Source organism: Scardinius erythrophthalmus (genome assembly GCF_964197995.2).
Source record: "Scardinius erythrophthalmus genome assembly, chromosome: 22".
NCBI lineage: Eukaryota > Metazoa > Chordata > Actinopteri > Cypriniformes > Leuciscidae > Scardinius > Scardinius erythrophthalmus.
Window position 1 is genome coordinate 33,567,944 of NC_138242.1, and position 67,500 is coordinate 33,635,443.

A 67,500-nucleotide genomic window follows, 5' to 3' on the forward strand; every position below is an offset into this window, starting at 1 on the left:
CACACACACACACGGATCACATCAGAGACTCTCATTGAGAATATCTTTCTCAGCTAACAAGGAACGTTCTGATAAGGTTCTGTTATGAACAAACATTCTTCCAATAACGTTCTTTCAAAGTTATAATAATAATAATGTTCTCAAAATATTAGCAACAAAAACATTATTCATGGAACGTTTTTTCCCCTCAAACGCTTCAGAAGGAAATTCAAATATTGTTTTTTTTTACTGTTATACTTGTTACTTTTAAATGTTCTCCAAACATTCTCTAACGTTCTAATTATGTTTTTAAAATAATTAAATGGAATGTTCCCTTTTCACGGTTCACGTTTAGAGAACGTTAAAAAAATAACGTTATACAGGGACGTCACTAGGATTGGAAGAAAGGGGGGGCTTAGCCCCCAGAGTACACTTTACAGGGTTTTTCCTGGTTCAAAACGAGGCGGACGTGGTAAAATCCTAATAATGTATTTTAATAATAAGGTAATTAAATTTGTATTTTTTGTATATCATCATGGTGTTTCTCACACTATTTTTGTTGGTGTAGTTTGGTACCTCTAGGGGGGTCCGGGGGCATGCCCCCCCGTAAGAAAATTTTGTACATTTTAAAGATAAATTCATTAATCTGGTGCACTTTGAGTCACCCGAAACTATTAAAAATAAATAATCCACCCGCAAACCGCCCATATTCCCTGATTTAGATATCTGCATCTGATCATCACATTACAATTATTCAAATTCTCAGTGTTAAGCATGATAATATGGTAACATATCACACTGAAGTAGGCTGATTTAAAATGAACATTTATTTAAAATAAAAGTTCTTCTTTTGGCAAAATTACATTTCCTTAATAGCCTAAACAGAGGCTTTACTCCCTTCAAACTTAAATTGTCAATGTTTCATTACATCACTGTTTGAAAACACTCCTTTATAAAGGGCATTTTTCCCTAATTTTATTAAATGTTTGCTCCATCTTTCATTTCAAATTCTTAAATTTGATCAATATATTCAATTAAAATAATAAGACACTAGGCTGTTAGTTATACCAATCAAATTAAATAATTTACATTGAAAAATTATAACTGTATTAAATGAGATTATTTTAAATATTTCTGAATATACACATAAGGAATGTTGAAAAGAATGATACTTTATGAAACTAAACCGCCAGTAGGAGGCGGCAGGCGACAGTCTTAATGAGCGAGTCATTGAGTCATTCATTCAAACGATTCGTTCAAAAGGCTGATTTATTCAGAATGAGGCAGTTTATGAATGGATAATTGAATCTTTGACTCAATAGATTCGTTCAAAACGCTGAATCATTCATTAATGAAACACGGCTGAGTGTTGCTGTGAGATGCGCTATTGTTCTGTTGTTTGGAACTATTTTCGCTGATGCTGAAACAGAACAAAAACAGTCATTGCATGTAAGTGACTTAATTTTAATTATTTGTTTATTGAACTGTTATGAAATCAGTCTCGGTTTCAATCTTGATGGCATTCAGGAAAACAGCTCTCTGGTCGTGTGTAGCCTAGGCTATATATTGTTTCTTAACTATAATAGCCTATGTTATAAATAACAGCGCGAGCCTCAACAGCGCAACTTTGTTACCGTGGGCATAGATTAGATAGGCTATCTATGACCGTCAGTAGCCTACATTATAGGGCTATCAATCGCCACTTACAATAAATGAAATAAAACAGAATCTTCCTCACGTTTTCAGTGATTCCCTAGTTTTTTTTATTTTTATATTAAAAATTGTTTTAATCAGGGCATTTGTCCGGATGGGCTACAATTCTCTCTCACTTTTCCCTTCAAAAAAGAAAAAAAAAGCGGTATTGTCGAGTCCTTGTTTTCGATATGTTCGATGTTTGCCTTGATTGGTTTTCCCTGAAGAGAATTACGTTATTGAAAACGAAAGTAGAGTGATGCACGTTTCATTGTGTTTTACCGTGATGAGGGGGGGGGGGGGGGGGGGTGCATAGCAAGTTCAACTTCAGACTAGAGTAACGACGAGACGAGATGAATCCTCCAGTTTCTTGCAGCGCTCCGGTCTGCAACGCTCTGAAAGCTGCCACAGTTCACACCAATGCAATGAGACGGTGCGGTGCATCATCTTGATAGCACAACGACTCTTTGTACTTCAGTCCAACTTCCGACTTTTCGGCTATTTTTTGTAGCTGTATATATCATTTGTTGCGTCTAAATATGAATGAGGATACGGTTATTGATAAATCGAATTGTTATTGTTGTTCTTATTTTCATTTAGGGGGGCTTAGGAACATTTTGGGGTAGCTTCAGCCCCCCTAAAATAGGCCTAACGACGTCCCTGACGTTATATAAACTTAATGAGGACGTTAGCAAAATATTTTTAAAACATATTTTGTAATCTTCAAATCAGACATTTATTTGATTCGGTCATCTCATCTGCATCTGATTCATAAACTCGCAAATACACACCTATCTTCAGGAATATTTAAGCTTCAATAACATTTTGAGATATGAAAACCACAAAGTTACTCACCAGAGGAAAGCAGAATGACAAGAGAATATAAAGACAACATCTTAATAAATCATCTGACAAAAAAAACTTAAAGTTTCGTATAACTGACGAGTCTCGTGATGAAGATGAGAATGTCAAACGCGTTAAAGTTTCACATCCGCTCTTTAATGTGCTTTTCTTGTCGTTACATCCTCAGGATCCGCCTTTAGAGTCCAGAACGAGGATAAACACAGAGAGTATGATTATAAGAGCGACACCTTTCATATCTGACTCCAATCTGAGGAGAATCTCTGTCGCTCTCGCGCTAGTCAAGCCTGATTCGCGAACGAGTCGTTCGTTTGAACCAATTCTTTTTAATGATTCGATTAAAATGATTCTCAAAGTGCATGTAAATCACTTGACTATTACAGGTACTTTGCTAGTAGTAAAACGGTAATATAATATATATCACTAGTATTAGTTAACTTACATATAGTGGGAACATTGTTAATTTTGTTTTTAAAGTCCCCCTGTGGTGGAAATCCAGCTTTTAATGTTGTTTATGTGTCTATGTGGAGTTTTTAATGTGCTTTAAGACAAACCATGTGTGAGTTCATAAGTCGACAGCATTGCTGAGTATTTCCTCCTTAAAACTGCAGTGAACCAAAGACAGTCTCAAAAACACGCTTTGAAATCGCTGGTGTTTCTGACGTCACAAACTACCTTGTAACCAATCAGATCAACGTGTGATCGTCAACCAGTGGATCTCTGAGCTGAGTGAGTGAGTGAGTGGAGGCGGGGCTCATTTGCATATTCATAGAACCACACATACTAAATGAGGCGAGGGTGTCGAGTTACATTCAAGATATTTTAAGACATGAAGGGAAAAAAATTTAAATGTGTAATTTTGGTGATCAAAGATGAGTTTTAAAGGATACAAGTATTGACTACAGGGGGACTTTAACAATTAGCCTATCTTGGAACACAACATCTAATGTAGGCTAATCCATATAACCTAAGTAAAAACGTAGTTACAATCAGCAATATTACTACAAAGATCAAAAAGACACATTTGAGTGAGTGATGAATCAAGAGATTCAGTGACTGCTCTGTGAATATGTTCATTTAAATGAATCGTTCAAATGAATCGATTTGCTCAAATGAATCGAACTCCCCGCTGAGCGCAGTCGTGGGCGCGCATTGTGGGCGCGATCTCTGATGGATCGGACCGCAGGACTCGGATTCAATCTCCATGATCTTATGAGTCACAGTGTGTGTGTGTCGTGATCACATATAAAGGCGTACAGGTGAATAAGAACAGTCTGTGTGATTAGAAGTTTCACATTATGACATTTAAAGCACAGGATATATATATATATATATATATATATATATATATATATATATATATATATATATATATATGCACAGGAGTTTTTCTCTGGCAGAAAACACGCACGTACATTAAGATCCTGTTCTGACTGTAAGCTGTTTCAGATCTTATGCATTTTTTACTCGAGTTCTCTTGTGTTTCATTTTAATGACATGCAACTTTTGAAACAATTAGGCGACTCACATTTAGTCAGAAAACCACTAAACACTTGAAAGCAGTGAACACACACTGTCAGTCAGTCATTAAAATCTGGATTCACTTTTAAATATCATGCAAATATGCTGTTGTTATGATATTATGAAACGATGCAATAATATCACGCATCATGCAATAATGATATTTTCTAGTCATGTAAAGGCATGGATATACCAAAAATGATTTACAGTAAATTATGCATAGGCCAACATTTCAGTATTCTTTTCATAAGGTCAAAACAAAACCAGGAGGCATTGGAGGAGGTGGAATATGAATCCACATCATGAACTCAACGGCGTTTAATGATGTTTACCGTAAATGCATATGTGCCTTTAAAGGCTGATTGGTGACATCATCATCAGATATTAACGACCGCTGTATAATGGCCTGCCACTGAGTGTTCAAGAACCTCATCTTTAATTCATGCACGAGTGTTTTTATAGATCAGTGTGTATGATGGTGGTGTGTTTAGCTGAGGCTCAGGTGCGGCTTATTTGGTTATTTGTCATCTATAGCAGATCATTTCTCACTCGGCGTACAGTTGAGCTCGGGTGAGTCTGGAGGGTCCAGCTCCACACTGCCAAACATTACTGGGATTTTAACGGTAAAAGACTGTAAAAATGCTACAGTGAAAAACTGTTAATTGGTTAAAAGTTTACATACTACATTTGGTGAATAACTGTGATAGATCTAACAGTTTTTTGGTAGTGAAAAAGAACAAGTCATTGCATAATTTACTGTGAAAAAAACGTAAATTGACATTCCCACAATTGCGTGACACTTCACATTTGTTGTATTTTTGTTGAATTAACTGTATTTAATGTTGTAAAATTAATGTTTATTGCATTTTTAAAATGTCATGTGTGTTATGGTGTTTAGTGTGTGTGAATCTTTCTCAGCTTGTGGAGAGGCTGTGATGAGCTTTGATTCATCATGTGACTCATCTCCGCTGTGATTGGTGGTTCTCAGTGTATTACAATTGTACAAAACAGATATTAGTACTTCAATAGATCTGTAAATGAACATTATATCAGATAATGAAATACGGTTTATTACTGTAAATTTAAGTCTGTAAAAAAATTTGCTACCGTATTTTTTACGGTAAATTTCTGGCAACCACAGCTGCCGATTTTTTACCGTAAATTTATTAAAAAAATTTTTTTTACAGTGCATGTCTGTGATTACCAGTGTCAGACGAGCAGAAACATCTTCTCTCTCTCTCTCTCTCAGAAACCCTGATTGTCCTGCAGGAGCGAGTGGGCGTCCGTCCGCCAGCCAAACCCACCGAACCGTCAGGGAACCGGCACACACTTGACAAGACCAAAATATAGGTGTTGAGATGAGTGAGGAAAACAGCAGACGCTTCACACACCTACAGGAGCTCAGAGAGGAACACACTGCAGGATAAACAGGAGAAACACGGGTCACGTGAGGAAAACCAGACCGGCGGGAACCAGTGAGGCTTTAAAGACCCCCTGAAATCAAAATGTACGTCTTTTAGCTTTTAGTATGAATGTGTTAGCCTTAAGGTTATGAATAAATTCGCATTTAGGAGATATAAGCATTCAAAACTTACAGTCTCTTACTTCCACTAATGGATCAGTGAACTTCTCGTTACATCTTCTGTCCAATCAAATGCTCTCTAGAATCTGAAGCTCCGCCCCCCTCTGCTATAAACACCACCTGAAGCGAGTGTTTTCCAACTGTGCGTTCGTTAAGAATGAAATGGCTAGAATTTATTAAAGACTTTTACTTGATAAAAGAGTCTGAACTATCAATCAGAGACAGAAGGGCTGGAGGAGATTGTGTGGAACTTTTAGAGGCCTTAACAATTCACATATCAAATATTACACTGGTTTTACAGGGTTACACATGTTTCGGCTTATAGTTTTACAGGGTGAATTTCACAAATTAATCATATTTCACTCCTCAAATCATTAAAACTAAAATTCATCTTTCTGGGTGAAGTGAGCCAGGTGTTTTTGAATGGGTTTGACGGTCCAGAACAGGATTCAGAAGAGCATTGGTGACGGTCAGTTGGGGTCAGAGGTCACTGATCTGAGCCAGAACAGCCGGGTTTACAGAACCGGTTCAGTCCAGCTCAGAACTCGTCTGTGATGCGGGAAAATAACAGGACTTCCTCTAAAAGCAACCTTTCTTTAATCAGAGGAAGACAGTGACTTTATGAGATACCATGAATAAATGTATGAGCAAAAACTAGACACCATGTCTGCTATTAGGCCAGAATGGATAATTAGCTGCTCTTCTGAAATGGATGGTGCAAAAACACACAGCGTCATGAAAAATACATCCAGAACTGAGCCAAGCTTCAAAGAAGCCCATGTTTTGTGCTCCGAGGATCAGAGGTTCGTCACATGACATCCCAGCTAACAAAGATGCGTTACGAACCTTTTCCCAACGTTCCCATTAAGCTATGAAACAAATGTTCTCAAAACATCAAGTTTTTTTTAAACGCAAGGTTCTTGGTTATGTGAAAGTCAAGGAAACATTCCATTGTATAATTCTGCAAACATTACGGTGTGTTACTTTTGAATGTTCTTTGAAGATTCCGAAACAAGTAACAATTCTTTGAAAGATTCCAAAACAAGTAACATTTCTTTGAAGATCCCGAAACAAATAACATTTCTCTGAAGATTCCCAAACAAGTAACATTTCTCTGAAGATTCCCAAACAAGTAACATTTCTCTGAAGATTCCCAAACAAGTAACATTTCTCTGAAGATTCCCAAACAAGTAACATTTCTCTGAAGATTCCCAAACAAGTAACATTTCTCTGAAGATTCCCAAACAAGTAACATTTCTCTGAAGATTCCCAAACAAGTAACATTTCTTTGAAGATTCCGGAAAAAGTAACATTTCTTTGAAGATTCCGGAAAAAGTAACATTTCTTTGAAGATTCCGAAACAAGTAACAATTCTTTGAAGATTCTGGAAAAAGTAACATTTCTTTGAAAGATTCCGAAACAAGTAACATTTCTTTGAAGGTTCCGAAACAAGTAACAATTCTTTGAAAGTTTTGCAAACAAGTAACATTTCTCTGAAGATTCCGAAACTAGTAACATTTCTCTGAAGATTCAGAAACAAGTAACAATTATTTGAAAGTTTCGCAAACAAGTAACATTTCTTTGAAGATTCCGAAACTAGTAACAATTCTTTGAAGATTCCGAAACAAATAACATTTCTTTGAAGATTCCAAAACAAATAACATTTCTTTGAAGATTCTGAAACAAATAACATTTCTTTGAAGATTCTGAAACAAATAACATTTCTTTGAAGATTCCGAAACAAATAACATTTCTTTGAAGATTCCGAAACAAATAACATTTCTTTGAAGATTCCGAAACAAATAACATTTCTTTGAAATATTCCGAAACAAGTAACATTTCTTTGAAAGTTTCGCAAACAAGTAACATTTCTCTGAAGATTCCGAAACAAATAACATTTCTTTGAAATATTCCGAAACAAGTAACATTTCTTTGAAAGTTTCGCAAACAAGTAACATTTCTCTGAAGATTCCGAAACAAATAACATTTCTCTGAAAATTCCGAAACAAATAACATTTCTTTGAATGATTCCGAAACAAATAACATTTCTTTGAAGATTCCGAAACAAATAACATTTCTTTGAAGATTCCGAAACTAGTAACATTTCTTTGAATGATTCCGAAACAAATAACATTTCTCTGAAGATTCCGAAACAAATAACATTACTTTGAATGATTCCGAAACAAATAACATTTCTTTGAAGATTCCGACACAAATAACATTTCTTTGAATGATTCCGAAACAAATAACATTTCTTTGAAGGTTCCGAAACAAGTAACATTTCTTTGAAAGATTCCGAAACAAGTAACATTTAAAAAATGTTCCATAAACGATGAGAACATCATCTAAAACCAGATAAGTTTGAATGAACATTCTCTTAATGTTACTGGAAGAACGTTTGGTCGGAACTTTTAGACAATCATTTCCCAAAGCTTTGTACGCCTGAGTTGATTGTAAACCAATTACACTTGGGCTCACAATCCCAGACAGCAACACAGTGTCGGCCCAGATCCGGTACGTGTGGATTCCACAGATTCCAGATGTGGGCCGGATCTGTGTTGCTGTCTGCGTGCTTTTGGGAGATTGGGCCCAGAGCGTTCCCTGTTAGCCGGGATGAACCCAAAGCCATCGGAGAAGCTGTCGCTCATCTCTCCGTGTTCTCGCTTCATGAGGCGGCTGTAACAGCTGTAAGTGTGTGTGCATCTGCTGCGCCGACAGACTAACACATGTAAACAAACGCTGATTTGAGAGGCGAGCTGCTGGAGTTACACGGCCCGGAACGTTCAGAACGCCTGCATCTCATCCCTCAGTGAGGAGAAAACCAGGAGGAAAAACAGCTTGGTGCCGTTAAATATGCAATGGCAGACTGCCAGATGACAGACACGCAAATCAAACTCACACAAACGGTGCGAAATCTAATGCTTCTTCTGTAAAGACTAATTTTCCACAGGCAGAATCAGACAAACTTTTTCGCCCGTTTTAAAATGAGATGCTTAATTCAGTTGTGCTCTGCTCGTCTCATTTACGGATAAACGGATTCCCACTAGTAATAACGTCTGGAGGCGGCAGAAAAGGTTTGATAAATGATTTTACTATGAAACATCGGCCACACGCCCCCAGTTTGAGGCTCATTTACATGGTAAAATCAGTGAAAACGACAGTCAGAAGCAAACCCAAACGAGTTCTGTTAGGATGGGTCTCGACTGCCAGACTGCCACTAATCCGCAGGATAAAACAGCGGGAAAAATCCTTGTTCGGAAAACCTGTGCCGCAGCTGAGAAGACTGATTACCGGCGGAGGGAATCAAGCGTTCTGGAAGTACAAAAGAAAGATGAAGAGCTTTAGCCAGATGGAGCAGAATTACAACCTGAGGGCCAAACGTATTATTCTCAAGGTCAAACCTGCGTTTCACTTCTCCGTGCATCTAGAGAAACACATCTGACGAGACATGGATGTGAAAAAGAAACGTTGAAAACCAAAGGAAACTCCAGCTAACAAAAACACGTTCACATTGATCTATTAAAATGTGATTTCTAAATGTTCTCCAAGCATTTAAAACATTGAGTTATTAAAACGTCATGGGAACATTTCATTCGATCATTTTGCAAACATGAACATTCTGAAACTAGTAAAAAAATGTTTCATAAAATATAAAAGATCAACTTGAATGAAATCCCCCTATGTTGAAAATCCAGCTTGTCTATGTGGTGTTTTTAATCTGCTTTAAGACTAACCATGTGTAAGTTCATAAGTCGACAGCATTGCTGAGTATTTCCTCCTTAAAACTGCAGTGAACCAAAGACAGTCTCAAAAACACGCTTTGAAATCGCTGGTGTTTCTGACGTCACAAACTACCTTGTAACCAATCAGGTCAACGTGTGATCGTCAACCAGTGGATCTCTGAGCTGAGTGAGTGAGTGGAGGCGGGGCTCATTTGCATATTCATAGAACCGCGCATACTAAATGAGGTGAGGGTGTCGAGTTACATTCAAGATAACTAATTTTTCTCAAGGAAAAAACTTAAAAATATGTAATTTTGGTGATCAAAGATGAGTTTTACTGGATAACATTATTGATTACAGGGGGACTTGTTACGTTTGGGATCATAGAATGGAAAGCCTCAAAAGCGACAGTCTTTTTGGCTTCATTTAAAGTGCAGAGGAACACAAACTCTCAGTATTCATCATGAACCACAGTCGTGTTTGTTCTTTGTTCCTCTGAATAAATCAGCACTTTGCCTCAGAAACCACATGAAGGAGTTTAGAGCCGCTGTTCATCAGATCCTCATCGACTCCGTGCCGAGCAGAAAAACAAACTGTCAATCACCGGCTGTGCGGATGATCGCGGACATCGTTCTGTTTTCCCGCCATTCTTCCGAAAGCTTTGATGTGGCGCAGCGACTGATGGTCCAGATGGGACTCAGAAACCGCATAAACACACGACCAGCAGGAGACAGTCACGACGAGAACAAGCCTTAATTAGAAAAAGACATGTATTAATCTGGGCTGCGTAATGAAAAAACGATTAACGCTGATATTATTGAACCCCTGAGGGTCAAAGGGCACATAATCAACATCTCTAATGTCATTTTCACTACAATCCCTGAATGACAGCTCCTGGAGGAACATGATGTCGAGCTGCCAGACACTCACAGACTCAGAGAAATAAATGTAGGTGAAACAACTGGGTTGAATAAATCTTTAGCTGGATTAAATTCACCTTGAAATATTGCACTGTTTATTCTAAATTATTTATGGGTGCACATCATCATCATTATTTTAGTAATCGTGAATCAGAATAACTTCCTCTTGCAGCATCTCTTCTCTGGTGATGAGGGCGGGGCAACCTGTCAATCACATGGTCAGCCAATAGCAAACCGACAAAATCAAGCCCCGCCCTACATTTGTTCTTGTTCCCAAAGCCTCAGATATACGGCACAACAGGGAAGAAATCTCAGGCTAGTTTAGCATAATACAGCCACAAAACTTAATTGCCATCTTTACTTACTCACCCATAAATAAATAAATAATTTAAATAACACTTAAAATACAGGGAAAAGTCTTTAGAAAAACTGTGGAAAAAAAAAGTAAAAAAATATTAAAATACGTAAATAAATTATATATATATATAAATTAATAAATAGTGCTTACATGTTAAATTTAAAAATAGATCAACCATAAAAAGTAAATAAATAAATATTAAAAAAAGTAATAAATTAGATCAAAAATAAATAAGTGCTTTAAATGTTAAATTAACATAGAATTAACGTAAAAATACATCTAATATATTAGATTAAAATAAAGTGTTAAAGTCTAGTGAAAAACGTTAAAAAATATATTAAAATAAATAAATTTGATTAAAATAATCTGTAAAAGTCAAGAGAAAAAAGCAAAAATTGTACAGATATATTAAAGTAAATACATTTGATTAAAATTAATAAATGAATAAAAAGACTAAAATTAAATAAATGCATACACATTATATACAAAATATATAATAAAATGAGAAATTTATATTGTATATCTAAAATTAGTTTGTGTATAAATTGTGTGTTTGTAAAAGACAGACGTCGTTCAGATGTTAGGAATAGGATGATCATATTTTGGGCTCTATGGATCTGACCCTGAACTACAGGATCATCGGAGGCAAACTGTGAGAGGACGGAGCTGAACTTATTTTACTTAAATAAATAAATAAATAAAAAGCATAGTAGTCTAAGATGGCGGATAACAGACATGGCTGACTTCAGAAAGGTCTCTGGAGAAACAAAAGCATCAGCTTTAATACAGTCGAACACAGGAGAAACACTTCAGGAGGAGAAACTAAACCTAATGGAGTCAGAGAAATCAGAATCAAAGAGAAACAAGAGTGATTGACTCTTAACGAAGCGGAACACTAGCGTCTGTCTGAACACGTCTGAGTAAACCAAAGACGACTCAACATTCCTCTCATCATCTCAGTTTATTCGCTATAGTTTAGAAAATGGTAATGAAATATGAGCAGAACTCGTTTTGTCCGTCCTTCTGTTAGACTGTCTCACACATGAATTATGTTGAATATCTGTCAGCTGTTAAATTTAACTACACAATTAGATAATACCAGTTTAGCTCAACCAATCACCAAGCAATGCTTCACTGTGTTCAGTCTGTGTGTAAAAAGAGCATTAGCAATTAAAGAAAACACACTTCAGCAGAACATGATCAGCTCAAAGTGTCCCAATCATTTTAGTCCCTGTATGAAGAATATTTGGGTATAATATGTCACAGTTTACTTTGAACTATAGTGTCCTGATCACACTAGTGAAATAATGTAAAAGATTACATCTGGTGTAATAATGTTCGGTTGGACTGTAGACGCATGTCTCCTGATTAACCCTTCAGTTCCCGCTCTACAGAGATACAGACGATATTAGAAACTCCTGCAAACACACTGCGGATCCCTTATTATTCCCAGCCGTTCCCTCTCAGAGCAAAGCCTAATCCGGGCCTAATCCCACTGCAGTCTCCAGCTGATCCCGACTCTCTGACGACACCGGGAGAAACGCAGAGGAGTCGATCGCAACACCTCGTCGATCCCTCGGGACGCCGGCACGTTGACATTCAGAGAGCAGCCTCTCCCTCATCTAGAGTCACCGGCGGAAGCGCATGATCAAATATTGAAGAGCTGCGACGGGAGAAACCATCAGGATTTTTTGACGTGTTCATATGAAATGCAAATCAGAACACGAATGACAGCTGTCAATCAAACCCGAAGCAGTGAAGTGATCAAACTAGACTTTTTATTATCATAATCATCATCATCATCATGTTACACAACAGATAAACTCAAAACAAAACACAAGATGATAAGCGAACCGCAGAGATGTTCAGGGTCAGAACTGGAAGTGCTCGTCCGTCATGTGGATGGCCCAGGTGAACTTGTCCCGCTGGGTTTTATTGTAGATCTTTTCAATGGGGACGTTGTGTTTCTTACACCTAGCGAAGCAACATCATGTGATTAGAACGTCATCGTGATCTAAACTCAATCTATCAATAAATCTGTCAATCATCACCGCTAAAGGCAGTAGCACTGCAGAACCCGAGATCCAGGGGGCGGAGTTGGATCCAGATCTAAGGGGTGGAGACTGGTAGGTTCAGGTATATGTAAGGTGGGAGGAGTTGGATCTGGATCTAACTCCTCCCCCTGGATCTTGTGTTCTGCAGTGAGGACCATCTCGCTAAAGGCCCTGATCTACTTCAAGCGAGTGATGAAAGCTTTGAAACAAGCAGAAAACGAAGACTTAAGTTAATCAGGGCATTAACGGCACTTTCGGCCGTTTACGACAGTAAATGTGACGCTTTTTCCACCTAATTAATGCTGGAGTTTGATTGGGGACCGGTGCGCAGTGTTTTGCTTCGGTTTCTGACATTGTCAATCACGCTTATACACTGCCTCTGAAACACTCGTTCGTGATAAAAGATTTCGAATTGGGTTCGATTTTCTACGTTGAGTGAGTGAGTGTGAGAGTGAGTGAGTGAGTGAGTGAGTGAGTGTGACAGTGAGTGAGTGTGAGAGTGAGAGTGAGTGAGTGAGTGAGTGAGTGAGTGTGAGTGTGAGTGAGTGTGAGAGTGAGTGAGTGAGTGAGTGTGAGAGTGAGTGAGTGTGAGAGTGAGTGAGTGTGAGAGTGAGTGAGTGAGTGAGTGTGAGAGTGAGTGAGTGAGTGAGTGAGTGTGAGAGTGAGTGAGTGAGTGAGTGTGAGAGTGAGTGAGTGAGTGAGTGAGTGAGTGAGTGAGTGAGTGTGAGTGAGTGAGTGAGTGAGTGTGAGAGTGAGTGTGAGAGTGAGTGAGTGAGTGAGTGAGTGAGTGTGAGAGTGAGTGAGTGAGTGAGTAAGTGTGAGAGTGAGTGAGTGAGTGAGTGTGAGAGTGAGTGAGTGTGAGAGTGAGTGAGTGAGTGAGTGAGTGTGAGAGTGAGTGTGAGAGTGAGTGTGAGTGTGAGAGTGAGTGAGTGTGAGTGTGAGAGTGAGTGTGAGAGTGAGTGTGAGAGTGAGTGTGAGAGTGAGTGTGAGAGTGAGAGTGAGTGTGAGAGTGAGAGTGAGTGAGTGAGTGAGTGAGTGAGTGAGTGAGTGTGTGTGAGAGTGAGTGTGAGAGTGAGTGTGAGAGTGAGTGTGAGAGTGAGTGTGAGAGTGAGTGTGAGAGTGAGTGTGAGAGTGAGTGTGAGAGTGAGTGAGTGTGAGTGTGAGTGAGTGTGAGAGTGAGTGTGAGAGTGAGTGAGTGTGAGTGAGTGAGTGAGTGAGTGAGTGAGTGAGTGTGAGAGAGTGAGTGTGAGAGTGAGTGTGAGAGTGAGTGTGAGAGTGAGTGTGAGAGTGAGTGAGTGAGTGTGAGTGAGTGAGTGAGTGTGAGTGAGTGAGTGAGTGTGAGAGTGAGTGTGAGAGTGAGTGTGAGAGTGAGTGTGAGAGTGAGTGAGTGTGAGAGTGAGTGAGTGAGTGAGTGTGAGTGAGTGAGTGAGTGTGAGAGTGAGTGTGAGAGTGAGTGAGTGAGTGAGTGAGTGAGTGAGTGTGAGTGAGTGAGTGAGTGAGTGTGAGTGTGAGTGAGTGTGAGAGAGTGAGTGTGAGTGAGTGTGAGAGTGAGTGAGTGTGAGAGTGAGTGAGTGAGTGAGTGAGTGTGAGAGTGAGTGAGTGTGAGTGTGAGTGTGAGTGAGTGTGAGTGAGTGTGAGAGTGAGTGAGTGAGTGTGAGTGAGTGAGTGAGTGTGAGAGTGAGTGAGTGAGTGAGTGTGAGTGAGTGAGTGAGTGAGTGAGTGAGTGTGAGTGAGTGAGTGAGTGTGAGTGAGTGAGTGTGAGTGAGTGAGTGTGAGAGTGAGTGTGAGTGTGAGAGTGAGTGTGAGAGTGAGTGTGAGTGTGAGAGTGAGTGAGTGAGTGAGTGTGAGAGTGAGTGAGTGAGTGAGTGTGAGAGTGAGAGTGAGTGTGAGAGTGAGTGAGTGAGTGAGTGTGAGAGTGAGTGAGTGAGTGTGAGAGTGAGTGAGTGAGTGAGTGAGTGAGTGAGTGAGTGAGAGAGTGAGTGTGTGTGAGTGTGAGAGTGAGTGAGTGAGTGAGTGAGTGAGTGAGTGAGTGAGTGAGTGAGTGAGTGAGTGAGTGAGTGAGTGAGCGAGTGAGTGAGAGAGTGAGTGAGTGAGAGAGTGAGAGAGTGAGTGAGTGTCAGTAGTCACCAGGCCACAGTGATGCGCGGGTCCAGGTAGTTTAGTTTAGACGTTCCCAGAGCGATGACCTTGTTTTCCTCTCGATCCGTTTCCTGAAGCTGGAGCTTCTTCAACTGTTCACACAGTCTCTGGACGAGCTTCTCCTTCTTCTCCACCAGCCTAAAGATGGACAGAACGAGAGAGAGAGAGAGAGAGAGAGAGAGAGAGAGAGAGAGAGAGAGAGAGAGAGAGAGAGAGAGAGAGAGAGAGGGAGAGAGGGAGAAAGGGAGAGAGAGAGAGAGGGGTAACATTGAATTATCTTCTTTTTTTAAATATATAATTTTTTAATTAAAATTAATAATTTTTTAGATTTTGCCATTTTGGTAGTCACATTTTGTATCATCTGAAACACTGACTTATTCCACAGAAGTGTATATAAATGTAATTATTATCAGACATCTGTATGTGTGTTGAATTAGGAAGATCACTTCACACACGCCTCTGCTCTCTAATACAGTAGTTTAGGCTTGGGGTTTATTATAAATGCTCCGATAATTTGTGTTTGTATCATTGTTCCCGTTCTAAATCCTGATAATCCGAGGGGAACTAAGACATGTTTGTTTCAATGTATTTACCATTTACCAAAAGTTTCATTTTATTAACCATGATTTCTGAATGTAATGATACAACCCTATCTGCATTAGAATAGATCATAAAAAAAAAAGAAATGTCAGATTGAAGGTAATTTCACCGTTTCAAACGGCTGAGGACGAGTGTGTGTGTGTGTGTGTGTGTGTGTGTGTGTGTGTGTGTGTGTGTGTGTGTGGATCCGTCTCAGTGTTTCTTCTCCAGCTGCTGGCACACCATTAACTCCACTAACCTTGAGTTAAAAACAGTTCTTACTTCTTGGATTTGTCAGACGGAGAGTCTTTATGCGCTCGCTTCGCTTCCTTCAGCTCTCTCTTGGCCTCCTCAATCTGTTCCTTTTTCTTCTGGATCTGCAACATCAACAGACAAACAGAAGAAAGCGAATGTGTCACATTTGACCAGACCACACACACGGCTCTTCTAGGTGTGTGTGTGTGTGTGTGTGTGTGTGTGTGTGTGTGTGTGTGTGTGTGTGTGTGTGTGTGTTGACTCTGCTTTCATCGCTCGGGTCTCAGCTGAGGTCGAACGCTATAAGCGACCGGACAATAGCTCTGCACTTTACACTGTGTGTGTGTGTGTGTGTGTGTGTGTGTGTGAGATTATTTCTGACAGCCTCGTCCTCTAAAGCTCCTGTCGTGACCTTGATTTTAGAGCTGAACGAAAAACCCATTTCACTTTCCTGTAGTTACAAAACCACCTCGAGTCCAATAACATCTGACCCTTAGAGTCACGCGCCGCGAGCGATTCACGACAGAAAACGGTTTCATTATGTGTCTTAAATACTGCAACACACTCTTCAAGAACTGAATTGAATTAATTTCAAGTCTAATTGTTTCAGGCTCTACTAGAACAGGTTTTCCTGCTTGAATGTTGATTATTCTCCTCATATTCTCCATTGTTGCGGCTCCTCTCTTCCCAGTCTGTCAGTAACGCTCTGTTTACTTCCTGTCTCTATGAAGCCCCTCCTTCTGAAAAGCACACTGTGCTCTGATTGGTCGGCTGGAGCAGTGTGTTGTGATTGGCCGGGCGCTTCGAGTGTGTTTGGGAAATGTCCCGCCCCTTACCATAACCGCCAGTTTAACACACTACTAACTAACTCAACCAGGCCCCGCCCCTTTATTCTGCGCATTAATTATTATAATCAGGGCTGGAAATGGGGGGGGGGGACGCAATGTGGGGAGTGAATTTCGAGGGGGGTCGGCGTTCCAGTCGAAAAAAACAAATGGTTATATTTTTTTTTTTTTTTTTGTGGACATTGTAACGATTACTATATTTTATCTACAATATAATAGCTACATAAACGTAGCACAATATATGATGATAAAAACTTAGAGGGATATTGATATTTATCAATGGCATTCTGTAAAATTGGCTGCGCTATGTCGTCTTTTGTTATTGGCCAATGCCTGCAGACTGCAGCCAATGGGAATGCTTCTCTATCAGTGCGCGTCTTTCTTACTCGCAGAACTTCACATCAGACGCGTGAGGTAAATACATAATCTTGGATGATGAACTGTAATATTGTTCGAAAATCTGAATAGAAACTGTTACTTTAACAGATGTCATAACAGAAACTTTCGTATGGGTAAGCTGTATCAACGTAGCTGAAATGATCCGGTCTAAAATAATTAAAAAATGGCCATCTTGAAATTAACCGGTTGTTTTGTTTGGAAAGAGCTTTTCGGATAATTTACGCTACACGTATAGAGTGAAAAAAACAAAAAAAAAACAGTAACAGATCCAGAAACACACACTGTCGGCTAATCCAGAAACACGTGCGTGAGATGCACAAAACACACACATATGGCGACACATGCTGTATACAGGCCAATCATGTAATGATGAACCAACTGCAAATGTGTTTACAGTTACAAAGTGAAATCTATTAAATACAATCTAAATAAGGATAAATAAGAACGGTCTATAATGTTTGTTTGTTAATTGCAGGGGTTTTCAAGCTAATGTGTTATTTTAGTTATTGATTAATAGGCATTTAAGGGAATAAAGAAAAAAAGAAATAAGTTTTTGTGGCTAATTGTAGCCCTGTTGTGAGGTAATCAATTTAGGCTAAACTCTTTGTAAATAATATTTTATTTAAATAATACCCCAGACCCCCCCCCTCCCCTCCCCTCCTCCCTCCCCCCCTTTTCTTGATGATGAACAGAAAGATCAACAGAACAGCATTTATTTGAAATAGAATCTTTTTGTAACATTATAAATGTCACATTTGATCAAATTAATGCATCCTAACTGAATAAAAGTATATTTAAAAAAATATCCCAAATTTCTGGATGGTGCACATTTTCCACAAAAATATGATGATAATCATAAATGTTTCTTGAGCATCAAATCCTCATATTAGAGTGATTTCTGGAGGATCATGTGACACTGAAGACTGGAGTAATGATGCTGAACATTCAGCTTTGATCACAGGAATAAATTACACTGTACTATATATTCACATGTTTTACATTGGAATAATATTTCACAATTTGTCTTGCAAAGTTCATTAATACTGAAACTGAATGTGAAGCAGCAGTGCGTACTGAGATGTGTGGATTATGGATTATGCCGCACCTTCTCCTGCAGGATCTGCATGGATTTCTCGAATGTCTTGGGCGCCGCCCTCTGGTGGTTACAGAGGATCGCTACGGCTCGGTTCGCTCGGTTATACGACAGGATCTTCTCCTCCACCGTCATGTCCTCTGAAAGAACATCAGTGTGAACATGAACTCTGGTTATGAAGATCTAAAAGATGCAAATCCTTCTCAGTGTTCAGTCAGAGCAAATGTCCCCTTAGTTTAATATTCTGCTATCCTTCTGATGACCTCTGACCTGTGGTGAGTTTGTTGAGCTGATCCTGCAGTGTGGTCGAGGCGTTGAAGGTTCGAAACACTTTGGCCGTCAGTCCCGGCATGCACTCGTTCAGGGCCTTGTTGAGGTTGATCGTCTGAACAGAACAGAAAAACACGTTATAATGTCATAAACCTCAACAGACTGAATGCTGGGATGATTTAGTGCTGGTTAGTAACATGTGATTTCACAAGAAAACATTTACAATTGTCATTTAGTTTAGCTTGTAGTAAAATAAACTAAAACTGAAATTAAAAAATAAATACTATATATACACTATAAAAATTAAATAAAAAAAGACAAAAAAAGATTACAAAAGAAAAAAGTCAACTGACTATATTTAAAGTCCCCCTGTGGTGAAAATCCAGCTTTTAATGTTGTTTATGTGTCTATGTGGTGTTATTAATGTACTTTAACACAAAGCATGTGTAAGTTCATAAGTCGACAGCATTGCTGAGTATTTCCTCCTTAAAACTGCAGTGAACCAAAGACAGTCTCAAACACACGCTTTGAAATCGCTGGTGTTTCTGACGTCACAAACTACCTTGTAACCAATCAGATCAACGTGTGATCGTCAACCAGTGGATCTCTGAGCTGAGTGAGTGAGTGGAGGCGGGGCTCATTTGCATATTCATAGAACCGCGAATACTAAATGAGGCGAGGGTGTCGAGTTACATTCAAGATATTTTAAGGCATGAAGAATTTTTTTAAAAGGAAAAAACAATTAAATATGTCATTTTGGTGATCAAAGATGAGTTTTAAGGAATATTATGATTATTTTAACTGCATGATTCAACAATCAGCACTTACTGTAATTCGGTCAAATAAATCATCTTCTGGATCCTTGTGCTTTATGAACAGCTTCAGGTTCTTGAAAACCTGTGAGTGAAAGATCAGAATAACACATCAATCATGACAAACACAAATAAAGCTGCCATAATCATATCTCACATTCAATAATACTTAATAATGCATTCATTCATCTCAAATCCTAGAGATTCCTTCAACTAGATATGAAGTTAAATAAATAAATAAATAAAACGTTTTTAAAAAAAGAAAACAGAATTTTTTGACAGGTACATCAACAAGTTAGCCTTGATGGAGGAACAAGCACAATGTGAAGGGGTTCATTGGGGAAAAAAAGCAAAAAAAATAAATAAAAATAGTAAAAAAAAATGTGCTTAACTGTATTGTAAAAATTGTGAATGCAATGAATAATATATTATATATATATATATATATAATTATTATTATTATTATTTTTTTTTTTTCTGTCTAAAGTGAGCATGAGGGTTAAAGTGAGCGAGGTACAGCAGTGTTAGCGTGACCTGTTTCTCCACCGGCACTTTGTTGTAGTAGCGGATGGAGTCTTTCCCCAGGAAGTCGAACTCCACGACGTGTTCGAGTCCGTCGAGGCGCCGGTGAAGCGAGATGTGCTCCACACGCAGGGAACAACAGCCCACCGTATCCGCCGACTCCTCGTCCTTCTCGTTCCCCGCGCGCAGGGCCAGCTGGACAACACACACAACACACACTGATCAGAACACACACACACACACACACAATCTGTGTGAATCAGGCGTGTGGATCTCACGGCACAGCCTCTCTGGGTCTAACGGGGTCAGGGTTCGTACTTTTCGGGACTTTAAGCACTACTTTTTGGTTTTCTAGAACTACAATCAGAGATCGCACTTATCAAACGATATCTTCATTATCTTTTAAATGATAAAAAAGGTAAATCGATAAACAAAAATAAACTAATAAACTAAAATGGCAGAAATAAAGAGCAGCAGAGGCAATGACTGCCGAACTATAACCAGTGAAAGGATTTTATGACACAGATAACGCTTTCCTTATTAAATCTAATTTCTTCTGCCATGAATATATGATTGACTTGAAGAATAAAAGCTGTATCATATACTTGGATATTTATATGAGCAATATCACACTCATAGCCATGAGAAGTGACTCTATAACTATATCAGACGAGCTGCAGTGGTAATCTTGAGTGAAAAGACAATAATTCAATAATTCAAGCACCTTTTCATATGACGGTTTTCAAGGTTTTTCCAGGACTTACATTTCAAAAAGTAAAAATCAAGCACCTTGTACGAACCCTGTGGGTGGAGCTTAATCTAAGTCAGGGTGTGGCTGGGTCTTTAAGCCCCACCTGTTATGTCCAGAGAGGTGGAGCTGGATGTCAAGCTCCGCCCCCTCTGGCTCTGCATCAGTGACGAGCTCACCTTATCGATGAAGTAGATGGCGACTCCTCTCTGTCTGCTCTTCATCTCTCTGGACGTCCAGTCGCGCTTGTACTGCTTTCTGATGGCGTTCACACACACCTTCAGCTGACGCGCCGTCTCGTACTTCTGCCAGTCCTTCTCGCCCTGAGCACAGACCATCATCATCACCATCATCACCATCATCACCATCATCACCACCATCACCATCATCACCACCATCATCATCATCATCACCATCATCACCATCATCACCATCATCACCATCATCACCACCATCATCATCATCATCATCATCATCATCATCATCATCATCATCATCATCATCATAGATGTGTGCCGTTATATGTCTCACTCATCATTATATGTTTGTCTAAAACACAACGGCTCATGTTTTGCAAAAAAGAGGAAACTGAGTTATGTATTTCAGAAATGTACATAATACAAAATCACAGTTAGCGAAAAATGTATTAATTTAAAAGATGTATTAATTTAATGCAGAAACAATGGGCTAATGAGATAATGAATACTGTTTGTTAACAAATGATTATGACATTTAGAAAAAATAGCGTTTTCACGTTTTCCACTTTGGAGAGCGTTTTCAAAAAGCTTCGTTTTCATTAATAAAAACACCGTCTCAGTGTGAACAGAGCGACAGAACGAGAGAGAAAGACGCTTTTCAAACTCTCACACACACACACACACACACACACACACCTTGAGTTTGGAGCTGGGGTTCAGCATGATGTATTTGGGCCGTCCGTGAATGTTCTCGAGCCACGACGCCAGCCATGTGACCGTGTTGTCGTGCTGAACGCGCTTCCACCGGTGTCCTGCAGGGGCTTCTGGGATCTTGGAGTCTCTGACGAAAACGAGTTAAAATACTTGTGCACCGTGATTAAACTTAATCATTAATTCATTCATAAGATTCTGAGAAATCACCCCCCCCCCTCTAAAATTCTGATTAATTTTAATCATTAAAAGAACAATGTCTAAACAACAGAATCCATAATTTAATCATTCATTAATTTTAATAATAATAATAATAATAAGTCCCTGAGAAATCGGTTTTATTTTTTTCCCTAAAATTCTATTTAATTTTAACTAAATTTTAATCATTAAAAGATTAAAATAGCTCAAATTGAATAATTCATTATTTTTGACAATTAGTCCCATTGAAATTAATTTTGAGCTCGGAATCTATGCTTTATGATTTAATACAACTTTATAATCAAAAACAGTGGTCATTAAGTGAATTCATAAAACTCGTCTACAAGCAAAGGACAAAAGTAAAGCAATTTAATTTGAATTAATATCGATTCTGGAAAAAATAGTGTAAATAATAATCGCTATAGTGATAGTGATGTAAGTGAATCGATTGTCTCAGTCCTGATCAGATAAAGCATTAGATGAGATGCTCACTGGCTGCAGTTGATGGTGACGTGCTCCGGCTGGATGCGCTTCTTCAGCTTTCCCATCTTCGGATGTTCTCCTCTCCCGCGGAACAGACCCGGAGGCTCCAGCTTGAAGTTCCCGATCTTCTCCCGGTGTCCGTCCAGCACACAGAACCCGTACTCCTCCATCAGACGACTGGACTCCTCCTTCAGGACCTGATTGAAACACACAGAGTCACACTAGTCGAGTCTCCTTCATTTATACAGCGCTTTAACAATACAGAGTTTCTCAGCGGTGATGACAGGAGACTACAGTTGCTGTAATAGAGCAACAGCAAACCGATGCGTATAACGCGTTCAGTCTATGGGTGTGTGTGTGTGTGAATACGGGCATGAAGTCTTTCTTTACAAATACACTACAAAAAAATGCTTTTCTCACTTCAGTATTTTTGTCTTGTTTTCAGTCCAAATATCAAGCAATTATTAAATCAAGATGCATTTACTAGAGCTGTAAAATGCCATAAGATATATCGTCTTGTTTTCTGGGGAAATAAATCAATAAAGTGAGTTTTTGCTTAAAACAAGCAAAATTATCTGCCAGTGGGGTCAGAAAAATAATCTTGTTTCCGTTTGAATTAAAGGTGCAGTGTGTAATATTTAGGAGGATCTGCTGACATAAGTGCAATATCATATTCATATCTATGTTTTCAGTGGTGTATAAAGAGCTTACATAAAGAAGCGTTGTGTGTTTATTGGCTTATAATAAGCATTTCTCTCTACACACACCGCGGGTCCGCTTACATCCACGTTTCTACGGTGGCTCTGAACGGACAAACGCGTTTCAACACTATGTTGTTGTTCGTGTAAAGAAGCTTCAGCTAAAGTCAGCGAATAAAACACTGACACAATGATGAACAAGTCACAATAATATTCACAATAACATCGTTTTACTGAATAATTAAGTAAACATAATTTCTATATCTTTGTAAAGAAACCTCCTTAACTGCTACTCTCTGCTGTCTCAGACGATGACATCACTTCCTGTCGGCCACTGTAACTTCTGTTGGGTGCAGTTCGCCACCTCACCACTAGATGTGCTAAAACTTACACACTGCACCTTTAAGATTACTTTTCTGACCCCATTCGCAGATAATTAAGCAAAAAAAATAAATCACTCAATTTGAACTAAACAAGACCTAATATCTTATAGTATTTTACTCCTCTAGTAAATGCATTTTGATTTAAGAATTTTTAGATATTTGGACTGGAAACAAGACAGAAATACTAAGTAAGAAAAGATTTGCAGTACAGAATTGCTGTCCTACACACTCTTAAAGGCTGTGTTGCAGGTTTTTTTTTTCATCGAATTTGTGCTATTTACTTGTTGGTAATAAACATTTAAACTGTTATCCATTGTATTTTATGTCGTTGGGTATCACAAAGCGGAATATAATACGAAAAAGTAGAGCGGTTTGCAACGACTCTCCTTTCCCCCACAATGCCATTACGTCACGTTGGGGAGAGAATTTACCAAAGCCCGCGGCCCGCATTGAGAGTGACTAGAGAGACGAGTAGCAGACGAGAGTATTCAGATAACGTTAGCGCAGATTATAGATAAATAAATAGATATAGATAGACAGACAGATAAATAGATAGATAGATAGGCTAGTATAGAGAGGTAGGCAGACAGCCAGATAGCATAACGTTAGCAATAGCATAGATAGCTAGCAGCTAGATAGATAAATATATAGAAATATATAACGTTAGGTAGATTGACAATGGTGATCTACTGTTTGTGCTGGGTGTAAAAACTCTGGATGCTGAGTGAGGCACGTCACATCTGGTGCGAGGTGAGCTCCTCGACCAGCGACCAAAACACACTCACTTCCCTACAGCACAAGCTTTCCAGCGCAGTTTCCATGGGACGGCACCGCCGGCGCCCACACAAGCACCTGCCAAACACAGCGACAGACATGCGGCGGCTACGTTTGCAACAACATTTTCACCGGAGGAAGAGATAAACGCTTAGAAACACCCATATAGCTAGCATGATGCCTTCTATTTGTAGATGAAAAGAAAAAAAAAGTGTGGTTATTGTGCACTGCTGCTCGTAGACTAGCTCCAGTGCTCATTGCTGCGTTGTTAAATGATAGCAACTCACCAGAACACTTCACCAACTCTCCACTCATTCTCCTCGGACCATGCATTTAATTATTAAGTATTTACGACATTGTGGTGGCATTCAACTCGTAAATACGATCTATACGAGATGACTTTGAACGCACCATAATACTCGGCTGAGGCTACCTTTCCTCCACTTCTCCCCAACGTGACGTCATCACCGAGTTGCGTAAAAAAAACGTTAATACCAAAAACGTAAAAAACTAGGCTTTAAGGCCATTTTTGGGACATTTTAAAAATGATATACATATCTTGAGTGATTTATGTACCCATTAATCGACAGTGGTTGTTAACCTGCAACATGGCCTTTAAATGTGTTTGTGTCACACACACACCTGCTTCTCCTCCTTGGTCATGTTCTTCCGCTCCTCCGACTTCTCCACGAAGTGCTTGTGCATGTGGCTGAAGTCACACTTGGAGAGCGTCTTGATCAGCTTCCGCTCCTCGTCAGTCATTTCCTGAACACAGGACCATTCAAGAATGAGTTTAGGTTTACCGGGGGTGTAAAGAGAACTCAAACTCCACTGAAAACCGGGATACGGAGAGAAAACTTTACTCAATGAAAAGTAGAAAGAATGAGAGTTAAAGGGATAGATCACACATTTAACAAGCGAACAACAAAAAGTTGTCGCCTAAAAGAAAGAAGTGATTCTGAACTGAAACGAGTCGTCAGTAATTCAGTCTCACTTCCTGTTACAATGTAACAGTGTAACTAATGAGCATAATGCCTGCCTGTAGTCCTGATTGGCTGAGCAGCATCTCTTAGCTCCGCCCTCAAACACTGTAGTGTATCTGAGACTGGGAGAGTTTGGCTCGTGTTGTTCGTGTGGAGGAGACGCTGTTTTCTGAGATTGATACGGTGAAACCCACGCCATCATCACTGTTCGCATCACTGAGATCAAGAGCTGAGATTCAGATATGATAATGAGCGTTTGCTTTCTGACCAATCAGAGCAGAGCAGCTCTCAGAGAGGCGGAGCTTAGAGAGACTGAATCTTCAAACGAAGCGTTTCAAGATTGAAGATTAAAGTGTTTTTTGTAAAACTGTTGTAAGAGACTCAGAAACATTAGGAGCCTTTATAAGAGTATAATAGTGTGTTTATGCGAGAGATTAGAGTTGGGTGCTGACCTCCCTCCAGTCCGTGAAGAAGTTTTTCTGAAACACCTCTTTACTGGTGTACTCGTGGTCCAGCATCTTGGCGTAGAACGTGGCGATCTCCTCCGTCGCTGGACTGAGTTTCAGCAGCCGCCCTGGAGACACACACACACACACACACACACACACACACACACACACACACACACACACACACACACACGAGTCTTTCAGCATCGTATCAACACTTATTCTGCTGTTTATTACGGTGAAGCTGCTGTGAAACCATCAGCACTGTATAAAGCGCAGTGGGAATAGAGCCGACTTGATCACATGACATGTTTACCGTCGTAATAGAAGGGCACGCTATCCGGCAGCGGCTCGTATTCCGGAGCGAAGTACGGCCCTCTGTGCTCCAGCCGGCTCCACTTCTGACTGTCCGACGACTTGCTCTCCTCCCACCTGGACATTCACTCGCAGGTTATTCATCACACACACACACACACACACACACACACACACAGAAACAGTGAAGCGTTAGAAACAAACATGAAGAATCACAGGACAATCATAAGCAGACGCATGAAAAACATGAAACATTAACAGTAAATATATTGTGTCTGCAAATCCAACCTCAAATATTAATACATTTTTATGCAAGTTTAATGTGTAAAAATTAACATTTTAAGAATAATTTATTATTTATTGATAAATTATGAGAAGTGAATAAAATTTAACGAATTATTTAAAATATAAAAATATCATATTGAAATAATATTAAATATTAAATATAATGTTAAAATAATATAAAAACAACATTAATATAATATTTAATAAACAGTCTCACACTGATTCATATCAATAAAGAAACTGAATACACAATTCTACAATCATGTGCTTAAACTGTACAAATAATTAATTAATTAATTAATTATTTATTGAAAAACAGATTTGCATGACTGATGTCCACGGATTTTTTTTTAAATGAATATAATATGAAATAAATTCTCATTTAATATTACAAATTATAATAAATCTTATATTAAATCTTGCACCATTTCATATGAGCTCAAAGCAATACAAAATTCTACATAATTGTGTCAAATTATCGATTATTATATAAAAAGATTAATTAATAAAGATGAATTTACTTTATATAAAATATTATAATATACAATTATATTAACATAATAAAAAATATATTGTAATTAATTATAAATATTCATTAAATGATTTTATAATTGTGTTAATATTTAGCAAAATGTCTCATTAAAGCTGCAATCCACATTATAATCCGATTAAAGTTTACCGTGTCGTCAACCTTTCACTTTACGCGCATGCGCAGATGTGATCTCATCATCATAGCTAGTGAAGCTCTGAACTGACCTGAGGTCTGACCGTGTTTTAGCCGCTGCGGCTCCAGTATAATAACGGCTGACATTGGAAACGAGCGAAGCGCCTTTATTACGTTCCGTTGAAATATAAATAAATCGCGAAATAACGCAAAAACATCTTTTCATTCCCCGCAGGAGCAGCCACAGCTGACATGTGCTCACTGCGCATGCGCACGACAGATCTGTGTGCGTCACATATATGCGTGTCCGACCGGCGGCAACTGCACGATAACAGTTCCGCACATGTCACTTCATTCTTCATTTACTTTTTAACTAAGAGTAACAATTATTAAAGATTATTTAAGCCTGTAAAAAAAACGATTAATTGAAAATTAAGAATGAAAAATGAACCGCAGAGAAATTGCATTACGTTTGTAACATTAATAATTCTGATATTCAGTCGATTTCAAAATGAAAATCAAGTTTAATGAAGTTAATTTTAGGAGCTGAACAGATCAAATACATGTTTTAAGACTACCTGAAGGAAAACACATACCACTTCCACTTATCAGACTCCTCGTCCTTCTTGTCCTCTTTCTTCAGCTTCTCCTTCTTCTTCCGCTCCTCCTCGTCCTCGTCTCCTTCCTTCTTGATCCTCTTATTCTTCTCCGGTTTGTCGTGTTCAGAACTCTGCTTTTTCCTTTTCTTCACCGACTCTTCGCTCTCTTCATCCTTGACCCTCTTCTTCTTCTTCACCTTCTTCTCTTCTCCGTCCTTCTCCTGCTTTACCAACACAAACGCTGATGAACATCGAAGCACTTTACTTGTGCGAACCCTGTTATAACACACACCTGATTTATCACACACACCTGATGTGAGTCTTTCTTCCTCTCCTTTCTGAGGTTTTCCTCCGCATGGTTCAGATCTTTCTTCTCTTTATGATTGAGACGCTCCTTGCAGCTTTTTGATCGAATCTGAGAATCAAACGGAAGCGTTTAAACACTAACCCTGCAGAAAAGAGCGAATCCCGAGTCGGAATACCTTCTGTTCGCTGTCGTCCGGCGGGATTGACTTCTCGAGTCCGTCATGTTGAGTTCTGACGCGTCACACACACATAACCGGCTTTATTAACTCACACTCACTTTAGAAAGTTGCACAATTAATCAATCACAAGAAGTGAAACTGAGATCTCTTGCCTTTCATCCGGATCTGCTGTTGCATCCTGCAATTAAACATGAGAAAACCTCAGTTTCCATCTTGAGAATGTGTTTGCTCTTAAAGTCCCCCTGTAGACAATCACTTTATCTCTTTAAAACTCATCTTTGATCACCATAATTACATTTTTTTTTCTTCACGCCTTAAAATATCTTGAATGTAACTCGACACCCTCGCCTCATTTAGTATGCGTGGTTCTATGAATATGCAAATGAGCCCCGCCTCCACTCACTCAGCTCAGAGATCCACTGGTTGACGATCACACGTTGATCTGATTGGTTACAAGGTAGTTTGTGACGTCAGAAACACCAGCGATTTCAAAGCGTGTTTTTGAGACTGTCTTTGGTTCACTGCAGTTTTAAGGAGGAAATACTCAGCAATGCTGTCGACTTATGAATTTACACATGGTTTGTGTTAAAGCACATTAAAAACACCACATAGACACATAAACAACATTAAAAGCTGGATTTACACCACAGGGGGACTTTAAAAATAAAGCTTTTTCGGCCCTAAAGAGCCTTTGAGTTCATGCATTTTTTTCTTTTTCTTTTATGCAATGGATGTTATTAAAGATTCTTCATGGAACTTTCAATGCCAATAAAGAATGTTTATTTTTTATATCTTTAAACGATGCTCACCACATCCATGCCAGCATCTCCAGCTTCATTTTTAACTCCGCTGCTAAAACAGATGAACATGCGTGAGGGACACAGAACTCCATGCATTACATTATTATTATAATCATCATCATTATTATCATTATTATTAGAGCTGAAGACACACCTGGAGACTCCAGACTCCTGCTGACGTTCCCCTGAGTCCGACGGTTTCTTCTAGAAATGACAGCACACTTCAGACACACATGCATCATCATTTAATGCTCTTCTGTCATGATGCTTTACCTTCGAGGAATGCTTGTGTTTGCCGTTCAACTCCGAGTCTTTTCCTCTGTCCTTAGAGGAACGCTTGGACTTCTTCTCACTGACACATGCAAGAGTTCCTCGTTAATTAAACATGCAATATCCCTGTTCATCTCGCATGACGCCGTTCCAGATAACAGGGAACGCTCTTACAGTTATGAGTTAATGGAGCGCTCGTTTAAGGAGAGACACTACAGGCAAAACCAGTGTTGTTTCAGGCATCTGTAAATTTTGAGATTTTGGACTTTTCATAAAAGTGTTTTTTTATTGGGCATTATCTGTCAGTTACAGTATATCTTTACACGCTGTTTTCTCTAAATGAATTTTTCCTCCTACATTGAGCCATAAATCTCCACTTCAGTAACACTTACATACTGAATACACCAAACTTTACACTTTTATTCTTATCTATATTCTGAATGTTTTTGTTTGTATATAATTTTCTGGACTTTATACAGTTTATTCCTAAACAAATGGCAAAAATTTATTTATTTTTGTGAATGTATTAGATTTGTGCACTGATAAATAGAGATATCCTTTGACTCTAATATATATAAAAAAAATTCAAAAAGAATTTTGAACCGGTCTTCATCCAATGTTCAGACTTTTTGTTCTATACAATTATGCAAATTAGTGCATATTTAATTATATAACGGCTAATTTGCATATTTAAACAATATTTCAGAAAACTTGTGATACAATTAGTTTTTGTTGCAATTATTAATGAAAATCAACTGGTGAAGTATGGTGACAACTATCAATTATTTTTATTCCCCTGGGGTGTCTCGCCTCAAAGTTATCTGGTCTTCAATAATGTTCTCAAAACGTAACAACAAAAACATTATTCATACATCGTTCATGAAACGTTTTAGTTTGACGTTCTTATTTTTAAATGTCGTACATTTGAATGTTCTCCGTACATTCTGTAACATAATGTCTGCGAAATGGAACGTTCGTGAACATTTACATTCAAATGTAACGTTTTTATAACGTAAACACTGCTAGAATCCTGACCTTCTCTCGTGTTTCTTACTGCTCTTCTCATGTCCTTCCTTTTCCAGTTTCATCCTGTAAAGTTGGTCCAGTGTTTTCTGCACTAGTCACTGTAAAGACAGCAGATCAGTGTCTAATTAACCGCGTGCATCAGAAGTATTACTAATGACCCGTTTTAATTCGGAATGAGTTAATCGAGTTTAGTCACATTCACACAGACTCGAGTCGAACATTAGTGATCTGATAAAGCTCTTCGTACCTGAGAGGACTTCGCAGCGGCATCAGAATGCATGTCACCTGTCACACCTGAAAGTTTTTAAGTTCCTCTTCTAATCAAGTGCGCAAAATCAGCCACAGCGCCACCTTCTGGAACAAACCACCCGTGCACGAGTCTTTCCTCATGATCCCCGGAGCCTCAACACTGTGGTCGGTGAACTCCCATTGCATTTGTTTAGCTGTTTGGAAGGAATATATCTTTACAGGGTGATTTATGTGGCAAGCAGTTTTGACTTTTATTCATTCCGAGGATATTAACTGATATCAGGAATTACATTTCCATAGTAAAAAATATCAACAATGACGTCATCACTCGCAAAAAATACGAATCGTTGATATCTTAAATTAAATTTCAACTGGTAAAAACTATAGTTCTTGATATCTGTTATTGTATTTTCACTAGTTAAATGTCACCATATGAGCAGCCGTTCAAATTAAATTGTTTAGAAGTTCCGAAATACAATTCTGCTAGTAAAAACCATACATTTCTATATCAATAAAAAGGCTACTTTGTTACAGTAAAAATATAAATTCCTGATATCAAGAATTCAGTTGAAATGTTAAATCTTGATATCTGTAAATGTATTTCAACATGTTACTCTTGTTATTTCTGATGTCTGAATATGTATTTCTGATATCAATAATTAGGAGAGTAATTTCAGAAATCTAAAATGGCTTTCTTACTAGTAACAAACACATTCATGATATCAGAAATCAACATTATCACTAGTGAAAAAAAAATATTGATATCAAAAATGAAAATGTTTCTATTAGCAATTCAATTGCTGATATCAAGAACATTTACACTAGTAAACATATAATTATTGATATAAAAAATTATGTTTTTTACTAGTAAGAATTGTATTTCTGATATGTGAAAATGGAATATTAACTAGTAAGAAATCAATTCTTGATACCAACAATTGAATTTGAACGGGAGTCTATTTATGGCAAGCCGTTTTAACTTTTATTCATTTCTAGGATATGAATTCTTGATATCAACAATTCAGTTTTCACTAGTTCAAATTATAGTTACTGATATCAGGAATTAGATTTATACTAGTAACAATGGCAATTTTTGATATCAACAATTACATTTTTACTAATTAAAATGCTCATTCTAGATATCAACAATTGAATTTCAACTAGTAAATACTATAATTCTTGATATCTGTAATTGTACTTTCACTAGTGAAATGTCACCATGGGCTGCCATTCAAATTCAATTGTTGATATCAAGAACTGATTTCTTACTAGTTGAAATTCCGAATACACATATCATCTTTGTATTTCTTATAGTAAAAATGTGAATTCCTGATATCAATTCAATTTCAGATATCTAAAATGGCTTTCTTACTAGTAACAATCACATTCATGATATCAGAAATTAACATTATCACTACGGAAAATGGAATTATTGATATCAAAAATTAACATTACTAGTAGCAATCCAGTTGTTGATATCAAGAATAGACATTTCAACAAGTGACAACTTAATTCTTGATATCAAAAATAAAGGTTTTTACTAGTAAGAATTGTATTTCTGATAAGTGAAATTGGAATATCAACTAGTAAGAAATCAATTCTTGATATCAACAACCATCAGATTTTGAATGGCAGCCTATGGTGACATTTCACTAGTGAAAATACAATTACAGATATCAAGAATTATAGTTTTTACTAGTGAAATTTAATTCTTGATATCAAGAATTAGTATTTAAGTTGCATGACTTTTCCAGTCCTGTAAAACACTATTTTGAAATTCCCCGATATTGCCTCAACAGAAAGAGGAAACTCCAGTTACGGGCTACAGCTTTAACGTCCCGTTAGTCAATAACTGTATCCCTTAAAACTCGTATTTTAAACGTTTTCTTCCTTGAAAAAAATTCTTAATGCTTTATAATATCTTGAATGTAACTTGATACCCTCGCCTCATTTAGTATGCGTGGTTCTATGAATATGCAAATGAGCCCCGCCTCCACTCACTCACTCAGCTCAGAGATCCACTGGTTGACGATCACACGTTGATCTGATTGGTTACAAGGTAGTTTGTGACGTCAGAAACACCAGCGATTTCAAAGCGTGTGTTTGAGACTGTCTTTGGTTCACTGCAGTTTTAAGGAGGAAATACTCAGCAATGCTGTCGACTTATGAACTTACACATGGTGTGTCTTAAAGCAGATTAAAAACACCACATAGACACATAAACTACATTAAAAGCTGGATTTTCACAAAAGTGCCTCATAAGAACTATTTAGCAGTTAACAAAGAAAGATTCAAATTAGACATTTTACATGACTTTATGAGCAGGCTTAGAGAGAAAAACACATGACTAACGTGTTAAGACTAGTCTAAGCATCACGAGTCTCAGTGGGAAAAACAAACAGCAGGAAATGACATCACAACGGTTGAATGATTCACCAGTCTTTTATTACAGCAAAAATATCTCGAAGTGTAAATCGCCGCAGCTTTCGCCAACGGGAACGGATGGAGCGACTCCTCCACTCTCGCCACAACAACATCACAAACGCGTCCGGTTCACCGAACAATTCATCGTCCGTCAGCTGCCATAAATACTCAAATACATTTGGTATGAACTGTACAATAAGAGAAAAACGTTTCGCACCATTTACATATAAAAAGAAACAATTCTAAAACGAGAGGAAAGAATGTGTGTGAACAGTAGTAAGACTGAAGTGTGTTACGAGCAGGCGATGGACTCCAGCTGTTGCTCGGCTTCGGCCGCCATCGCCGCCGCTTGCAGCTGTTCGGTCTCGCTCTGCAGTCCGCCGCCGGGCAGCTGTTTGCGTTCGCTGTGCATGTTGTTCTCGTGTCTCTTCAGGTCGGACGCTTTGGCGAAGGCCTTTGTGCACGAGTTGCACACGAACGGCTTCTCCCCTCGGTGCCGTCGCTCGTGATCCTTCAGATGCGACTTGTGCTTGAACGCCTTTTCGCACATCTGGCACCCGAACGGCCGCTCGTTGCTGTGAACGCGCTCGTGCTTCTTCAGATCCGGCGCGCGGATGAACGACTTCCCGCAAGCGTCGCAGCGATACGGTTTGAAGCCCGTGTGGATCTTCAAGTGTTCTTTTAAGTGAGCTTGCGTCGTGAACGCTTTAGTGCAGATCTCGCATATGAACGGTCTGTCAGCCGAGTGAAGCTTCTCGTGTTTCCGCAGCCGATTCTCGTCCATGAAGGTTTTCCCGCACACGTGGCACGCTAACTGATCCCGGTGGCCGTAGAGAAGATACTCGAACTTCATGTCGGCGGTTGCCGTCGTCCATCCCGGCGGCTGCTCGTCTTTCACGTCGCCCATGCTATCGGCGAACGAGAGCGTCTGAGCCGCTAATTCTTTAGGTTCGGCGTCGATAGCTTCCACTTCTTGGTCGTAGCAGCTAACTTTGTGCACCTCTTCCTGCGCTAGCTCTTTCAGGATAGCCTCCTGCACTCGTAAGGCGTTATTAGGCGATTTGTCTAAGTCGTGATTGGCTTGCGCTTCCTCAACGATGTCGTCTGACGGCGTGTCGTCTTGGTCGCCGAGCACCTGAACGTCGCCGTCCGGATTCAGCGGAGGATCTTCCGTCGGAAGCCCCATTTTTACCATGTCGTACGGGAACTTCGCGTTCCTAGCATCGTTGTTTTTCTCGTCGGGCGACATGTCGCGTTTCTGTGAGCAGAGCTTATCCAGAAAGCGTATCCCGAGAATCTGCCCGGAGGACATCATCAGATTCACGTCCTTCTTCTTGACCGAGATCTTCGCGGTGTACATGTAGTTGAGCACCTCCTCGAAGATGTCCGCGCGGATGAAGTCGATCTCGATAACGGACGAACTGTCCACCTCGTGTTTCTTAAAGAGTTTTTTGAAGTAGTTGCTGCAGGCCGCTAACACACAGCGATGCGCTCTGAACTTCACATCCTCCACCACGACGGCGATGTCGCAGTGCTCTCCTTCCAGTCGCTGCTCGTTCAGTAGCTTCAGAAAGATGGTCCTGTGCTCATCGTCCACATACTTCACAGTTTCGGACATACTGGAGCGGGATCCTACGGGAAGAGAGCGAGAAATAAGCTTGATTGATACAGAGATCGAGTAGCTTACAAATACAGTGATGGAATCAAATTAAAACTTTGGGACAAAGCATGGTACGTTAAAATAACGTCGTCAAAAATACCGATATTTCGATACTGAAATGGTCGCCGCCTCCTCTCATTCGCTCCGGGTTAAATAGTGCTTGTATAACTTTAGTAATTTCCACAGGTTTCGCAATCACTCGCTGCTCATGACTGAATAACTTCAATTATAAGCATTAATCTGTACAATGAAAACTATCCAGTGTTATTTTACATTTGATTAATTTCTGTAGTATTTCTTACCTGAATACTGATAGACCCACTAGAAAAACATCATTTATCTCTTTATTCTATTGTATTTATTTGTGCTATCGTTTGCAATTTGTTTATTTGTTCTTATTTTATTACAGTTTACTTTTTGTAAATGTAGTTCAACGATTCAAGTCTCCATGTGCGGTGTGAAAGCTATTGTAACATAATGATGGTGTGTATATGGCAGTTTTCCCCGTGGTATCGAACATCGATATTTTTCAAGGTATCGTTTCGAAGTTGGACATTCCAGTATCGTGACAAAACTACATTAAAGTCAGCATGAAACGGAAGTTGTGCTAGTCGTATATCTGAGTGAAACGGCGAGTCAAATGAAGGGCGGGACTTGATTGGATGGTTGTGGTTTGCTATTGGTCAATCTCATGTGAGTGACAGGTTGTCCTGCCCTCTTGCCAGTAAACGTTACTTTTAATTAAAAATTACAAGGCACATTTACTTAAATTATGAGCATAGATAAATTATTTATTAATAAACTGCAATATATAGTGTAATATATAGCAAACTGACCAACTAATTGGCATTTGGCCTTTTTGATTTACAATTTTACTTTCAAGGAACTAACATGTCCAAAAATCATGTTACTATTTTGGCTAATTACTTAAAATATGTACACTTTATTCTATATATTATACAATATATTTCGTATTTACACATATAGCCTAGGTTATGTAAGTTCTCTATGAAAAATTATTATGAGCATTTAACTTGTGTCTGATAAAACCAAACGAATGAAGTCACGCCTCATTTTAATAAATAATCATTTAACATCACATTTGAAAACAGAACATAATGCATTAAAACACATTTCAGGTGGTTTGTTAAAGATCATTGATACCTTAATGGACACATGATGCTTGTGGTTTGTTCTGAATGGACTGCCACGGGCCACAAACGCCAAAACTACTTCATATAAACACAAGAGGTGTGTTTTTATCAAATAAAAAAAGTCGTTTTCCCTCTAAATATCTTCCTCGGCCAATAAACTGAAGTTTAATCGGTGTTTTTTGCCATTTCTGCGCTAGTCTGTTTTGCTTCTCTGGAAGCTAATCTTAGCATTAGCACATAAATAATCGTCAGCCGACATAAAACGAACAAAAACGACCAACTATCGTCCGTCTTTCCCACTACACGAGCCCGGAGAAGCCCAGAGCACCGACCAGCACTGGAGAGCAGCGGAATGTGCTCGATAAACGGGAGCTCGACGGATCGCGGCGCGCTGAGGTGAATTTAGTGGCGCGAGCTGCGCGGGCCATGACGAACACTCCCGCGCCGGGCGCGCGCCGCCATCCCGCGCAAAACATTATGCAATAATTCAGCAGCTGCTTCAGTCTGCTCCAAAAATAAATTTCTTACCTTTATTGTGCTATTTTGATCCACTGTGAAAGTGTGTGTTGAATGTCAGAAAGCCAGTGCAGAATTTTATACTTTGTTGTTGTGTGCGAGGCCGAGGACGAGCACAGGCGGAAGGACGCGCTGCGCCAGCACGGAACTGCGGAGAGCGAGTGACCGAGGCTCGTGCGTAGACACGGGCACAGTTACGCAAACTGCGCAGCCCAAACACTCACACACACACAGGGATGCGCAGGCACGCGTACGCAAATGACGCAACGCAGATCTCTGGAGCGCGAACCATACTGTGACGCGCGGGAGGAGCGAGTGCACGTCCAGATTCATTTACCTCAGAAAGTGAAATTAGTTTAATACGTTTAGACGTATTGTGAAAAGTTATGAAAAAACGTTCTTTCAGTTACATTTGTTCGAAGTTATCTAATAATGTTCTCAAAATGTTATAAATCGTTTATGGAACGTTTTATTCCACGGAAACATTTTATTTGGACGTTCGTCTTATGTTTTTAAATGTTACTACTTGTTTCAGAACGTTAGGAGAACATTCAAATGTAACGTTCCCATAATGTTTAAAGCTTGCTTTTTAAAATGTTTAAAACATGTAACGTTAAGAGAAAGTACAACATTTTATAGCTTAAAGGGGGGGGGGGGTATAATGCCCTTTTCATAAGATGTAAAATAAGTCTCTGATGTCCCCAGAGTGTGTATTTGAAGTTTTAGCTCAAAATACCCCACAGATATTTTTATATAATGTTAAAATTGTCATTTTTGGGTGAGCAAAAACACACCATTTTTGTCTGTCCATTCAAATGCAAATGAGAGGGCGGAGCTTCAAGAGCGCATGTGTTATCAGCTCCTATTACCTCACAGACATGCGCTGAAAATTTCGAAAACTTTTGGCCTTTTATGTTCAAACCGGAGTCAGAAAGATGGAGAGACTCAAGAAGAAGTGACAACATGTAGACAACATTTCTGAACAGTTAGTTGGTGAATTTATTTGTGTAGATTATGTGTAGCTTATGTGTGGTTATCTTCTAGTCATTGATTAGCATATTCTGTCATGATAATCTATAAATTGCATTCCCGGGGGCGGGGTTTATGTAAATTTTAGGGTTAGTGATGTCACTAACCCGGGAGGAATGTCGTGTAGTCCCTACCAGTAGTCCTTAAAAAGCAATTTCTTTAAAAGCAAATATCTCCCTTTGCTTTGAACTTTGAGCGTTGTAACTTACTTTGCAGATGTTGTTTATGCTCAAACACCAACATTACACACTAACTAAAGCTAGAAAAGTCAAATCATAATCAACCACCCCTTTAATGGGAACAGTAGCAAAACGTTCTTAGAACATATTTGTTAGCTGGGTAGGCAAAATAAAAAAATATATTATTATATTATAGACTATAATAAGATTCAAATTAATTAATTAAATTGTGTGGACTATTTACTCGTAAGTACATAAAGTACATGATGATAAAATACCATGATGTTTTGATACTGTGGTACTGAATGATTGCACAATTTCATGGCACTCCTAAAAGATTTCAATGGTGTTACCGTGTCCAAAAACATGATATTACCGTGATACATGATGACCACCACCAAACGAATCAATAATTCATAATGAGAATGACAGGGTTTGTACAGATACTGTAAAATTAAATCTCATTTATCAAAACAATATCTTTACTATCTTTCAAATTCTAAAAAAGGTAAACATAAATAAAAATATACTAATAAAACAAAATAGTAAGATACAAAGTATATACAATGACAAGTATAGGTAACTTTAACCATAGAAAGGATATTATGATAAAGATATTGATTTCTTTATTCAAACTGCGTTTTGTCATATACTTGGATATTTATCTGAGCAATATCAGGCTCATAGACAGCGAAATGTCTTTATATCCATATGAGACATGCAGCATAAAAATATCGTTTCATCAAAAAAATGAAACACTAATTTCATATATCTTTCAATAATTCAAGTACTTTTTCTTCATAAATATGTCTGTTCAAGGGTTTTCCATTTAAGCATCTTGTACGAACCCAGAAATGAATTTAAAATAACTCAAATTCTTGGAGAAAATCCTGTCCTTTGCAAATGTTTAAATATCAAATAATTTGTCCTGAAATGGTTCAGTGAAAGTGACGCTTGCATAATCTTGTAAAACCCAATTAATTTGTTCTGTATTATAGAAAACGCCATATTAATGGATGCATATTCTCACCACAGACGGATGAATGGAAACAGAAAGTTATCAGAAATGGAATTGAGCTTTTATTTGAGCTTGAGTGGGAAACAGTCAGCAGGGCGGCGACACTGCACATCACACACTGAATTGAGAAACAAACTAGGACAGAACACACACATTTGGGCTTCCGTTCTGTACAGTTAAGGCTCAGATGTGGCGAGGAGAACTCTGGGATTGATATTTCAGACAGTTTAGTTCCTCTAGACTCAACAGTTTTCAAGAAGAAACAAAAAAACAGGCGTATAATTCAAGTAAAACAACATAACACGTCTCTAGGATACATGGCGTAGTGAGAAAATGTGGCATATTCATATTCTCAAACTGTCATCTGTGTGTCATATTCAGAGATGAGGCGATGAGGGGCGGCGGGTGAGGATGGCACATCTTTGCCTGGTTAAATATTGTGCAAAGTTTGTCCTTTTTTTAAAGTGATAGAGCAGTATAATAAATAAATGTAGATATCCGTTATATTTCACATATTCTTCAGTCCCGTGGTTTGACTACACACTGCGCTCGTATAGGAGTTCCTAAAATGTCTATATACTTTTGTCTTCTCACAAAAAAAGCAGAATTGTTCCCTTGTCATGCAGTAACAGATCCAGTGCGGCAGACGGCGCCTGTAAGCGTGTGTGTGTGTGTGTGTGTGTGTGTGTGTGTGAGAGAGAGAGAGAGTGTGTGATTATGTGAGTGTGTGTGTGTGTGTGTGTGTGAGTGATTATGTGAGTGTATGTGTGTGTGATTTTGTAAGAGTGTGTGTGCGTGTGTGATTATGTGAGTGTGTGCGTTTTTGAGAGTGTGTGATTATGGGAGTGTGTGTGTGTGAGTATGTGAGAGTGTGTGATTATGTGAGTGTGTGATTATGTGAGTGAGTGAGTGAGTGAGTGAGTGTGTGTGTGTGTGTGTGTGTGTGTGTGTGTGTGTGAGATTGTGTCAGTGTGTGATTATGTGAGTGTGTGATTATGTGAGTGAGTGAGTGAGTGAGTGAGTGTGTGTGTGTGTGTGTGTGTGTGTGTGTGTGTGTGTGTGTGTGGGTGATTGTGTCAGTGTGTGCGTGTGAGAGTGTGTGAGATTATGTGAGTGTGTGTGCATGTGTGAGAGTGTGTGTGATTATGTGTGATTATGTGAGTGTGTGAGAGTGTGTGTGTGATTATGTGAGTGTGTGTGTGTGTGTGTGTGTGTGTGTGTGTGTGTGTGTGTGTGTGTGTGTGTGATTATGTGAGTGAGTGTGTGTGTGTGATTGTGTCAGTGTGTGCGTGTGAGAGTGTGTGAGATTATGTGAGTGTGTGTGCATGTGTGAGAGTGTGTGTGATTATGTGTGATTATGTGAGTGTGTGAGAGTGTGTGATAATGTGTGATTATGTGAGTGAGAGTGTGTGATTACGTTAGTGTGTGTATGTGTGTGATTATGTGAGTGTGTGTGTGTGTGTGTGTGTGTGTGTGTGTGAGAGAGTGTGTGTGATTATGTAAGTGTGTGTGTGTGTGTGTGTGTGAGAGAGAGAGTGTGTGTGTGTGTGTGTGTGTGTGTGTGTGTGTGTGTGTGTGTGATTATGTGAGTGCGTGTGTGAGATTGTGTGTGTGTGTGTGTGTGTGTGTGTGTGTGTGTGAGAGAGAGAGAGTGTGTGTGTGTGTGTGTGTGTGTGTGTGTGTGTGTGTGTGTGTGTGTGATTTTGTGAGTGTGTGTGTGTGTGTGTGTGTGTGTGTGTGTGTGTGTGTGTGTGAGAGTGTGTGAGATTATGTGTGTGTGTGTGTGTGAGAGAGAGAGAGAGAGTGTGTGTGATTATGTGAGTGTGTGTGTGTGTGTGTGTGTGAGAGAGAGTGTGTGTGATTAAGTGAGTGTGTGTGAGTCAGTGTGTGTGTGTGTGTGTGTGTGTGTGTGTGTGAGAGAGAGAGAGAGTGTGTGTGTGTGTGTGTGTGTGAGAGAGAGAGAGAGAGAGAGTGTGTGTGTGTGTGTGTGTGTGAGAGAGAGAGAGAGAGAGAGTGTGTGTGTGTGTGTGTGTGTGTGTGTGTGAGAGAGAGAGAGTGTGTGTGATTATGTGAGTGTGTGTGTGTGTGTGTGTGTGAGAGAGAGTGTGTGTGATTAAGTGAGTGTGTGTGAGTCAGTGTGTGTGTGTGTGTGTGTGTTTCTCCAGACGTGTTCAGATGGAGTGTGCTGCGATTCATTGGTCTATGTTGATTCTCTGAAGCGTTCCTCTTCCTCCACAGCGTGAACACGTGCGCTTCTTCCAGAGAGCATGAAGACGACGTTAATCCTGAAAATATAAACGGAAACGTCGTTCAGTAAAGAGCAGGAATGACGGACCAGAGAGAAGCGTCAGAAGAGCGAAGCGTGTTAGTGCCCGTCTCGAGTGATGATGTCATGCATTTAAATACCACCCAACGATGACAGCTTCACATCAACATAATACAGAGATCTGACATCATATCATATACTGAACAGATTTACATTTTCTTCAAGAAAATGTGAATGGCCTTTCCCATGCAAAACCCAAAGCCACAATGACAGGGTGTTCTGGGCGGTTGCTATGTGGTTGCTAGGGTGCTTCTTGTGATCTTCTGACTCAGGTTCCTCCTCCAATGTGGGATTTTCCCCTTTTCCTGTTCATTCAGTAACACAACAGCACATTCTCCTCAACAACATGCATGATTTGAGAAATCATTCACGTCTGGAGCTCAAACACACTCATTTCGCCTACTTTTACTACGCCCTAGAAGTATGTACTCTATTTGTGAAGAAAAAGTGCATACTTGTGAGTGTGTGTCAGAAGAGTAGACGAGCTTTGGGTGCATTATTAATGATGCATTTAAATGTTAATGGCCAAACGGATCTTTATAAAAGTCCACATTGTTATTGCAGATGGAATATAACACGGATAACATTAAATACATTTTTTTTTATCAGGTTAAACTTTGATAAGTCACTCAAACCTTTATCTAAACCTCTCACCGTCGGTCGCGCATATCCGCCATGTTTGTAGTTTTTTAACACTTTTTACTCGTGTTTGTAGTTCCTCCTCCAAGGCGAAGAGGATTGTGGGTAATATTAGCTGTTATAGTGAGCACGGATCCACACTTCGAAAATCCACCAGGAATAGACTTCCGGCACATTCTCTTCAACACACTATACTTTGGGACACACTTATTCTAATCTCACACACTGTTTAGGATGGATAGTGTGAACATTGAGACGCAGGGTCTGCTTTACTATTAATCTCAGTGAGCATCATCATCATCATCATCATCATCATGTGATCGGTCACACTGCAGTACCAGCAGAGAGCTGGTATAGTTAGTACACACTAGTCCTCTGAGTTTCGCAGATGAATGGTGAAGTAAACAGCCAAAGCGGCACCGGCGTTAGTACAGCAGCCAATAGCAGCGCTCCAAACCTCAGCAGCCAATCAGCTCACAGCCAGCCAAGCCAAATCAAGCTCTGATTGGCTCTGGTCTTACCTGTCACTCCTCGCCCTCCTCCGGCGTGATCTCCGTCTCTTTATGGACCACGACTTTGGTCACTGACATGTCGGGATGTTGTTCTTTAGCCTCTTTAATAGCCTGAGCCAGAGCCTGACCCACAGTGACACCCACATCAGAACCAGCTACTGCTAACCAGGCTTTCATATGTGTGGAATCATGTTACATATGTGTGTGGAATCATGTTTCATGTGTGTGGAATCATGTTACATATGTGTGTGGAATCATGTTACATATGTGTGTGGAATCATGTTACATGTGTGTGTGGAATCATGTTTCATGTGTGTGGAATCATGTTACATATGTGTGTGGAATCATGTTACATATGTGTGTGGAATCATGTTACATGTGTGTGTGGAATCATGTTTCGTGTGTGTGGAATCATGTTACATATGTGTGTGGAATCATGTTACATATGTGTGTGGAATCATGTTACATATGTGTGTGGAATCATGTTTCATGTGTGTGTGGAATCATGTTACATATGTGTGTGGAATCATGTTACATATGTGTGTGGAATCATGTTTCATGTGTGTGTGGAATCATGTTTCATATGTGTGTGGAATCATGTTACATATGTGTGTGGAATCATGTTTCATGTGTGTGTGGAATCATGTTTCATATGTGTGTGGAATCATGTTTCATATGTGTGTGGAATCATGTTTCATGTGTGTTTGGAATCATGTTTCATGTGTGTGTGGAATCATGTTTCATATGTGTGTGGAATCATGTTTCATATGTGTGGAATCATGTTTCATATGTGTGGAATAATGTTTCATGTGTATGTGGAATCATGTTTCATGTGTGTGTGGAATCATGTTACATGTGTGTGTGGAATCATGTTACATATGTGTGTGGAATCATGTTTCATGTGTGTGTGTGGAATCATGTTTCATGTGTGTGTGGAATCATGTTTCATATGTGTGTGGAATCATGTTTCATATGTGTGTGGAATCATGTTTCATGTGTGTGTGGAATCATGTTTCATATGTGTGTGGAATCATGTTTCATGTGTGTTTGGAATCATGTTTCATGTGTGTGTGGAATCATGTTTCATGTGTGTGTGGAATCATGTTTCATATGTGTGTGGAATCATGTTTCATATGTGTGGAATCATGTTTCATGTGTGTGGAATCATGTTTCATGTGTGTGTGGAATCATGTTTCATGTGTGTTTGGAATCATGTTTCATATGTGTGTGGAATCATGTTTCATATGTGTGTGGAATCATGTTTCATATGTGTGTGGAATCATGTTTCATGTGTGTTTGGAATCATGTTTCATGTGTGTGTGGAATCATGTTTCATATGTGTGTGGAATCATGTTTCATGTGTGTGGAATCATGTTTCATGTGTGTGTGGAATCATGTTTCATATGTGTGTGGAATCATGTTTCATATGTGTGTGGAATCATGTTTCATGTGTGTGTGGAATCATGTTTCATGTGTGTGTGGAATCATGTTACAAATGTGTGTGGAATCATGTTTCATGTGTGTGTGGAATCATGTTTCATGTGTGTGTGGAATCATGTTTCATATGTGTGGAATCATGTTTCATGTGTGTGTGGAATCATGTTTCATGTGTGTGTGGAATCATGTTTCATGTGTGTGTGGAATCATGTTTCATATGTGTGTGGAATCATGTTTCATATGTGTGTGGAATCATGTTTCATGTGTGTGTGGAATCATGTTACATATGTGTGTGGAATCATGTTTCATGTGTGTGTGGAATCATGTTTCATGTGTGTGTGGAATCATGTTTCATATGTGTGGAATCATGTTTCATGTGTGTGTGGAATCATGTTTCATGTGTGTGTGGAATCATGTTTCATGTGTGTGTGGAATCATGTTTCATATGTGTGTGGAATCATGTTTCATATGTGTGTGGAATCATGTTTCATATGTGTGTGGAATCATGTTTCATATGTGTGTGGAATCATGTTTCATGTGTGTGTGGAATCATGTTTCATGTGTGTGTGGAATCATGTTTCATATGTGTGGAATCATGTTTCATGTGTGTGTGGAATCATGTTTCATGTGTGTGGAATCATGTTTCATGTGTGTGTGGAATCATGTTTCATGTGTGTGTGGAATCATGTTTCATATGTGTGTGGAATCATGTTTTATGTGTGTGTGGAATCATGTTTCATGTGTGTGTGGAATCATGTTTCATATGTCAAGTCAAGTCAAGTTTATTTATATAGCGCTTTTCACAACACAGGTTGTATCAAAGCAGCTTCACAGTAATAAATTAGAACAATACATCAATGTTTGTTTCTAGTGGAACGTCTACGTTTGGTAATGCTGATCAATAGTATCGTTGATTGATTAATTAAATTAAATATCCCCAAATATCCCCAACTGAGCAAGCCAAAGGCAACAGTGGCAAGGAACCGAAAAACTCCATCAGGTGACCTAATGGAGAAAAAAAAAAACTTGGGAGAACCCGGGCTCAGTCGGGGGCCAGTTCTCCTCTGGCGTTTATGAACTAGAGGTTGGATTTAACTGTAGGATTAAAAGTATTATATGAATGCCTGGCTGAAGAGATGCGTCTTTAATCTAGTTTTAAACTGGGAGAGCGAGTCTGAGCAACGAACAGTATCCGGAAGACTATTCCAGAGTTTTGGAGCTAAATGTGAAAATGCTCTCCCTCCTTTGGTGGACCTAGATATCCTAGGTATGACCAAAAACCTCGAATTTAGTGACCTTAAAGAGCGCGATGGATTATAGGGCGATAGAAGATCCGTTAAATAGACTGGAGCTAAGCCGTTTAGGGCTTTATAAGTCAGTAGCAATACCTTGTAATTAATACGGGACTTTATAGGTAACCAATGTAGGGATGATAAAATCGGTGTTATATGATCATATTTTCTTGATCTAGTTAGAACTCTAGCGGCGGCATTTTGGACTAACTGTAGCTTGTTTATTGAGGATGCAGGACAACCGGCTAATAACGCATTACAGTAATCTAGTCTCGAGGTCATGAATGCATGAACTAACTTTTCTGCATCAGAGACTGATAGCATGTTACGTAGCTTAGCAATGTTTCTAAGGTGGAAAAAGGCTGTTCTTGTAACATATGAAATATGATTTTCAAAAGACAGGTTGCAGTCTAATATAACACCCAGGTCTTTTACTGTAGAGGATGAAGTAACAGGACATCCTACTATGTTAAAGTTGTATTGTGAGAGGTTTTGTGGGTGGTTTTTTGAACCGATAAGTAGTACCTCTGTCTTGTCTGGATTTAATAAAAGAAAATTATGCGTCATCCAATCTTTTATATCTTTAACACACTCTGTCAATTTGGATAATTTAGCGTTTTCATCTGGCCGTGATGAAATATAGATTTGAGTGTCATCAGCATAACAATGGAAACTAATTCCATGTTTCCTTATAATATTTCCAAGTGGTAGCATATATATTGAGAATAATAGAGGGCCTAACACAGATCCCTGCGGCACTCCATAGTTTACTGGAGTTATGATAGATTTTTCTCCATTTAAATAAACAAAATGGTAGCGGTCAGATAAATACGATCTAAACCAGCTTAATGCTTGTCCTTGAACACCAGTATAATTTTGTAGTCGATCTAAGAGTATTGTATGATCTATAGTATCGAACGCAGCACTAAGATCAAGTAAAACTAATATTGAGATACAGCCTTGGTCAGAAGCTAAAAGTAAATCATTTGTGATTTTAACGAGCGCAGTTTCAGTGCTATGATGCGGCCTGAATCCAGACTGAAACTTTTCATAGGTGTCATTTTCTTGTAAGAAAGAGCCCAGTTGGGCAGACACAACTTTTTCTAGTATTTTAGACATAAAAGGTAGATTTGAAATGGGTCTATAATTTACTAGATTATTCGGATCTAATTGTGGTTTCTTAATGAGAGGTTTTATAACTGCCAGTTTAAATGTTTTTGGAACATGACCTAAAGATAAAGACGAGTTAATAATATTGAGGAGAGGCTCTTCCACTACAGGTAACACTTCTTTCAATAGTTTAGTTGGTATAGGATCTAATAAACATGTTGTTGTTTTAGATGAAGTAAAAAGTTTATTTAACTCTTTTTGTTCTATAGTTGTAAAGCACTGTAATTGTTCTTGCGGGGTGATAATTGAGGCTGAATTATAAGGCGCGATTGAGGATTGAACGTTTACAATTGTGGTTCTGATGTTTTCTATTTTCTCAGTGAAGAACTTCATGAAATCATTACTACTAAACTGTAATGGAATATTTTGTTCAGGAGACATCTGTTTATTTGTTAGTCTCGCCACGGTGTTAAATAAGAACTTAGGATTGTTATGGTTGTTTTCTATTAGTTTGCGTAGATGCTCAGCCCTGGCCGCTTTTAGGGCCTTTTTATAACGTGACATACTGTCTTTCCATGCGATTCTAAAGACCTCTAAGTTGGTTTGTTTCCATTTACGCTCTAAATTACGGGTTTCTCTCTTTAGAACACGCATAGTATTGTTGTACCATGGTGCTTTACTTTTCTCTCTGACCTTTTTTTAATCTAATGGGCGCAACAATATCCAATGATCCAGAGAGAATGGTGCTCATAGTGCTAGTTAATTCCTCAAGTTCATCTGTTTGTTTGGGTTCACTGAGCAGCTGAGACAGATCCGATAAGCTGTTTGAAAAATTATCTATGGTGGATGGAAGGATTGTTCTGCCTAATCGATAACGCGGCGCAGCATGATATATTACAGGAGTACGTAATATGCAAGTTACCATGTAATGGTCAGTGACATCGTCACTTTGTGGAATGATATCTATATCGGTTGGATCGGTGTGTGGAATCATGTTTCATGTGTGTGGAATCATGTTTCATGTGTGTGTGGAATCATGTTTCATATGTGTGTGGAATCATGTTTCGTGTGTGTGTGGAATCATGTTTCGTGTGTGTGTAATCATGTTTCGTGTGTGTGGACTAGGGGTGTAACGATACCCTCATGTCACGATACTGAACTCACGATATTATTGTGATACTCAAAGACATATGATATAGGGCTAACAAAAATGTAATGTTGATTAAAATGCTAAATTTGATATTACATTGTGTGTGTAAATGAATAGTCTTGGACCTGGTGCTGAAACCCAAAGCACAGGACAATAGAGACACCAGAATAACAATATTCATGATTCTGAAGCTGAAAATACTGAATTATTGTAGATGAATATGCTTGATCTCTGTCACTGACTAGATATATTTAAAATAATGTTGGACACTTTTACTGGTAACATCAGATATTTGTCATTATCAGGAGCCATAAATATTCCCCCATTGCATTATTATACATTATATCCAACATTATATAGTAGTTTAATGTAGTTCTGACACTAAAACTCTGAAAACGTGATTTCTTTCTCACACAGTAATTCTGCGTAAACAATCGACGATACATATTGTTGGTTTATTGTACTGTGATATATTGTGACACGATATATTGTTACACCCCTAATGTGGAATAATGTTTCATATCTCATATCTCTTCACACGAATGACCCTGAATGCGTCGCATTAAAGGCTCACCTCGTCATGATCGATGTCTGCGTCTCCTGAGATGACGATTCTCTTCTCGATCCGTGTTTCTGAGATGCCGCCCTTCACCGTCTGTCACACACACACACACACACACACACACACACACACACACACACGTTTTATATTGTACAAACTGTATATTCTATCCCACTACACTAACCCTATACCGACCCATCACACACACACACACATACACACACACACACACACACACACAATGTTTTATATTGTACAAACTGTATATTCTATCCCACTACACTAACCCTATACCGACCCATCACACACACACACACGTTTTATATTGTACAAACTGTATATTCTATCCCACTACACTAACCCTAAACCGACCCATCACACACACACACATACACACACACACACACACACACACACAATGTTTTATATTGTACAAACTGTATATTCTATCCCACTACACTAACCCTAAACCGACCCATCACACACACACACATACACACACACACACACACAATGTTTTATATTGTACAAACTGTATATTCTATCCCACTACACTAACCCTAAACCGACCCATCACACACACACACATACACACACACACACACACAATGTTTTATATTGTACAAACTGTATATTCTATCCCACTACACTAACCCTATACCGACCCATCACACACACACACACACGTTTGATTTACTATACTTGTGAGGACATTCCATAGGCATAATGGTTTTTATACTGTACAAACTGTATATTTGATCCCACTATACTAACCCTAAACCTACCTACCTAAACTCACACACACACACAAATTTCTGTCGTCATAACTCCCACAAACCCCCAGGGTACGGCAGCGCTCTCTCTGACCTTGGTGATGTGTGTGGTTGTGGTGGTGCTGCTGGTTTCTGATGTGATGGTCTGAGCGCTCATGAGAATCCCAGGATCAGCGTCTCCGTCAGTCTCGCCCTGTCACACACATCGACACCGTCTCAGAACACAGCATCTGATCTCGAGTCTGGGCTCGGCACACCGTGTCCTAACTACACGCGCCGCATGGGTTTCACATTAAATTTTCTCACCGGCCAATTCGGCTACTAAAGTTTTAAGTTACCGGCCATTCAGAGCTTCTACTGGCCAGAAACAAAAGAAGTGAAAAAAACTAAACAGATTAACTACATCACAGCTTATATATAGGCTAACACATATATATATGATATAATATAGGGATTTCACACATTCATTTCTTATTCAAACTAAATCCTGTCATCCAGCATCTCCTCCTTCATCCTTTTCACCAATAATGTAGGATGTTGGAAAATAATAATGTCTTTTCTGTTCACCAAATGCTGTTTAATCTTCGCTTTTGCTTCAGTGCAAATGAACAAGCTCGCCGTTATGTGTAGCGTAGTGACATGAGTGTTCAGGTAAGCAGATATGAGCAGATTCTGCACGACGCAACGCGCGATAAAATGCGTCTTTTCCATGTTAATTCCATGTTTATTAGATCAAAAATTATGAAATATCATTCCAGTGTAAATCATCTGTTCTCTCTGTGAATATACAGTAAAGTGTAATTTATTCCTGTGATCAAAGCTGAATGTTCAGCATCATTACTCCAGTCTTCAGTGTCACATGATCCTTCACAAATCACTCTAATATGAGGATTTGATGATCAAGAAACATTTATGATTATTATCAGTGTTGAAAACTGTTCATATTTCTGTGGAAACTGTCATACATTTTATTTTTCAGGATTCTTTGGTGAATAGAAAGTTCAAAGGAACAGCATTTCTCTGAAATAGAAACATAAATGTCTTTACTGCCACTGAATGCGTCCTTGATTAATAAAAGTATTATTTTTATTAAAATGCTTGCTTCTGCCACAGAATAATAAATGAAAAAGGTAATTGCGTTTTTTTCTCACAATTGCGTGATATATATAAGGTCGTAATTGTGTTATAAAGTCAAAATTGCGTGATATAAACAAGATCAGTCTTTTTTTCCTTAGAATAGGACTTTATAACCCGCAGTTGTGACTTTATATCTCACAATTCTGAGAAAAGTAAAAAAAATTGAGAAAAAAAAGTCGTAGAAATACGAGTTTATTTAATTATCTAAATTCAATTGTGACGATATAACTCGCAATTGCGAGAAAATGTAAAGTAATTGGTCAATAGTCGTCATCATCCAGTAAGAGTCGCTCAGATCATCCTAGATTCACACACACACACACACACACACACACACACACACACACACACACACACACACACACACCTGCAGGGACTCGTATGTGACGGTCTTCATTTCCGTGTGGATCACAGGAGAGTCTGGTGTGTTTGTGTCTCCTGACAGAGTCCTGGAAAAACTCGAGACGCCCGACTGCAGAACCACAGGAGAGAAGAGAGACTCGTCATTGACACACACTCACACACACACACTACAGACACACACTACAGAACATTCAATCATCTAACGTTTTTTAAATGTTGCAACTTGTTTCGGAGAACATTCTAATGTTTGAAGAACGAATGGATTAAAGTCCCCCTGTGGTGAGAATCCAGCTTTTAATGTTGTTTATGTGTCTATGTGGAGTTTTTAATCTGCTTTAAGACAAAGCATGTGTAAGTTCATAAGTCGACAGCATTGCTGAGTATTTCCTCCTTAAAACTGCAGTGAACCAAAGACAGTCTCAAAAACACGCTTTGAAATCGCTGGTGTTTCTGACGTCACAAACTACCTTGTAACCAATCAGATCAACGTGTGATCGTCAACCAGTGGATCTCTGAGCTGAGTGAGTGAGTGGAGGCGGGGCTCATTTGCATATTCATAGAACCGCGCATACTAAATGAGGTGAGGGAGTCAAGTTACATTCAAGATTTTTTTAAGGAAAAAAACACTTAAATGTCATTTTGGTGATCAAAGATGAGTTTTAAGGGATATAATTACTGACTACAGGGGGACTTTAACATTTGCATAACCAAGAGGGTAACTAACTCCAGCACTATTTAAATGAGATTCCCTCATGGAAACAAACACTGGGAAGAAGGCAGGGAGGAGCAAGGTGTTCTGGGAGAGAACAGACTGAGCACAAGCTTCACTAAAGCAGCGTCTACAGATCTCAGAGCTGGGCTCAACTCTCCTGAACACTGAAGCTCTCACACACAAGCTCGCGGTCGGTCTGAGAATCATCACAGACACACAGTCACTGGATGTCGGGGGGATTTCAGGATTGGGGTGAATCTGGCGGGGTCATGGGGGTCATAGGTCACCTCTAAACTGGGCGTCAGTTCTACCTCCCCACCCCTCGGGCTCATGTTGGGGGACCGATCTTCATCTTCATCATCATCATCATCATCATCATCATCGGTGGACAGAGAGAAGCTCTCGCCTCCAGACTCGCTGTCACTGGGGGAAACGTGTGTGTGAGACGTGTGTGTGACCGGCCCGTCGAGGTTAGCCGAATTTACACTGCTGGAGTCACTGGTGTCATCATCATCAGACTCATCCAGGACTCGCTCAGAGCTCAACGCCTGAACACACACATCAGGCTCCGACGGCTGAACACACACATCAGACTCCGACGGCTGAACACACACATCAGACTCCGACGGCTGAACACACACATCAGGCTCCGACGGCTGAACACACACATCAGACTCCAACGGCTGAACACACACATCAGACTCCAACGGCTGAACACACACATCAGACTCCAACGGCTGAACACACACATCAGGCTCCCAGGGCACCCCTGGAGGTTCGGGTACCTGAGGCTCGGCCGACGGCTGGTCCTCGTCTGACGGGTCTTGTCCCCGATGCCGCTCCGGACTCTCCGACGGCTGGAAGAGATGCAGTGATACATGAGAAACACACAGAAAACATAAGATCTGTGATTGGACAAAAAGAAACATCTACAGAACTATCGATCGAGCTCATGTTTCAATAACATGTCAATCAATTGTGTTTCTTTAGCTCAAATCAAACTCTTTACCGATAAGGTGAATGCAGAAATGCAGGACTAACTAATAAAACGACAAAAGCACAACACAAAATTACTAAAACTGAAAATAAAATAAAAACATTTAAATAAATATTATTATTATTATTAATTATTATAAATAATTAGTTTATAACATTAATAAATAAATACTATAATATATTATTATTTATTCATATTTATATATATATATAATTATTATTTATTAATATAAATTATTGATTTATTTTTATAGTTTGTTAAATAATAAGATAATTAATACTAATAAAGTATATAATATATTACAGTATTTATTAATATTAATTATCTTATCATTTATAATTATTAATATAATTAATTAAAACTTTCATATTATTTATAATATTTAATTTTTATTTGTTAATATACATTATTTAATTTTTTTAATTTGTTAAATAATAAGATCATTAGTGCTAATAAATTCTATAATATATTATAGTATTTATTAATACTAATTATCGTATTATTTATAATTATTAATATATTTAATTAATATTACAGTATTACTTATAATACTTATTATTTATTAATATATTTTTGTGCTTTTTTCATCTTATTATTATAATTTATCTTATTTTTATTTTTTATTTCAGTTTGAATTTCCTAAACTATGTTGCCTTGGCAATAATCTGAAATAAATTTAAACTGAAGCACTAAAATTATTAACTGGAAATAAAAAAATAATACAATTATAACTTAAATAAAATAAATATTTTATTTAGCTTTTTATTTCAGTTTTAGTTACAGTAATTTTACTACTTTAACCCTAATATTTATATTTGATTTTACTTCAGATTTATTTAATGAATGAAGACGCTTTTAGTAGTTTTAGTTAACAATAACACTCTGATGGCATTCCACAGGTCAGTTCAATTTATATTTGTAAAGTGCTTTCCATAATAAATATTGATCTAAACCGAGAGAATCTGCTTCTGCTTTTCACTGCATTCAAACGCAGGAATCGTGTCTTTAACCAATGAACCGAAGAGAGATGAGAGAGAGATGTGATGTTTGACGGAGACCGACGGATACGGCCTTAATCTGTGCATTTGTTACGTGCAGTTAAACACACCAACACAGGCTCAGAGCGGCTGATCTCAGTGTGTGTTAATGTGAAGTCTAGACCTTGTGTAAAGCGAGCGCAGACGAAGGCGGAGTCCAGCTGCGAGTCGACTGCAAGAGCGCCGTGAGCTCAGGAGACATCTCATCAAAACTGGGCTTCGGCTGAACACAGAGAGACACACAGCGTTAAAGCGCACACACACACACACACATGCATGATGAGTTCAGATCGCACACACACAAGAGCATTCTGGGTTTTCGAGGAGAGTGAAGGGTCTGTCGTTTAGGGTTTTTTCACAAGGCTGCACTGCATATGCTTTGTGCAAATAAAATTAATTAGGAATAAAAATGCATGCAGATTCTGAGCCAAGCATGCAAACGGTGGCCGAGCAGATTCATTTGGTCAGAGCAGATGTTATGGTTATGATAAGTAATAATGTTATTTATAATGTTTTGCCAGTAGGTTGCGCTGCTAACACACTGATGCTGAGGGACAATCACACACACAGAGGTTTGTGTCAAGTCCCATAAGTTCTGCAGGAATAAAACCTTGTACATTTGTTAGTGTTTCATTAGTCTTGGTCTGAAGATCGGAGCTGACTGTCAATCTTAGATTGTAGACTTTAAGAAAGAGTAAAATCAACACTTAAAAAATAATATGAAGAGATAAAAGTATTTTGCAAACATCCAGTAATAACTTTAACACTATAAATATATAAAAAAAATTAAAACAGCAAAGAACAAATATTTGTTGGTGGGTCAGAAAAACCCCACTTGGTTTTCCCTTTGAATTAAGTTGATTTTTTTTTTACCTCACTGACAGATTATTTTTTCTTGTTTTACACTCACTCCATTTTCCATTCATTTCGCTTCTCAATTAAAAGTAAATGTTTAGATATTTTGTACTGGAAAAAACAAAAAAGATTTTTTTGCTGTGAAGTTATTCCAGTGTTATGATGCTATTTGGCCAGCAGGTGGCGTCATCACCAAAGACACTGCAGCAAAACTTCAGCGTTTTTACAGACTTGGCCCCTAATGAATAATCAAACAACTAACTAAATTAAATGTTTGCATTGGTAAACAGCATTTCTGATGATGAGGATTATAAAACAATCACTGACCAAAGTTAGTAGAAGATGCAAAAGTTCCAGTTATTAAGATGAATGAAAAAACAAACATTCGTGTACAATGAAGACCTTCAGCAGCCGTTTCACTCATGATCGATGAAGATCACACAGATAACAGAAACATGTTCTAAGTGCGTTTTGCTAAAGTTCCCATTAAGTTATGAAAATGTTTTTTCTGAACATTCAGTTTTTTAAATGTTTTAGAAGCAGGTTATGTGAACATTAAGGAAACATTCAATTGTAACATTCTTCAAACATTATGGAATGTTACTTTTGAATGAACATTCTAAAACAATCCGTTACATTCAAAAACTTCCAACTGAAATGTTTCAGCAAAACGTTCCATGATTGATGTATGTTTTTGTTCTAACGTTTGGAGAACATTCTTAAAGACCAGGGGCCAGTTGCATAAACTTAGCAACTATGTTAAGACTGTGTCTTAACAACTAGTTTGACCAACTTGCAGTTGACCAATGGGTAATCAATCTAACTTTTCCAATTCAAATTAGACCGATCTACCATCTTATGTAACTGACTTTTTAAAAAGTTATGACCAGTCTTGAAGAAAAAATTTAGGTGACTAGCTTTTAAGACTAGTCTAAGCAGTTTATGCAACCGAACACAGATAACGTTTGTTCATAACTTTGCCAGAACGTTCTCTGTTAGCTGTGACTCTCTTATGAATAAAACCCACATTTCCAGCAACAGCCAGAGTGCAAAACAAAGATGCAGCCGTTCCTTCAGTCGTGACTAAAAGCAAAGCAACGGCAATCCCGAAAATAAAGGGAGAAAATAAAGTGGATGAAGGAAACAAGGTTCCTGCTCTAAGAAAAGAAGGAATAAAGAATGCGACAGCAAATTCCAGCCGGAGGGATTTGTGTCAAACGGCAGCCCAAAACAACAACACAAACCAAGAGTGTTTGAGAAGCTCTGGCTTCTGAGGTAGTCTGTGTCAGAGATGGTCACAAGTCTTTCATCTGGAGTCCCAGTCAAGTCTGGAGTCTGGAGTCTTTATCACTGGAGTCCGAGTCAAGTCTGGAGTCTTTATCACTGGAGTCCCAGTCAAGTCTGGAGTCTGGAGTCTTTATCACTGGAGTCCGAGTCAAGTCTGGAGTCTTTATCACTGGAGTCCCAGTCAAGTCTGGAGTCTGGAGTCTTTTGTCATGAGTCCGAGTCAAGTCTGGAGTCTGGAGTCTTTATCACTGGAGTCCCAGTCAAGTCTGGAGTCTGGAGTCTTTATCACTGGAGTCTGAGTCAAGTCTCAAGTCTTTATCACTGGAGTCTGAGTCAAGTGTGGAGTCTTTTGTCACGAGTCCGAGTCAAGTCTGGAGTCTTTATCACTGCAGTCCGAGTCAAATCTGATGTCATTTCGGGTCAAGTCCTAGTCAAGTCTGAAGTCATTTCAGGTTGAGTCCGAGTCAAGTCTGAAGTCTAGAGTCTTTTGTCACAAGTCCGAGTCAAGTCTGGAGTCTTTATCACTGGAGTCCGAGTCAAGTCTCAAGTCTTTATCACTGGAGTCTGAGTCAAGTCTCAAGTCTTTATCACTGGAGTCTGAGTCAAGTGTGGAGTCTTTTGTCACAAGTCCAAGTCAAATCTCAAGTCATTTCAGGTCGAGTCCGAGTCAAGTCTGAAGTCTGGAGTCTTTTGTCACAAGTCCGAGTTAAGTCTGAAGTCTGGAGTCTTTTGTCACGAGTTCGAGTCAAGTCTGAAGTCTGGAGTCTTTTGCCACAAGTCCGAGTCAAGTCTGGAGTCTTTATCACTGGAGTCCGAGTCAAGTCTCAAGTCTTTATCACTGGAGTCTGAGTCAAGTCTCAAGTCTTTATCACTGGAGTCTGAGTCAAGTGTGGAGTCTTTTGTCACAAGTCCAAGTCAAATCTCAAGTCATTTCAGGTCGAGTCCGAGTCAAGTCTGAAGTCTGGAGTCTTTTGTCACAAGTCCGAGTTAAGCCTGGAGTCTTTATCACTGGAGTCCGAGTCAAGTCTGAAGTCTGGAGTCTTTATCACTGGAGTCCTAGTTAAGTCTGAAGTCTGGAGTCTTTTGTCACGAGTCCGAGTCAAGTCTGAAGTCTTTTTTCACAAGTCCGAGTCAAGTCTGGATTCTTTATCACTGGAGTCCGAGTCGAGTCTCAAGTCTTTATCACTGGAGTCTGAGTCAAGTCTCAAATCTTTATCACTGGAGTCTGAGTCAAGTCTCAAGACTTTATCACTGGAGTCTGAGTCAAGTCTCAAGTCTTTATCACTGGAGTCTGAGTCAAGTCTCAAGTCTTTTGTCACAAGTCCGAGTCAAGTCTCAAGTCTTTATCACTGGAGTCTGAGTCAAGTCTCAAGTCTTTATCACTGGAGTCTGAGTCAAGTCTCAAGTCTTTATCACTGGAGTCTGAGTCAAGTCTCAAGTCTTTTGTCACAAGTCCGAGTCAAGTCTCAAGTCTTTATCACTGGAGTCTGAGTCAAGTCTCAAGTCTTTATCACTGGAGTCTGAGTCAAGTCTCAAGTCTTTATCACTGGAGTCTGAGTCAAGTCTCAAGTCTTTATCACTGGAGTCTGAGTCAAGTCTCAAGTCTTTATCACTGGAGTCTGAGTCAAGTGTGGAGTCTTTTGTCACGAGTCCGAGTCAAGTCTGAAGCCAATTCGGGTCAAGTCCGAGTCAAGTCTGGAGTCTTTTGTCACAAGTCCGAGTCAAGTCTGAAGTAATTTCGGGTCGAGTCCTGGTCAAGTCTGGAGTCATTTCAGATCGAGTCTGAGTTAAATTTGAAGTCACTTCGGGTCGAGTCCTGGTCAAGTCTTGAATCATTTCAGGTCGAGTCTGAGTCAAGTCTGATGTCATTTCGGGTCGAGTCCTGGTCAAGTCTGGAGTCATTTCAGGTCGAGTCCGATTTAAATCTGAAGTCATTTCAGGTTGAGTCTGAGTCAAGTCTGAAGTCTATTAAAATGCGACTCGAGAGCGAGTCTCTAACTCGAGTGCCCATCTCTGGTCTGTGTTTGAGAAGCCAGGCCGAGGACGATATATCGTACCACTCTGGCTGTCGGGGAGGTTTTGGCGAGATATGGCAGTGCCGGAAATCTGAGCAAAGCTTCTCCGGGATCCTCGGCTTCTCCGACCTTCCTCACGGTGACGCTCTGAAACTCCACCGGCATGGGAATCACCTTGATGGAGGGTTTGGAAGTCGAGTCGGAAAACTGCTCGAAAGCTTCTTGAACTTTGCTGGGTTTGTCTTCCGGAGGACTGCCGGTCGATACGGTGCTCGTTGCGGCTATGAATCTGTAGCTGGCGGTGTGTTTCTTCGCCGGGACCTTCGGGGGGATTTTGGTTGGTGCTTTAGGAGGAACGTCTTCGGGAAACTTCTCTTTTGCTATCGTAGAAAACTTTTCTGGTACTTTCGGAGGAATTTTTTCCGCTATTTTTAGAGGAACCTCTTCTGTTTCTGGTCCAATTGAAGGAACTTGTTCTTGTACTATTGTAGAAACTTTTTCTGGTACTTTTGGAGCCATTTTCTTTGGAGGAGCCTTTTCTGTTTCTGGTACTATTAGAGGAACTTGTTCTTGTACCATCATAGAAACCTTTTCCGGTATTTTTGGAGCCATTTTCTTTGGAGGAACCTCTTCTGTTTCTGGTACTATTAGAGGAACTTGTTCTTGTACTATCATAGAAACCTTTTCCGGTACTTTTGGAGCCATTTTCTTTGGAGGAACCTCTTCTGTTTTTGGTACTATTAGAGGAACTTGTTCTTGTACTATCATAGAAACCTTTTCCGGTACTTTTGGAGCCATTTTCTTTGGAGGAAACTCAATGGCTTTTTCTTGTACCTTTTCTGGTATCATTTGAGAAACCGTTCCTGGAACTTTATCTGGTTCAAACGGAGGAACCTTGTTTATAATGACCCACCCGTCAGACTCCTACATGTAACACACAAAGATCATGTTAGCTTGAGTAACAGCAGCGTTAGTCACGCCTGAGACACGCTGGACAAACGAACACACACAACGACACACCATTCATTATGATCATGACCGTCTGATGAAGAGATCGGAGAGAATCGGATGAATGAATCACTCACCACATCAACCTTCCTGTCATTCAGATCGTCTTGCGTCTCCAGCGATGCTGCCGCCACTTCCTGTAGGTCCTCCACCACTTCCTGTGTGTCCACCGCCATTTCCTGTTTGACCTCCACCGCCACTTCCTGTTTGACCTCCACCACCACTTCCTGTTTGACCTCAAGGAAAAGAAACCAAAAAGATTCATAAATGATACAGCAGAGATCAATAATCTTTAAGACCAGATCTTTCCAGACAACACAATACTTTCTTCCTACCATAAGAATCCTGTTTAATGACAGATTTGATAAACAGACAGACAGACAGACAGATAGATAGATAGATAGATAGATAGATAGATAGATAGATAGATAGATAGATAGATAGATTTATAGTGATATATAACTTTATGACTCAATAAGTACATTGATACATACTCTGCAAACAAGCTTGATGAAAATTCTTCTTCTTAAGTGTATATAAATGTATAATTCAGAAGGATGTCAAGATATTTCTACAGAAAAACACTGATTCTGATTGAGAACAGGATTTTCCCATCTATCCCTCTGCAGATGCTGTTTGGGTTTATGTAAGAAGCACATAATGATTTTCCCTGGTCTGAACTGCTTAGTGCAGATAAACGCTGGATCCATGAAAACACTCCAGCGGATGAACTCGGATTTTACTGCGGCCACAAAAACAAAATCAATAAGAGACTTTCTGTCAACGACAAATCGTCTGTCACTCTCGTCTAAAGCTGCTCCATTCAGATCCATGAACATCATCTCTTAACAAACAGCCGTAATTAGAGCAGTTTTCCACACAAAACACTGGCTGATCTCCAGTGTTGGGGTAACGCATTACAAGTAACTTTAGTTACGTAATCAGATAATACGTAATCAATACTTTTTCAAGTAACTAGTAAAGTAACGCATTACTTTTAAAATGTACAACAAAATATCTGAGTTACTTTTTCAAATAAGTAACACTAGTTACTTTGTTTTCCCATTTATTGACTGACAGCTCTCTTGTCCTCATGTTGAGACAAATCTAAGTGCAGAGGCGTTAATTAGTTACTAACACAATTAGTTACTTTTTAGGGAGTAACGCAATATTGTAACGCATTACTGTTCTAAAAAAGTAACTAAGTAACGCAATTAGTTACTTTTTAGGGAGTAACGCAATATTGTAATGCATTACTTTTCTAAAAAAGTAACTAAGTAACACAATTAGTTACTTTTTAGGGAGTAACGCAATATTGTAACGCATTACTGTTCTAAAAAAGTAACTAAGTAACGCAATTAGTTACTTTTTAGGGAGTAACGCAATATTGTAATGCATTACTTTTCTAAAAAAGTAACTAAGTGTCACGGAATGGGGAAATACAAAAGGTGCGAGGACTCAAGTGCAGAGAATAAGAATTTATTAATAAAAGAAAGGCTAAACACAAAACAAAACCCACGAGGGGGAAAACACAACTAACAAATATTACAACCGAAAACAGAACATGAACTTACTAGGGAATCAAAGGGAACAGGAAACATAAGACAACGAACCAACACAGACTGCAAACAAGAGGGGACTTATAAAGGGAACAAATCAAGAGGGAACAGGTGGAACAAATTAACCAATGATCAGATAACAAGATGGGAGGGGCTAGACAATAGACACGAGCACATGGCCCAAAATAACAAAACACCCATGTGCAGCACAAGACAGGACAGGCATGTGACATTACCCCCTCCCTACGGAGCGGCTACCAGACGCTCCATCAGACCAGGGCGGGACGGGAGGGACAGACCAGGGCGGGACGGGAGGGACAGACCAGGGCGGGACGGGAGGGACAGACCAGGGAGGGACGGGAGGGACAGACCAGGGAGGGACGGGAGGGACAGACCAGGGTGGAGACAGTCCACCGGGCGGCCAGGGCGGAGCAGACAGTCTATCTGGCGGCCAGAACGGAGATGACAGTTTATCGGGTGGCCAGGACGGAGACTCTCCCTCAGGCGGCCAGGACGGAGCGGGCAGTTCATCGGGCGGCCAGGGTGGAGACTTTCCCTCGGGCGGCCACGGCGGAGACGACCCCTCGGGCGGCCACGGTGGAGACGACCCCTCGGGCGGCCATGGCACTGGAACAGACACCGGCTCAGGAACTGGAACAGACCCCAGCTCAGGAACTGGAACCGACACTACCGGCTCAGGAACTGGAACAGACCCCACCAGCTCAGGAACAGACACCACCGGCTCAGACACCACGGGCTCAGGAACAGACACCACCGGCTCAGGTTCAGGAACAGACACCACGGGCTCAGGTTCAGGAACAGACACCACGGGCTCAGGAACAGACACCACCGGCTCAGGTTCAGGAACAGACACCACGGGCTCAGGTTCAGGAACAGACACCACCGGCTCAGACACCACGGGCTCAGGAACAGACACCACCGGCTCAGGTTCAGGAACAGACACCACGGGCTCAGGTTCAGGAACAGACACCACCGGCTCCGGCTCAGGAACAGACACTGGCTCCGGCTCAGGAACAGACACTGGCTCCGGCTCAGGAACAGACACCGGCTCCGGCTCAGGAACAGACACCGACACAGGCTCAGGAACAGACACCGACACAGGCTCAGGAACAGACACCGACACAGGCTCAGGAACAGACACAGGCTCAGGAACAGACACAGGCTCAGGAACAGACACAGGAACAATCACTGGCTCCGGCTCAGGAACAGGCTCCGGCTCAGGAACAGACACCGGCTCAGGAACAGACACCGGCTCAGGAACAGACGCTGGCTCCGGCTCAGGAACAGACGCTGGCTCCGGCTCAGGAACAGACGCTGGCTCCGGCTCAGGAACAGACGCTGGCTCCGGCTCAGGAACAGACGCTGGCTCCGGCTCAGGAACAGACGCTGGCTCAGGAACAGACACCACTGGCTCCGGCTCAGGAACAGGAACAGACACCACCGGCTCAGGAACAGACACCACTGGCTCCGGCTCAGGAACAGGAACAGACACCACCGGCTCAGGAACAGACACCACTGGCTCCGGCTCAGGAACAGGAACAGACACCACCGGCTCAGGAACAGGCACCACCGGCTCAGGAACAGACACAGGCTCGACAGCGGCCATCTTGTCAGGGGACACAGGCTCGGCAAACGTGACCTGAACACTCTCGGCGGCGGCCCTCTTGTCCGAAGACACAGGCTCAGCAGGCGTGACGTGAACAGGCTCGGTGGTGGCCATCTTGTCCGAAGACACAGGCTCGGCAGGTGTGACGTGAACAGGCTCGGCGACGGCCATCTTGTCCGAAGACACAGGCTCGGCAGGCGTGACGTGAACAGGCTCGGCGGCGGCCATTCTGTCCGAAAACACAGACTCGGCGGTGACCATCTTGTCCGAAGACACAGGCTCGGCAGACGTGACGTGAACAGTCTCGGCGGCAGCCATCTTGTCCGAAGACACAGGCTCGGCAGGCGTGACATGAACAGGCTCAGCTGCGGCCATCTTGACGGAAGACACAGGCTCGGCAGACGTGACGTGAACATTCCTGGGAATATCTAGGATCTTGACTAGCGTCGAAAAATAATCCAACAACGTTTCAGCAGGCGTCTTGTCAGGGGACACAGGCTCTGCGGCGGCCATCTTGTCCGGTGACACAGGCTCGGCAAACGTGACGTGAACAGGCTCTGGCTGTGCAGACGTGACATGAACAGTCTCTGGCTGGGCAGACGTGACGTGAACAGTTACGGAGGGAGCCTTTCTCCTCCTCCTGTGTTTTGGAGCTACCGGACTCTGGATCACCGGCACTGGGACCACCGGCACTGGGACCACCGGCACTGGGACCACCGGCACAGACACGGAGGAGGTCTTCCTTCTCCTCCTCTGTCTCCGATGGCAATGTGCAGGTTCTGAGCTAGGCGGAATCAGCGGCGAATGGGGCTCTGGGCTGAACGGAACCAGTGGCGAATGGGACCCTGGGCTGGACATCACCAACCCAGGGTCGAAGAGGGGCCAGAGTGGAGAGTGGTGTCGGGACTCCTCTCGACCACCTCCTCTACTGCGGCCTCCACGGGTCCCGCGAAATATGACCAACCGGGTTCCCAAAAAAGACTGTCCTCTCTCCCGCTCGGTGGCTGGGGAAGAGACACTGTCGGACATGCTGCTGGATGAGTGAGCTCTTCTGCTGAGTCCTCAATGGGTTGGTTCGTTCTGTCACGGAATGGGGAAATACAAAAGGTGCGAGGACTCAAGTGCAGAGAATAAGAATTTATTAATAAAAGAAAGGCTAAACACAAAACAAAACCCACGAGGGGGAAAACACAACTAACAAATATTACAACCGAAAACAGAACATGAACTTACTAGGGAATCAAAGGGAACAGGAAACATAAGACAACGAACCAACACAGACTGCAAACAAGAGGGGACTTATAAAGGGAACAAATCAAGAGGGAACAGGTGGAACAAATTAACCAATGATCAGATAACAAGATGGGAGGGGATAGACAATAGACACGAGCACATGGCCCAAAATAACAAAACACCCATGTGCAGCACAAGACAGGACAGGCATGTGACACTAAGTAACGCAATTAGTTACTTTTTAGGGAGTAACGCAATATTGTAACGCATTACTGTTCTAAAAAAGTAACTAACACAATTAGTTACTTTTAAGGGAGTAACGCAATACTGTAACACATTATTGTTCTAAAAAAGTAACTAAGTAACGCAATTAGTTACTTTTAACAGAGTAACACAATATTGTAACACATTACTGTTCTAAAAAGTAACTAAGTAACGCAATTAGTTACTTTTAAGGGAGTAACGCAATACTGTAACACATTATTGTTCTAAAAAAGTAACTAAGTAACGCAATTAGTTACTTTTAACAGAGTAACACAATATTGTAACGCATTACTGTTCTAAAAAAGTAACTAAGTAACGCAATTAGTTACTTTTAAGGGAGTAACGCAATACTGTAACGCATTACTGTTCTAAAAAGTAACTAAGTAACGCAATTAGCTACTTTTAAGGGAGTAACGCAATACTGTAACAAATTACTGTTCTAAAAAAGTAACTGAGTAGCGCAATTAGTTACTTTTTAGGGAGTAACGCAATATTGTAACATATTACTGCTCTAAAAAAGTAAAGCAATTAGTTACTTTTTAAGGGAGTAATGCAATATTGTAACGCATTACTTTTCCAACACTGCTGATCTCACCTCGTCCGGCACCAGCGGCTCGATCATGGGAGCTTCATCCAGACGAGGCGATCGGAGCGGAGACGAGGACAAACGCTTCTCCCACTCGGTCAGGCCCGTCCGATCCGCTCCTCCCTCCAGGAACGTCCTCTTCAGCTCGCTGATGTTCGTCTGATGCTTCACCAGCTCGTTGGGTGTATGCTCGATTTCCTGAAGAAACCCAGAGAGATTCATCCGTATTTCAGCTTTAACCATCTGAGGACTAGAGGAGGAACATCACAAACCTTCACACACGCAAAACATAACATTACAACCAGTCTTTAATTCTATTTTCTTACGCTTTGCTTCCCCCATTCAAACAGATACATGTTAGATCTGCCACATACACTGCAAACACACACAGCACTGATGACACACACACACACACACACACACACACACACACACACACACACACGTGTGCTCAATTAAAAGGCTTAAAGTTAATTTCCAGTGAGTAAAACCGGCCTGCAAACACACATGAGTGGCAGTAACTGAAGCGTCCAATTAAAACAGGTTCATGTGATGCTTTACCAACCTCTAACATCAGTGCACTGTGTCTGACAAACACATTCTCTCCTTTAATGAGCCTTACGAAACTGGGCTGAAGGGAAACAGATTCATCCATTCATTCATTACAGCCACCACCCATCTAACAGGGAACGTTCGTGAAGATTATGTACGTTAAGACAAATAAACGTTCAAAGAATGTTACATTGTGAGAGAATGTTGTACTAACATTATTGGAAGCTTTTAAAATAACGTTCTAATCATGACGTAAGAATGTTTAGATATCTGTACAGGAAAATAAGACAAAACACTGAGGAAGATCAGCACTTTTTGCAGTGATATACACTATATAATGACAGGGTTCGTACAGACACTGTAAAATCTAATTCCAGGACTTTTCAAGCACTACTTTTTTTTTTTTTTTTTAAGGACTACATACAATCAGAGATGCCATTTATCAAACAATATCTTTCTTTATTATCTTTTAAATTCTAAAAAAGGTAAATAGATTAAATTAAACTAAAATGGTAGAAATAAAGTGCAGCAGAGGCAATGACTGCCAAACTTTAACCATTGAAAGAATACTATGACAAAGATATCGCTTTCCTTATTAAATCTGATTTCCCCCCATGAATATATGATTGACTTGAAGAATAAAAGCTGTATCATATATTTGGATATTTATATGAGCAATATCACACTCATAGCCATGAGAAATACCTCTATATCAGACGAGCTGCAGCTTTAATTTTGTGTGAAAAGATTGTTTTATCAATAGCATTTTAAATAAATTTCCCATATACTGTCTTTCAATAATTCAAGCACTTTTCAAGTACTTCTTCATAAAAATGGCTGTTCTCAAGGGTTTTCCAGGACTTACATTTAAAAAAGTAATGAGAATGTCTAGAATTACTAGCTCACCACTGGATCGACCAATCAGAAGACAGAACCACACTTTCAGAAATCTGCGGTAGGATTTACTTTGAAACAATTTTCACAAATAATGACAAAGAAACAGCAAGTAACACATTGAATTAAACTAGAGGAAAACTGAAATAGTTTGTTCTTGTAAGATGTATATGTTTTAATATTTAGATTGTCAAATCTTACCAGTGTCTTCGCTTCAGATTCGTCCTCCTGATCCGACTGCACAAGAGACACAAAACGCATGTGATATGATGACATAACGAAAACACATCAGAGAAGGAGACGGTTTGGGAGTCAAACTCATTAACACAACGGGCTTAATGTTTCCATCTCTGCAAGAACAATTATGATTATTGGCCATTATCAGATTAAAGTTTAATAAGAACATCAACAACCCTGCCGTATCTTAATTAGCAATCTAATTACAGCAATCTTTCATTGCATTCTTGTTTTTCTGCCATGCATAAGCCTTGCACATCTGTCATTACTAATATGTGCAGTTCATATGAATCCAGCTCTCTAGTATCAAATATCAACAGTTCTAAGAACGTCCAGGTAAAGTTATGAACAAACGTTCTTGCAGTAACGTTAATAGAACGTTTGTTCAAAGTTATCTGATCTTAAATAATGTTCTTGCACAAAAACATCGTTCATAGAATGTTTTTTTTTTCTGTTGGATATTCATGTAACATTTTTTAAATGTAACAACTTGTTTCAGAGAACATTCAAAAGTAACATTCCATAATGTTTGAAGAACGATGCAATGGAATGTTTCCTTAAAGTATAACCAAGACAAATCTTTTAAAAACTGGACATTTCCAACATTCAACAATAACGTTTTTTGAACCCATATTTCTGTCTTTCGGAGTGAATGACATCATGTGTCCGTCTCTGACGTCAGCAATAACGTCCGTCATTATTAATATGTGCTGTTGATTCTGAACTGGGATCAGATGAGAAACGGCGTGAACACAAACCTCGGTGGCCGTCAGATCTCCGTCTACAGCGGTGTCTGTAAAATCAGTCTGTGATCCCGTGAAAGCGTGAACAGAGAGAGAAGAGAAAGAGAAGATTACAGTCAGATAAAACAGAGACGGACAGGCGGTGAGGAACACTAACACAGCGACTCATTCGCCACATGTTAGAGTAATAATGTAGTGATGAAGACTCATGTTGGACATTCATCAGGTGCATCATGGGATTCTTTAAACACTAGTGTAGGAACATGCGTGATGAGACGCGTCATGATGCTCTGAATGCACAACTTACACGATCATTCAAAAGTTTTAAATGTGTTTGAAAGAGTCTCTTCTGCTCAAAGCTGCGTTTATTTGACCAAAAATACTGAAAAAATGTGAAATATTACTCCAGTGTAAATCATCTGTTCTCTATGTGAATATACAGTAAAGTGTAATTTATTCCTGTGATCAAAGCTGAATGTTCAGCATCATTACTCCAGTCTTCAGTGTCACATGATCCTACAGAAATCATTCTAATATGATTTGATGCTCATTTATGATTATTATCAGTGCTGGAAACAGAATCTTCAGAAGAACAGCGTTTACATTGTAACATGTTGTTTCAGTCACTTTTGATCAATTGAATGCATCCTTCATCTTTTGAACACTAGTGTGTATTTGTAGCCTTTAGATCAAAAGCACGAGAAACACATCTTCATCTGTGTGTTATGAGCTGTGGTGATGAGGTTTGGATTAAACGTCTGGTTAGTGGTTATGATGAAGGAAAGCGGTGTTTCGTACCCGTGTGTCCAGGCGAGCAGGAGTCTGTGGGCTGGGCAGCGAGAGATCCGTGTTCTTCGTGGTTTCGTCCTCTTCCTCCAACACGACAACACTCTCCACACACACACACTCTTCCTCACGCGTCTCCTCCACTTTCTTCTCCGGCGTCACTGTGGTGATGAGGTCACTCATGGCCATGCCTTTAGCGGTGCCGTACAACGCCGTGCCCATCTCTACACACACACACACACACACACACAGAGAGAGAGAGAGAGAGAGAGAGAGATTCAGTCCTGCGTCTGCATTCACTAAAACAGTAAGACTGAACACTGACTGCATTATATTACTGAATTAAGACTGCAGAATTATTTTATTCTTTATCATTATTAATGCCTTTAATACACTCTTAGAAATAAAGGGGGTTTTCGCAGCCATGCCACAGAAGAACCATTTTTGGCTCCTCAGAGAAAGTTTGTAAAAAGAATTAGGGCTGTCAAGTTATTAAAAATTTAAATCTAATTAAATTGCATGATTCATTAATCGAATTAATCACAAATTATTCACATTAATTTTGTCAGATAAATTACCTCCAAAAGCTCATGTAAAGTCATTATTGTGTTAGATGAGAAAAGCACTGAATGTACTACAAAAAAAGTAGATTTAGAAAGAAATATGGATTCAACATAGAATTTATTACACATAAACTTTTAAGGCTCCAATGTGGCATTTTCACTGTTTAATGCAGCTCAGAAAAGAAACGATTCATTAAATATGAAACTTAAACCGCCAGTATCTTGCGGCAAGTCACTGACTAAATGAGTGAGTCATTGAATCATTCATTCAACCAATTCATTCAAACGGCTGATTCATTCAGGAACAAAGCAAGTGACCATCTTAATGAATGATTCACTGAATCAGTGACTCGCTCGATTCGTTAGAGTCACTGCAGACTCATCCAGTAATGAGACACCGCCGTGTGTCGCTCGGAGACTCAACGATTCTGCTGTGGCTTTGTTCGGGACTATTTTTATAAATATAAAACAGATAATATTGTGTCTAAAATGTAACATTAACTTATTGTTTATTGAACTGTTGTATAAAATCAGTTTCACATTTGCAATCATGCAGATATTTGGGGGAAAGGCACTCTTGCTTGTGTGATACTGCTAAACTACATCATCTGATAACCCATTTTCTCTCATTTCTTGAATTTTAGTGGCATTTTAACAGCACTCTAATAAAAATCTAAATCTAAATAATCTTTTTCAACTACAGTGGGACTATAGAGCATTTGCTTGGCACAGTTCTTATAGTTTGCACATTGACAATAAAGTTGAATCTAATTTAATATAAGTACAGCTCAGGGAAAATAAATGAAATGTTTTTGGCCCTTTTAACTTTGCAAAGTCAATTTTTATTTCTACATGTTTCCAAAAGAGATGATTGTAAGGTGTCTATGAGTCGGTCGTGATGGATGGACGCAGCCAGAGCAATGTGCAGGATCATCACAGCCTCTGAAGCACAAGCCCGTCAGCGCATGCAAACACACACACGCGTGATCACGGGAGATCAAACACACACGCGTGATCAAACAAGCAGACGGAGCGTCGTCTGAGTCTACAAGCGTCTTGTTCTGAGGGTTTGATACAGAGAAACGTCTCTACCTGTTGGTCTAGTGCCATTTACATTGACTGTCGCTGTGTTGACTGGTGTACTCCGCTGAGCTGAGGAGATTCACACACACACACACACACACACACACACACACACCAGCGTCTGAGCAAGCACAGTATCACAGACACTAGGGTCAATGGACAAATATCTGGTCTTTAATAATGTTCTCAAAACGTTAGCACAAAAACTGTTCATGGAATGTTTTTTTCTGAAAAGTTTTGAAAATGTTTTTTTAACTGTTT

General features: G+C 39.7%; 4 protein-coding genes across 16 annotated transcripts in view; all 4 read right to left on the reverse strand.

The window, feature by feature from the left end:
* The window catches only part of LOC308683013 (protein APCDD1-like), a 12,303-nt gene extending 9,477 nt beyond the window's left edge, over positions 1–2,826 (reverse strand). The window contains exon 1 of the mRNA XM_081353128.1: positions 2,527–2,826. Within this exon, the coding sequence (XP_081209254.1) occupies positions 2,527–2,566 (40 nt within the window). The 5' untranslated portion in view covers positions 2,567–2,826. The remainder of the gene's footprint in view (positions 1–2,526) is intronic.
* Positions 2,827–12,391: 9,565 nt separating this feature from the next.
* top1mt (DNA topoisomerase I mitochondrial) lies at positions 12,392–30,076 on the reverse strand. Of its 3 annotated transcripts, none has more exons than XM_081352719.1 (22): positions 29,919–30,032; positions 29,681–29,769; positions 28,649–28,727; positions 28,530–28,579; positions 28,385–28,427; positions 27,728–27,753; positions 27,573–27,627; positions 27,401–27,505; positions 27,088–27,314; positions 25,544–25,659; positions 25,231–25,352; positions 24,438–24,560; positions 21,950–22,137; positions 21,245–21,389; positions 20,531–20,674; positions 19,616–19,798; positions 19,098–19,166; positions 18,270–18,384; positions 18,012–18,139; positions 15,690–15,784; positions 14,817–14,966; positions 12,392–12,609 (listed from the first exon to the last, which is right to left on the reverse strand). In XM_081352719.1, exons 2-22 carry the CDS (start codon positions 29,731–29,733, stop codon positions 12,507–12,509), a joined length of 2,319 nt encoding a protein of 772 aa, XP_081208845.1. In that variant the 5' UTR covers positions 29,734–29,769; positions 29,919–30,032; the 3' UTR covers positions 12,392–12,506. The 3 variants fall into 3 exon arrangements, with proteins under 3 accessions (XP_081208845.1, XP_081208847.1, XP_081208846.1); XM_081352721.1 differs by having other exon boundaries at positions 12,393–12,609; positions 14,876–14,966; positions 29,919–29,966; XM_081352720.1 differs by having other exon boundaries at positions 12,398–12,609; positions 28,385–28,424; positions 29,919–30,076.
* A 2,045-nt stretch (positions 30,077–32,121) lies between these two features.
* zbtb14 (zinc finger and BTB domain containing 14) lies at positions 32,122–35,881 on the reverse strand. 2 transcript variants are annotated; one of them, XM_081352722.1, is made up of 2 exons: positions 35,169–35,615; positions 32,122–33,976 (listed from the first exon to the last, which is right to left on the reverse strand). In XM_081352722.1, exon 2 carries the CDS (start codon positions 33,960–33,962, stop codon positions 32,637–32,639), a length of 1,326 nt encoding a protein of 441 aa, XP_081208848.1. In that variant the 5' UTR covers positions 33,963–33,976; positions 35,169–35,615; the 3' UTR covers positions 32,122–32,636. The 2 variants fall into 2 exon arrangements, with proteins under 2 accessions (XP_081208848.1, XP_081208849.1); XM_081352723.1 differs by lacking the exon at positions 35,169–35,615 and adding an exon at positions 35,687–35,881 and having other exon boundaries at positions 32,345–33,976.
* A 3,715-nt stretch (positions 35,882–39,596) lies between these two features.
* The window catches only part of epb41l3a (erythrocyte membrane protein band 4.1-like 3a), a 78,569-nt gene continuing 50,665 nt past the window's right edge, over positions 39,597–67,500 (reverse strand). For 5 of the 10 annotated variants that reach the window (XM_081352029.1, XM_081352028.1, XM_081352030.1 and 2 more), the window contains 14 exons: positions 67,249–67,308; positions 65,606–65,817; positions 64,823–64,870; positions 64,029–64,064; positions 62,947–63,012; positions 62,391–62,579; positions 57,190–57,348; positions 52,072–52,170; positions 50,699–50,770; positions 49,206–49,310; positions 47,796–47,894; positions 46,941–47,021; positions 41,387–41,500; positions 39,597–40,185 (listed from right to left, as the gene is read on the reverse strand). In XM_081352029.1, the coding sequence (XP_081208155.1) occupies positions 41,390–41,500; positions 46,941–47,021; positions 47,796–47,894; positions 49,206–49,310; positions 50,699–50,770; positions 52,072–52,170; positions 57,190–57,348; positions 62,391–62,579; positions 62,947–63,012; positions 64,029–64,064; positions 64,823–64,870; positions 65,606–65,817; positions 67,249–67,308 (1,337 nt within the window). In that variant the 3' untranslated portion in view covers positions 39,597–40,185; positions 41,387–41,389. The remainder of the gene's footprint in view (positions 40,186–41,386; positions 41,501–46,940; positions 47,022–47,795; positions 47,895–49,205; positions 49,311–50,698; positions 50,771–52,071; positions 52,171–57,189; positions 57,349–62,390; positions 62,580–62,946; positions 63,013–64,028; positions 64,065–64,822; positions 64,871–65,605; positions 65,818–67,248; positions 67,309–67,500) is intronic. The other 5 variants (XM_081352033.1, XM_081352034.1, XM_081352035.1 and 2 more) reach the window with 5 other exon arrangements.

Coding starts and splice junctions, on each gene's coding strand:
- top1mt (XM_081352719.1), bottom strand. CDS start 29,733: ATGAAACTGGAAAAGGAAGGACATGAGAAGAGCAGTAAGAAACACGAG. Junction 19,799..20,530: donor CCATCTACTTCATCGATAAG/GTGAGCTCGTCA, acceptor TGTGTTGTCCAG/CTGGCCCTGCGCGCGGGGAA. Junction 18,140..18,269: donor GCTCAACAAACTCACCACAG/GTCAGAGGTCAT, acceptor ATGTTCTTTCAG/AGGACATGACGGTGGAGGAG.
- zbtb14 (XM_081352722.1), bottom strand. CDS start 33,962: ATGTCCGAAACTGTGAAGTATGTGGACGATGAGCACAGGACCATCTTT.